This window comes from Dendropsophus ebraccatus, chromosome 6 (assembly GCF_027789765.1).
Source record: "Dendropsophus ebraccatus isolate aDenEbr1 chromosome 6, aDenEbr1.pat, whole genome shotgun sequence".
Taxonomy (NCBI): Eukaryota; Metazoa; Chordata; class Amphibia; order Anura; family Hylidae; genus Dendropsophus; species Dendropsophus ebraccatus.
This window is the reverse complement of record NC_091459.1, coordinates 148,879,302-148,951,390: the sequence shown is the minus strand read 5'-3', so window position 1 is coordinate 148,951,390 and position 72,089 is coordinate 148,879,302. Positions and strand designations below refer to the sequence as shown.

Sequence of the window (72,089 nt, the reverse complement as noted above, 5' to 3'; positions counted from 1 at the left end):
CTGAGCTCACCTTCATAGCACAGTAGGCACCTGATGGTGTACAGGTATGTCATGGGTCGTCTGGTGACAGACGCCCTTGCTGTATCCATCGTCTAAAGGTTAAAGGGGTAGTCCAGCAGAAAAAAACAAAAAAAAAATTCTGAAAATTTATAATTTACTTCGGAGACTGAAGATTTCTTAATAGAAATAAATTACAAATCTCTGGCACCAGTTCATTTGAATTTTTTTTTAGGATGAACAGCCCCTTTAAATTTTAAGAATGTGATAAGTGACCTGTAATATGTGTAATGTAGTATGACCCTGGGGTGAATGACCTGAACTATTATAATCAGAGTGACCTGTAATATGTGTAATGTAGTATGACCTCGGGGTGAATGACCTGAACTATTATAATCAGAGCCGCCATTATACCAGTTTAACCATTGCAACCAACCAGATTACTGCTCTCATTTTCAGAAGGGGCCTTGGATACATAAGAGGCGGAATCTGATTGGTTGCTCGGGTTTTCTTTTACACCAGTTTAGAAAAAATCCTCTCTTTTACACGATTACAGTTTCCAGTTCCGCTAAATGAGATTTATGGCCAATCACTGCGGGAGGCGGCATAAATCTGCCACTACAGTTTACCAACAGGCTCTGCCATATAGTGTCCTATGGCTCCATCTCCTACCAGTCCAGTGACTCCATCTACTACTAGTCCTATGGCTCCATCTCCTACCAGTCCTATGACTCTATCTCCTACTAGTGCTATGACTCCACTCCTTCTCCTACCAGTCCTTTTTCTCCATATCCTACCAGTCCTGTGACTCCATCTCCTACCAGCATTGTGATTTCATCTCTTACCAGTCCTACGGCCCAATCTCCTACCAGTCCTATGATTCCATCCCCTACTACCAATATTGTGACCCCATTTCCAACCAGTCCTATGACCCCATCTCCTACCAGTCCTGTGTGACTCCATCTCATACCAGTATTGCAACTCCATCTCCTACAAGTCCTGTTACTCCATCTCCTACCAGTCCTATAACCCCATCTCCTACCAGTCCTGTGACTCCATCTCCTACCAGTCCTGTGACTCCATCTCCTACCAGTCCTATGACTCCATCTTCTACCAGTCCTGTGACTCCATCTCATACCAGTGTTTAAACTCCATCTCCTACAAGTCCTGTTAATACATCTCCTACCAGTCCTGTGACTCCATCTCCTACCAGTCCTATGACCCCATCTCCTACCAGTCCTATGACCCCATCTAATACCAGTCCTGTGACTCCATCTCCTACCAGTCCTGTGACTCCATCTCCTACCAGTCCTGTGACTCCATCTCCTACCAGTCCTGTGACTCCATCTCCTACCAGTCCTATGACCCCATCTAATACCAGTCCTATGACCCCATCTCCTACCAGTCCTGTGACTCCATCTCCTACCACAATAAGAAGGGGCCAACAGCACTCAGTAAAAAAGTGAATCAATTTGAGTAAGAAGTAACAGATGCACGCCTCACCAGACTGGATCAAGTCCGACAGCAATCCTCAATAAGTGTAGAGACAGCATCCAAAAATAGTGAAAAAAGTGTAGCTTTATTCACCAAGCCATGCAACGTTTCGGCTGTATATCAGCCTTTCTCAAGCATCCGAAACGTTGCATGGCTTGGTGAATAAAGCTACACTTTTTTCACTATTTTTGGATGCTGTCTCTACACTTATTGAGGGTCCATCTACTACCAGTCCTATTTCTTCATCTCCTACCAGTCCTATTTCTTCATCTCCTACCAGTCCTATATCTTCATCTCCTACCAGTCCTATTTCTCCATCTTGTCCTAGTTATACTAGTCCTATAACTCCATCTCCTAATGGTCCCGTGACTCCATCTCCTACCAGTTCTTAGTAAGCACTAAGCAGGCAGCAGAGAACCTTTCTGGCCCAGCTTTGGTGCACTGCAATACAGGGGCCTAATGCCAACGTCACTAATGTCTTCATTAATCTTCTACAAATAGTAGGCAGGGAAGTGTGGAATCTGGGTGCTATTCCCACTAAAGTGAGTGATCGAAAACAGCAGCAAGTCAATATTCATTTACCCCACCGAATAATTTACTGTGACTAACTACTGTAATAAATGGGTTCATGGTCCAGAACAGAGAAGAAATTGTCAGTATCACTGGCAGCTTAGAAGGGGTTAGCCTGGTAGCCTAGGGCAGAGAAGGGGTTAATGTTTGCATTAACATTGCTGGTCTAGGATAGAAAAGAGTTGGTATTCAGTGGGACACTCGCTCCTCGGGGCTTCAGCAATGTCATTGTGGCAGGAAGACTGGGCCTAGACTGGAAATTATTCCTCTTTTCTATGTCCTCCACATGGCTATATCCATGTTTCCAGGGTTCCCAAGACGGCATCAACCTTCTTCATCCACCAGTAGTCATACGCTGAGTGAGCATGCTCGAGTCCCGCCTCTCTCCTTATGTCCTTATGTTTCCCTTTCTCTCACAGACTGCTCCTTAAGGCCTCCCCTCTCTCACAGGCTCCCTATCCTGCCCCTCTTATAATTTGCTCCCATGGTCCTCTAAATCTCCCATAGACTGCTTTCCTGGTCTTGGCACCATCTCTCTTACCGACTACATCTCATACTCCTCTCTGTAAAACCAGCTTCTCCTCATACACCCTCCCTTACAGACTGCTCCCATAGTCCTCTATCTCTTTTACACAGCCTGCACCCATAGTTCCCTATGCCCAATGTAATTTTTGACTGCAGGTTAAGGGTGAGGGTCCGTCCATTCTGGTTCTCTCACAAGAGGATAGAACATGTATGCTTTGGTTTAGACTTGTACACGTGTCATATCATAATCTAAATATGAATCAATGTCGCTCTATCTGCACAGCACCCAGTGGCCAGACGAGGTACGGACTCCTTCTAGTCTTTGCCGAACTATGACATGTGGGGTGGATTTCTTACCGAATCTACAATGGACAAGCTATATACAGTACAGTTTGACCCATTCTAGAGGTTCTTGACTTTTTTTGTCCCAGTAAGACTATGACATTGTTATTTAGCTGGGATCTTTACAGATTTTGGCTCAAGACGTTACTCATCATGGAAATAAGAAACTACAGCCAAGTGACAGAATTCATTCTCCTTGGATTTTCCACAGAGCACATCGTACAGGTTGTTCTCTTTCAGGTCTTCTTCATCCTGTATATGACCACAGTGACCGGGAACCTCCTGCTTATAGTGGCCGTAAGATCTGATCATCGACTACACAATTCTATGTATATCTTCCTGGCTAATCTATCTTTCCTGGACATCTGCTTCACTTCCATTACCATTCCTAAGATGCTCAGCAATTTCTTGAGAGAGAAGAAGAGTATTTCCTATGAGGGTTGCCTGATTCAGGTGTATGGTTTCCTCATCCTTGGTGAGACAGAGTGTATTCTTCTGGCCTTCATGGCTTATGATCGATATGTTGCCATCAGTAACCCCTTACGTTACAGTGTGGTTATGAGGACAACGGTTTGTGTTAGAATGATAGGTGCTTCATGGTTGACTGGAGGCATCATATCGTCGGTGGACATATACTTTCTGTATCAGCTGCGATATTGTGGATTCGTCACAATTGACCACTTCTTCTGTGAAGCTCCATCATTAATGACTCTTTCTTGCAATGGTGATTCTGTAATCAATGTGATTAAGCTGGTGGGGAGTGCTGTAGTGCTTCTGGTACCCCTATCATGTATCCTTTGTTCTTACGTTCACATCCTCCTGTCTGTCCTAAGGATCCAGTCTAAAAGATACAAGGCTTTCTCCACATGTATCTCCCATCTTATCATAGTCATCCTCTTCTATGGCTCGGCCATCATCATGTATATGAAGCCTGAACACTCTGGACACTTACTGGATAAACTCTTGTCTGTGCTTTATACAACAGTCACCCCAATGTTAAACCCCATCATTTATAGCTTGAGAAATAAAGATGTCCAAGGGGCTATTCGACATTTATGGAGGTCTATGGTCACATCCAATCTTCACCTTTTAAGTCCCGCATAGCATCAGACGTGGTTGGTAAATTTACAGTACATACCTGTAAACCGGCCTGGGATAATAAAGGAAATAAGGGTGGATGAGATGGACTATGTGTTTTTTTTCTGACGACAATCTTCTATGTTTCTTTCTCCTTTTCTTTATGAGTCAAAACCTGTAATAAATGTAGCACTATTTCTACTGATTTCTACTTCACCTCACCAACAGCAAGGGTGTCCCTGTAGTTACCTCAGACAACAGTATTGGGGAGTTGGCCACTTCATCCTTTACAGCCGTTCTCCTTAGGAGAAAAAGTTATAGGAACCGGCCTGTTACAAGACTTTATTATTGCTTCAACTTACTCTCTTTTTATTTACAGGATTAACTTCACCCAGGAGAACTGTGGATATTGGTGGATCACTGGTGTACAATGACTCAATGATCCACCACTGTCCACAGCTCTCCTGGGTTAAGTTAATCATATGAAACACCTCTCAGGTTGCGTCATGTTGCCTGTTGTTAAATCATGTCTCGCAGTAGAATAAGTGTCATTGACAATAAAAAATATTCTGCTGCCGAACACGGTTTTGGGACAGGTTACCTGAACACCTGACAAGTGCTTCACAGGATTAACTTCACTCAGGGGAGCTGTGGACATCGTGCACTGACACAAAAAGTAACAGGACAGGAGCAATTTGACAGCTAAATAGCTCACACTACTACCCTCACACTAACCTATGTCTGTCCCTGATACCTAATCAACCTTCAATCAATCAATCAATCAATCTCTCTATAGCTAGTATAAAAGTATGTGTTCACTTCACTGTACAGGAGCTGACTTGCTTCACCTTATATGTATGTATTTGTTGAATGAGAAAGTGTGATGTGGCAGGGGAGTGGCTTACAGTGAATTGCCCTGCTGCAAGGGATTATGAATAACCCTTGCACCTGAACTTTGTTTTTAAAATTTGGCTTGTTTGCTTCACGATGTGACTTTTGCAACAAATCTCGATTCCGGAAGTTTGGTTTGCTCAGTGACCTAGCAATTAAATTTTTTCCTCCATGACCATGTGAAGATACCAGTCTTATAAATGGTCCACCATAGGTTGGGGAGGTGGGGGTGTAAAAAATTTTCCACAGGAGAAAATTAACTTAAAGCACTACCTCTGCCGACACACACTATAGGAAACAGATATCAATGCATCTAAGCAACTCTAGAATTCTGTTGTTAGAAATATCATCACACACGATTGAAGGACCCTGACCCTCTGACATAAGTAAGTTTATCTTTGTGTCAAGAAGCTTACCCAACAAGTACCCTGCTCTTTTATGACAAGGAGCATGAACCATAAAACCCCTGTCTACAGATGGGTGACTCTTCCTTTTGAAGAAGACTCTGGTTCGTATGAGAGAGGCTCTTCCTTTTGGAGGATGGCTAATATGAATCACTTTTCTCCATATACCCAGTGGGTCTCTATTCACAAATGACACCCTGTGTCAAAGGCCTCTCTCTAGCCAACAAGCATCATGCTGTGCTCAGAACAGCTGTCTACAAATGATCTACCAAGTATGTCATCCATTTGGTGGAGAGTCTACCCTGACTGGAAAGAGAGGCAAGAGTGTCTGAAACATAATTGTGGTGCTTGGCATATACATCAGCTATTTGGTCCAAATTACACCAAAAATCTGGCACCTTTGCAATAGTAAACCCACCCCAATCAATGGAACATGTTGGCCCTTGACCTTGTGACCTCATTTCCATGTTAACGCTCAATCTTTATTTCTTTGCAAAATTTGTCATATCCTATGGTTTCCAAGATAATTTGTCAATATTTTCTGAAACGCCTCTTTTATATCGTTGTTCCTCAGGCTGTATATTATAGGGTTCAGCACAGGCGTCACCACCCCATAAACTAGAGAAATGTATTTCAGGTTAGAAGAAAAGGTTTTAGTATGTCCTATGTACATGGCCATGCTTGTCCCGTAAAACATCAGCACCACAGTGAGGTGGGAGGCGCAGGTGGAGAAAGCCTTGGATCTTCCATCGGTGGAACGAATATTCAATATGGATACAATGATACAAATATAAGAGATTACAATAAAGATGAAAGGTGATAACAGTGTGAATAAACTGATAATAACTATGGCTATCTTATAAAATGAGAGATCACCACAGGCTAGAGCTAAAAGGACCAGTATCTCACAAACAAAATGGTTTATTTGGTTCTCTTTGCAGAAGATGAGAGGTCTGACCATGGTGGGAACAGTGGAGAGGAAAAAACTTCCTATGCATATAGGGACAGTGATGTAGCCACATAGCCTCCAACTCATAATGGTGGTGTAATGTAAGGGGGAGCATATAGCGATATACCGGTCATAGGCCATCACCGCCAGTAATAGACACTCAGTTACTCCTAGAAACAGACCAAAGTTCATTTGTGTCAAGCAGGCGATGACTGATATTCTTCTTCTTTTCGAGAATACATCAAGTAGCATTTTTGGAAGAGAATTTGAAGAGTAGCACAAGTCCAAAAAAGACAAATTACAGAGGAAATAATACATAGGAGTATGGATCTGAGGACTGAGAACAACCGCGAAGATCAGAAAACCATTCCCAAATATCGTTAGTGTATAAAAGAACAAGAAGAGAACGAATAACAGAATTCTTGTTGGCAAACTCTGAGAAAATCCAGTCAAGACAAACTCCTTGATGTCCGTTTGGTTTCCAGGATCCATCCTATAGATGACATTTCTTACACTTATATTCCTGGATAAAAGAGAACACAAATCCTAAATATAACAAATTATACAACTTTTATAATATTTAATACAATTTATACATTTTTTAACTCCTTAAAGAGGTATTCCCACCTCCATAGCTATATCTAAAATAAGTAATTAGAAGTTAAGAAACTTTGCAATTGGTTCTTATTACGTTTATAGCTGTGCCTCCCTGCTAGGCCTTGTCATGTGTCTGATGTGTCTATTGGGTCTGGAATGGTACCAGAAGCCACAAAGTCCTTGACGTCTTCAGCCACCAGTAGTGGCGGGAGATGAGTTGCCCAGTCTTGCGGGTTCCAGGATGCCTGGCAATCAAAGAAGAATGTCCTCATTTCAAAATTCTTCTTCGGAGTGTGGGTCATACATAGTTCTTTCCGGGGGGAACATTCTGATGAACTGAGGTGGCGACCAGCATCAGGCGATCAGGGGGTATGATGTGGCGAGGAGACTCTACTTTTCTCAGGACGTCAGATGCTCGAGAGGGCATCGGCCTTCACGTTCTTCCCTGCCGGACAAAAGTGAATAATGAAATTGAAGAAGAGAGACCATCTGGCTTGCCTGGGATTAAGTCGCTGGGCCGAATGGAGGTAAAGGAGATTCTTGTGGTCCGTGAAGATGTTGACTGGATGCCTTGCTCCTTCTAGGAGATGACGCCACTCCTTTAGGGCCAACTTAATTGCTAGAAGCTCTCGGTCCCCTATAGTATAGTTCTTCTCAGCCGGGGAAAAGGTCTTAGAGAAAAAAACCACAGGTCCTAGTTTTGCCTGAAGAATCCTTCTGTGAGAGAACAGACGGGATCTGGACGGGATATAACAGGCGCTGAAGCGAAGGCTAACTTCAATCTAGTTAAGGCTTGCTCGGCCTCAGACAGCCATCGCTTGGGGTCCATCTGCAGACCACGATTGGAAACACTGTACCCAAGGAAGGGAAGGCTAGGCTGATGGAACACGCACTTCTCCAGCTTGGCATACAGATGGTTGACCCTCAGTTGTCGTAGCACTTGGCGTACCTGAGTCACGTGGGTCTGCAGATCAGGGGAGAAGACCAGAATGTTATCCATATACCCAATGACACAGACATAGAGGAGGTCACAAAATATATTGTTGACAAATTCTTGGAAGACCGCTGGGGCATTACAAAGGGCAAAAGGCATGACCAGATACTCATAGTGCCCTTCTCTGGTGTTGAAGGCGGTCTACCACTCGTCACCCTTACGGATTCTGATCAAGTTATAGGCTCCCTTGACATCCAGCTTGGTGAAGACCTGGGCTCCGGGGAGGCGATCAAACAATTCAGAAATTAGCGGAAGGGGATGCCGATTCTTCACTGTCATCTTATTAAGGCCCCGGTAATTGATACATGGGCGGAGAGAACCGTCCTTCTTCTGGACGAAGAAGACTTCTGTGCCGGCAGGAGACGTGGACTTGCGGATAAAGCCCTTCTGTAAATTCTCCTTAATGTAGGAGGACATGGGCTCGATCACTGGAACGGAGAGAGGATACACTCTACCACGAGGGGGAGAAGCCTCGGGAAGGAGGTCAATGGGGCAATCATATAGACTATAAGGTGGTAGAGTGTCAGCTTCTTTAGCAAAAAACACGTCTTCCAGATCTTGATATTCAGCCAGGAGTCCAGATAGATGCTTGATGGGGTCAGATGGAGACATAGAACACCGGACCTGAGGAATCTTTAGACACCGGTTTGAGCAATCCAGACCCCAACGTAGAATTTCCCTGGTCTTCCAGTCTAAATTGGGAGAATGCAGTTGCAGCCAAGGAAGACCTAGCAGGATTACTGAAGACAAACGGGGCAAGACGTAGAGAGTGATCTTCTCCTGATGCAGAGTGCCCACCTGGAGGATTAGTGGTGCAGTCTGAAACTGAACGACATCACTAAGGGACTCTCCGGTAACAGAAGAAATAGTCAGGATCTGACACAGGTAGCTGCCATTTCTGGACCAATGTTGCCGCGATGAAGCTGCCAGCAGAACCAGAGTCAAGGAAAGCAGTGGACTGATAACTCTGCCCAGAAGGAGTCAAGATGGTAACTGGCACAGGCCTCTCCTACCGGACCTAGGTGCGGGCGTTTCCCGGACACTGGAGACAGTTCAGACGTAAAAAAGGTCGGGGTTACCGCAGTTAAGACAGAGGTTCAGCTCCCGAGGGTGAGTTCTCTCCTCAGGAGTCAGGCGAGCTCGTTCCACCTGCATGGGTTCCTCAGATGTATGCTGGGGCACAGGAGTAACTGGGTTCTGGAAGGTCGCTGCCAGCCGGAAGGCGCGATGGGAACGACTTTGTCCTCGTTCTTGCCGGACCTCCTCCTCTCTCTCAGAGAAGCGGACATCAATCCAAGTAGCCAGAGCGGAGAGCACATCCTTCACCCGACTGGAGAGGCCCTTCTTGAAGGTGGCAACCAGGGCAGCTTCATTCCAGTTAAGTTTGGCTGGAACTGGATGGCGTACTCGCCCACATAGGCGTTCCCCTGTCGCAGGTTGAGGAGAGCGGTATCTGCAGAAGAAGCTCGGGCTGGCTCCTCAAACACACAGCAAAACTCTGCCAGAAAGGCCCGGAGGTTAGCAGTAACCGGGTTGTCTCGGTCCCACAACGGTGTAGCCCAGGACAGGGCCTTCCCCTCCAAGAGGCTGATGACAAATGCCACCTTGGAGCGCTCGGTGGTGAACTGGTTAGAGAGAAGCTCAATGTGCATAGCGCACTGGGTGACCAATTCTCTGCACATCTTGGGATCTCCACCATATTTAGACGGAAGTGCAAGCCGTCCATTCGGACCGAGAGGTGACGACACAGGCGCAGAAGGCAGTGATGCTGGAGGTGACCGTTGAACTGCAGCGCGCTGCTGTAAGGCGGCAGTTAACTGCTGGATCAGCTTGGACTGCTGCTGAATCTGCTGAGCCTGCTGGGCGAACACTCTGGCGATGTCACGGATGTCAGGCACCTCGCCGGGGTCCAAGGTTGGAGCCTGCTGTAATGAGTGGAGTCATGGATCCACTGAACCGTCACTAGCAATGGTGGAAGCCGCACCAGGGAGTGGAGTCTAAGGGGCCGCTGGTCAACACCAGAGCCTGCTGCAAGGCGGGATGTACTTGCTGCGGCAGGCGACCCCCAGGTCGCTACCCCTGGCTGGGCTTGCTAGGGACAGCGGACGAGGTGTAGCAGGAACAAGTGGGCAGGAAGGCAGGTGGTCACACGGATAGCAGTCACGAGCGGAACCGCAGGTGGCAGAGACTACAGGCAGGAGCAACGGGCAGGAACAATGGAGAGCTGGGCCACATGCTAATGGGAAGCATGCAGAGGCTCCAACACAAGGGACAGGGCATGCTGGGATTTATAGGGAGTGATTGGTGCACACAATTAATTAGGGGAGCACTGGCCCTTTAAATCTGTGACAGCCAGCTCGCGTGCCCTAGGATGCAGGGATGCAGGCGCCGGCCAGGACAGACGGAAGCAGGAGCGCTGCGAGGTGAGACGCCCCCAGGGGCCAAAACTAAAGCAGTGCCAAGCCCCTGCACATGGGCTCCGGCAGCTGCAGCAGGAAAGGGAGAGCGGGTGTGGTGGCGGCTCGGTCCATGGGATGCCGCCGCCGCAGCCCTGACAATTACATATTGTACCGTGGAGAATTGTCCGATCTATTAATATATAACATTATTGTTCCTACATGGTGAACGGCATAAACAAAAAAAGAACACCAACATTGCTGATTTTTAAAATTATTCATCAGAAAAAAATTATAAAAAAGCAACAAAAATTTTCTGTTACACCAATATGATTCTAATAAAAACTAGAGATCATGGCGCAAAAAATGACCCCCCAATCAGTCCTGTAGGTGTAAAAATAAAAGCGCTATGGCTCTTAGAAAGCTAGGAGGAACATTACATTAATTTGACCCGGGCATCAAAGGGCTCTGTCCTGAAGGGGTTAATGAACGTGAACATTGATAACAGATGTTATATGCAATTACTTTTGTCAACATAGCCTAATACTATAAGTTTAAATTAAAAAGAGTAAAAGAGACAGACATACTTAGTATCATCACATGTGGAAACGTCTCAGCTATAATAATCCTATTGCTTCTGCACAGTGAAGAATGAACAATTTTATTCCTGCTTTGTATTATACTTTATTGTAAAATTAAAGGAGTTTTTACAAAGTGCAATCTGTTCTACAGAAATCGACGCAACATCAGGGTCTTTAAATGGATCGGACCCTAGAACGCAAGGAGCCGAAAATGAGAACGCAAAAATGTCAATTTCCAGGGCTGTTAAAGGCTTAAAGGAATTATCCAAAATTAGAAAAAACACAGTTGATTCATGCCAAAAGTAGCCCCACCCCTGTCCTCAGGTATTACAACTCCGCTCCATTCATTTCAATGGAAGAGAACTGCTATACGGCACACAACCTGAGGATAAGATTGGCGTGGTTTCTACCTGTGTGTTTACAGGCTTGGACGACCCTCATAGGGAAGTACAATGGTTTTATAACATCATGGATAAGAAATACTGCGGCACTCAGTCACAGTAGGAGCTCACATGCTAGTGGCGTGGAAAGGTTATTGCGTCTTATATAAAAGCGGCGTCATCTTATTAGTGTAACGGCCCCAAGATGATTGATTAAGATTAGAGATGAGCGAACCTGGAGCAGCTGGAGTCCATCCGAACCCGAACTTTCGGCATTTGATTAGCGGTGGCTGCTGAAGTTGGATAAAGCCCTAAGGCTATGTGGAAAACAGGGATATAGTCATTGGCTGTATCCATGTTTTCCAGACAACCTTCGAGCTTTATCCAAGTACAGCAGCCATCACTAATCAAATACCGAACGTTCGGGTTCGGATCGACTCGAACCTGGTTCGCGCATCTCTAATTAAGATATAATGCTACGATCTGTGATCTTTCTATATCAGCTGTAATAAAACAGATAGAAAACCATAGACAGGACTGCCGTAGGATCGCCACAATCATAGCTCGGATCCTCCAGTGTCTTGGTGTGATCCCGGACAGGCGGTGATCAGGGCTCTGTGCCGTCATCAACTCCAGCTGTTGATGGTTCTGTCGGATGGGCGTTGGGGGTCTTAGACCTGCTGTAACAATCTGGTTCCAGTCGTCTCCCGAAATTCCTCACCTGCCTAAGGCTTTTGCCGAGTGCCGGACATCAGACTATAAATGTATATACAAGTATTGGTTAGGATGTACCATGAGTGCTGGGTGCAGTCTCTTCTTCCTCCTGTCTTGGTGCCATCTATATGTGATCTCAGCAGCGGGGCAGTGAGTTGGGAGAGCGATATTTATAAGAGAACAATTCTCTGATTACAGTAAATGAATCCCATTGAATAAATGACGTAAAAGTCCCAAAACGACTTCTAATGAGGATGTGTTCTCCACAGAGATCACCATGTTATACAGAAGCTCCTCTTGCTAATATTGGTGACCGTCACCTTCCATATCATGATAATTGATATTATTTTATATATTGAAGCCCAACTATAACTTTTATATAAAATTATTGACCACTCTCGGTGAGAACATTGGGACTTGTGGTCCATCAAAAAAATAGAGATTTCTTTTATTATAGAGATTTTAATATTTGAATAACTAACTGTAGATTTTTTTCCCAAATAGTCAAATGGGCGGAAACTTTTTTTTTTTTTTTTTAAGGGGGGAGGGGTATGAATTGAATGCTCAGGGGGTATGAATACGATTGACTATTCTAGTGGCAGGAAAATTAAAGGGGTACACCCTCCTGGGACACCTTTGGCCTTTCCACAGGTCTGAAAAACGCCTTATGTCTCAAAAAAAAAAAAAGCCTTATATCTCACTGCTGGAAAGGATTATGGAGACAAAAAAGGTATGCCTGGAAAAATGATGACAAGCCTTTTCATATTTCATAGTCACAGGCTTTCTTACACCCCTATTATTCTGCTGAAAGACCTGCTTTACATTTTATATCTTTGGTGTAAAGAATTTAAAGTTTCCATACTACACCATGTTTGTTGAGTTACTTCACCTTTATGTCTATGTACAGTATGACTTAGAGGCACGTAGAGAATCCTGGCTGTACCAGATCGCAGGTGTGGACCCACCATACCTCCTAACCAGTTTGACTTTTGGCCACTCTAAGCTATGGGCATTTGGGTATTATGTCCCCTAATCTTCAGCCTTGAAATCCCACCTATGAGGATCAGGTCTTCACAGCAGACAACTTGTTAGTACTATTGTTCATACCAGTGGAGCTGTGACCACAAGTTGCTTTCTTGTCCAATCAATTATTTCATAGGCCTAGTCCTTTTGGGCCAGTATATCCCCCTTATTATACATGGAGAATACTCCTGGGTCCTCCAATGAGTTAGCCCTAACCAAAAATATGATCAAATGAGTAAATAGGTTACATTGATATTTGTTGTTGTTGTGCAAAACCTCCCTAGCACTTATACATAACCCTAAGGGGCCGTTCTGTGCACGGTCGGTAAATATGGACAATATGCTAAGGAACGGAGTTTGGAGCTCCTGGCATCATTCATGATGCTGCCTGGAGCTCCAAAACAGTTTAAATCTTCACGGTACTGTACCAGCCATGCGGCTGTATCAGTACAGTAGTGCAAAGATGTAAACAGTTTTACAGCTTCCGGCATCATAACGATACTTGCAGAGAGTTCCGTGATTCTGGTTCAATAGTTTTTATTGAAATTTTCACAAAAATTCCGTGAATCTGATCTGTAGCATATCTCCTGTGCACGGACAGAGATCACGGAACATGTGAATGACCCCTTTAAAGGTGCTGCATGTCAGTCATGTTTCTCCAACTTTTTTATACATTTGAATGATGCTCATAGAAATCCATGTATATGCTGCAGAAAGAACCTCATGCAAGAAATGTGAAACTGATCTTTTGCTTAAAGGGGAACTATCAGGAGGTTAAAGGAATCTACCCTGCTGCTATGTCACTATTGCAGAGGAGATGTGGAGGGGGGAGGTATGCCTCTTACTTTCCTCCTCATTGCCATTGGGGTGCAGTTAGCAGTTTGCTACACGGTCTGGTAAGACCATTAGGAGCACTGTCGCCCCCATATGGCCGATCTGCCCCCAGCAGCCCATTTCTAATGATAATGAATGGAGAAGGCCATACATTCCTCCATGGTGTCCCCTGTGCAGTAGGGACATATCAGCAGGTTAGATACCTATAATTTTTATTAACTTTTAAACATGTCAGATGTCTTGATCGGTGAGGGTCCAGGTGTAGGAAATAAAAGGGCAGAAATACTTAGTTGAGTGCTGGGTCCCTTTGTTTCTCATTGGCTCTTACGTCTTTTGAGAGCCCATCAAACAGTCTACAGCAAAGCTTCTCAATTCCAGTCCTCAGGCCTCACCAACAGGTCATGTTTTGAGGATTTCCCATACAAAGACACCTGTGCTAATACCTGATGCACTGAGTATAATTATGTCACCTGTGAAATACTAAGGAAATCCTCAACACATGACCTGTTGGTGAGGCCTGAGGACTGGAATTGAGAAGCACCGGTCTACGGATCCATGGAAAATCGAGTCATTGAGAAGAGCCAAATAGAGACAGTCAGCAGTAAAGTGAATCAGCTGAAGACCCTTTACTTTAGTAATTGCGGCTCTCAATAACCCCAGACAAGTCCGATATAAGAAGGAACGTGGATCAGAGGATCAGTGACTTTATCTGGGGGCAGCATAGGAAGAGGGCAAAGAAGAAGGAGAGGAAGATGCTGAGATGTTCAGGGTTTTTTCCTAAATTATTATTTGTTTCAGTATTTTTCTGTAAGAAAGCTGCCAGCACTTAGGCCAGAATCTCACGTTCTGTGCATGGACTGTGTGCTATAGACTGAACCTGGAACTCCCGGCATCATTGTTGATTATGATTCTGTGAGCCCCAAAACAGATAAAGTGTCCCTGTCGTTATAACTTTTAAAATCTAAATCAACAGTAGATGTGATATAAAGCAAGTTTGCAATTTACATTATTTTTTTTTAGTTAAAATTGAGAAAACGTCACTTTCTGTTTTCTGACTTTTTTTCTCTTAAAAAACAGGAAACAGTTAAAAAACAGGAAGTCCTGTGTATCCCAGGCCATCTGAGCACTCACAGAGATAAGGCAGAGATTGATGGACACATTGAGCTGTGACTCTCTGTACTGGACGGATTTCCTGTGTTTAGTCGGTTTTTTTCAACCAGCTCAAGTCAGAAAATCTGCCTTTAGGAGACTGGACCTGGATACAGTAAGTATAGCTGTTATATAGCTGCCTTCAGGAGACTGGACCTGGATACAGTAAGTATAGCTGTTATATAGCTGCCTTCAGGAGACTGGACCTGGATACCGTAAGTATAGCTGTTATATAGCTGCCTTCAGGAGACTGGACCTGGATACAGTAAGTATAGCTGTTATATAGCAGCCTTCAGGAGACTGGACCTCTATACAGTAAGTATAGCTGTTATATAGCAGATTTCAGGAGACTGGACCTGGATACAGTAAGTATAGCTGTTATATAGCAGTATTCCGGAGACTGGACCTGGATACAGTAAGTATAGCTGTTATATAGCTGCCTTCAGGAGACTGGGCTTGGATACAGTAAGTATAGCTGTTATATAGCTGCCTTCAGGAGACTGCACCTGGAGACAGTAAGTATAGCTGTTATATAGCTGCCTTCAGGAGACTGGACCTGGATACAGTAAGTATAGCTGTTATATAGCTGCCTTCAGGAGACTGGACCTGGATACAGTAAGTATAGCTGTTATATAGCGGGCTTTCAGGATACTGGACCTGGAGACAGTAAGTATAGCTGTTATATAGCAGTCTTCAGGAGACTGGACCTGGATAGAGTAAGTATAGCTGTTATATAGCTGTCTTTAGGAGACTGGACCTGGATACAGTAAGTATAACTGTTATATAGCTGCCTTTAGGAGACTGGACCTGGATACAGTAGGTATAGCTGTTATATAGCTGCCTGCAGGAGACTGGACCTGGATACAGTAAGTATAGCTGTTATATAGCAGCCTTCAGGAGACTGGACCTGTATACAGTAAGTATAGCTGTTATATAGCAGATTTCAGGAGACTGGACCTGGAGACAGTAAGTATAGCTGTTATATAGCTGCCTTCAGGAGACTGGACCTGTATACAGTAAGTATAGCTGTTATATAGCTGCCTTAAGGAGACTGGGCCTGGATACAGTAAGTATAGCTGTTATATAGCTGCCTTCAGGAGACTGGACCTGGATACAGTAAGTATAGCTGTTATATAGCAGATTTCAGGAGACTGGACCTGGAGACAGTAAGTATAGCTGTTATATAGCTGCCTTCAGGAGACTGGACCTGGAGACAGTAAGTATAGCTGTTATATAGCAGTATTCCGGAGACTGGACCTGGATACAGTAAGTATAGCTGTTATATAGCAGCCATCAGGACACTGGACCTGGATACAGTAAGTATAGCTGTTATATAGCATCAACCAGGAGACTGGACCTGGATACAGTAAGTATAGCTGTTATATAGCAGCCTTCAGGAGACTGGGCTTGGATACAGTAAGTATAGCTGTTATATAGCTGCCTTCAGGAGACTGGACCTGGATACAGTAAGTATAGCTGTTATATAGCTGCCTGCAGGAGACTGGACCTGGAGACAGTAAGTACAGTGGTACCTTGGTTTAAGAGTAACTTGGTTTAAGAGCGTTTTGGTTTAAGAGCTCACAGTTTTTCGAAATTGTGACTTGGTTTAAGAGCATTGCTTTGGTTTAAGAGCTCCCAGGACTGGGTAGGAACGCGAGTGGGGGAGGGGCATGGTCTGTATAGCGGGATCTACAGCACTGTACTCAGTCCCAGGAAGTCTCCCTCACCTTCCAAATCATAGCAGATCCACTTGAGGCTGGGGCTTACATCAGGGGACAGGACTGTGGAGGTAATCTCTCCATAGCTGTAACCCCTCTCTCCCAGGACAGAGAGTTCTGCTATACTGCGCCCACATCTTCACTGCTCATTCCTTCCTGCTCCCTGCAGTCTCTGTCCGCCCTTGTGTTTCCCATCCTCTCCATTACTGTACAGTAACTTATAATACCACATATTCTGCTGTTTCTGAGTGTTTGTTTCATCTGTTATACATGTTATTCAGAATAATAAATCATTATTTTTGGGATGTGGAACCAATTGTCTGCATTTCTATGATTTCTTATGGGAAAATATCCTTTGGTTTAAAGAGTGGATTTGGATTACAAGCACGGTCCCGGAACAAATTATGCTCGTAATCCAAGGCACCACTGTATAGCTGTTCTATAGCAGCCTTTAGGAGACTGGACCTGGATACCATAAGTATAGCTGTTATATAGCTGCCTTCAGGAGACTGGACCTGGATACAGTAAGTATAGCTGTTATATAGCAGCCTTCAGGAGACTGGACCTGGATACAGTAAGTATAGCTGTTATATAGCTGCCTTCAGGAGACTGGACCTGGATACCGTAAGTATAGCTGTTATATAGCAGCCTTCAGGAGACTGGACCTGGATACAGTAAGTATAGCTGTTATATAGCAGCCTTCAGAAGACTGGACCTGGATACCGTAAGTATAGCTGTTATATAGCAGCCTTCAGGAGACTGGACCTGGATACAGTAAGTATAGCTGTTATATAGCAGCCTTCAGGAGACTGGACCTGGATACCGTAAGTATAGCTGTTATATAGCAGCCTTCAGGAGACTGGACCTGGATACAGTAAGTATAGCTGTTATATATCTGCCTTCAGAAGACTGGACCTGGATACAGTAAGCATAGCTGTTATATAGCAGCCTTCAGGAGACTGGACCTGGATACAGTAAGTATAGCTGTTATATAGCTGCCTTCAGGAGACTGGACCTGGATACAGTAAGTATAGCTGTTATATAGCTGCCTTCAGGAGACTGGACCTGGATACAGTAAGTATAGCTGTTATATAGCTGCCTTCAGGAGACTGGACCTGGATACAGTAAGTATAGCTGTTATATAGCTGCCTTCAGGAGACTGGACCTGGATACAGTAAGTATAGCTGTTATATAGCAGTCTTCAGGAGACTGGACCTGGATACAGTAAGTATAGCTGTTATATAGCTGCCTTCAGGAGACTGGACCTAAATACAGTAAGTATAGCTGTAATATAGCAGCCTTCAGGAGACTGGACCTGGATACAGTAAGTATAGCTGTTATATAGCAGCCTTCAGGGGACTGGACCTGGATACAGTAAGTATAGCTGTTATATAGCTGCCTTCAGGAGACTGGACCTAAATACAGTAAGTATAGCTGTAATATAGCAGCCTTCAGGAGACTGGACCTGGATACAGTAAGTATAGCTGTTACATAGCAGCCTTCAGGGGACTGGACCTGAATACAGTAAGTATCGCTGTTACAGACCTTGTCTATAAGTGAGTGGAGTTAACAGGACTTTCAGGCTTTCTCTATGAGAAGAGGAGGTATTCAGGATTTACAGGCTTTCTGTATTAGTGGGAGGGATGTTCAGGACTCACAGACTTTCTATTATCCTGGCAGCATTTTTCAGACTTTTTACATAAAAATACGGAACCAATACATAGTAATTGTATTTTCATGAGCTAAGGACACCCTCCTTGTTCCTGTGTTACCCTTACATAACCCCTTTAAGACAGAGCCCTTTGATGCCCGGGTCAAATTAATGCAATGTTCCTCCCCGCCTTCTAAGAGCCATAGCGCTTTTATTTTTCCACCTACAGGGCTGGTTGGGGTCATTTTTTTGCGCCATGATCTCTAGTTTTTATTAATATCATATTGGTGTAACAGAAAAATTTTGATCACTTTTTATAAATTTTAATTTAGTAAAATCAGCAATCCTGGTGTATTTTTTTTTTCATTTACGCCGTGTGGGAACAATAATGTTATATTTTAATAGATCGGACAATTCCACACACTACGATATGTAATATGTTTAATTATTTATTCTTTTTAATACTTTTATTTTTATAATGAGCAAGGGGGGTATATTGAACCTTTATTGCGGGGGCGGGGTAAAAGTTTTTTTTTTTAATACTTTTAAAAGCTTTTTTTTATTCCACTTTTTTTTTACTGTAAAACATGCAATCATCAGCTGCTCAGGGGGGACGGCGGCACGGATTCGTCCGTCCGTCCGAAGATGACGTTTGGCACAAGATGGCGGACCGCCTCAACACGGATCAGGTAATGTATAATGCACCACACTTCCGGGTACATGGGTGGGGGTGGTGGGACACAGGGAAGGGGGCGATTCACAGACATAACATACATAACAAAGTTGTATAACTTTGTAATGTGTGTTATTCTGTGAATAATTTTTTAGTGCCGCACTGCCCCTTTAAGAGGTTCATCCCTGTAGGGATTAGTCGGGAGTGGCTGCGGTTCATTCACATGCTATCAGTAAGAGATGTGCCTTACACCAGCACAACCTGCTCAGGTGGGAGGCCTATGTGCTTTCTTCCACCATTTCAGCCCTGTCTGAATTACGCTATTGAGCGCTGTCTTATATTTTGGTTATGTTCCCTAACTAACATAGCACTGTATAGAAAGAAACGTTCTTATCCCTACGACTACGACTATACGCAGCTACTTGTGGACAAAATTTTCCAAAACCCTTCTTTCACGTCATTATTCCTCAGGCTGTAGATCAAGGGATTTAACGCAGGTGTAAAAACCATATAATTCAGAGAAATATACTTCTGATAAGCCGAAAAACTTGCTTGTCCCATGTACATGATCAAACCCGCCCCGAAGAACATGAAGACCACGGTGAGGTGGGAGGCGCAGGTGGAGAAGGCTTTATATCTACCCTGAGCAGAACGGATCTTCAGTATAGAATGAATGATACAGATGTAAGATACCAGAATGAACGTGGGCGATAGGATCAGTGTGAATAAGCCTACAACAACGATACTTATCTTATAGAAGGAGATGTCACCACAAGCCAACTCCAAAATCGCTAAAATCTCACAAATAAAATGGTTCAATAGGTTATCTCTGCAGAACACAAAAGGTTTTACTATGGTGGGGAGAACCGAAAACAGGAAACTTGCAGACCACATGATGACGGTGATGTATCTACATACCCTCCAACTCATAATAATGGTGTAATATAAGGGGGAGCATATAGCGATATACCGGTCATAGGCCATCACTGCCAGTAACAGACACTGAACCCCTCCTAGATACAGAACCAAGTTCATCTGTATTAAGCAGCCCATGACGAAGATCCCTCTTTCCTGTGATAATAGATCGACCAATACTTTTGGAACGGTGCTGGACGAGACGCAAAAATCTAGGAAGGACAGATTACAGAGGAAGTAATACATAGGAGTGTGTAACTTAGGAGTGACCATAACCGTGAAGATCAGGAAACCGTTCTCAAAAATAGTCAATATATAAATGATAAAAAACAGGGAAAAAAGTAAAATACAAATCTGAAAGTTCTGGGAAAATCCAATCAGGATGAAATATTTAATGTTTGTTTCGTTTCCGTGCTCCATGTTCCAGTCCTACAATATATATGACAGAAGGAGCAGTGTTACTATACCTGTGCTGAAATGGGAGAAGAACGAAAAAAAACAAAAAAAAAACAACAAAAATAGCAACAGGAGACAATCCAAATCTTCAAAAATTCACCTTTTTTTAAATCAGTCAACAACTTTTCTATTTTGGTGCCGTATTTCCAATGAAACGCGTGGTATGACGAGACGGGGATCACAAGAGCTCTGTGTGGTCCTCACAAAGTAGGTTGTAGATTCCTATGTCTTTGGAAAGGGATTCAAAAAGTCTGATATACAAGTGGGAGTGAAATATTTTATCGCTTAGAATGAATGAATTCAGACTAATGACAACCTGCAAAGACCAGGGCGTCCCCCGTAAGCTCGGCCCAAGAACGGGACCCAATTACAGCAGTTCACTTAAAGATGTCACTAGAACTAGAGAACTAGAAGACTGAGATGGAAGCCGCCAGTCCTCAGATCTACAGGGGAGGAAACTATCACTGTCTGCACAGAAGAAGATAACCCTAACACGATAAAAAGATGAAATCTGATCGATTACTATAGGCAACAAATACCTATCACCTTCGTATGTTCTGGATGGAGACGGCAAAGGCAGAAAGATTTACACAGAGGGCTAGAAAATGTTACAGTTTCAATGGAAAAACATTCTAGAATGTGATGTCAGAGAGCACTAGACTATTATATTATACTGTATATTCGAGCCAAGAGCGACAATACTTCCTCCATTAAATAAAACGACCCATCCGTGACTTTTTGGGGCAATATATTATTGCTATTGTTTGGTTGTGCCGAGCCATCTCTTCCTAGCGTCTGCATATTACTGCTGATTTGTTGTATTTTCTTTTCGATCATCTATGAACATGAGATAGTGTTTAAATGAAGATCAATGATTGGCAGATCACAGATCATCACATGACAATAAAAACAACATAGAACTAAATGGCAGTGAAATAATAGAGGGAAATCAGGCTGTAAAAAAAGATAAGAGTCAGATCTGAGGATTCAAGGTAAAATAGTGGAGAATGGAAGAAATACAATAAAGTAAGATTAGTGATATTTTTCCAATTACCAATAAATCGAGTCATGGTGTATGATGTATCCGGCATCTTCTCTCCTCCGTCCTTACTGAGTGGCCTTTATAAACCATTGGATAGATTCCACCAGAGATAAGAGTGAGAACAACACATTATATGTAATTAGAATATTTGTGTTATTAATTATTAGATATAAATTATTTCCCATATGTAAGGGTTGAAAAGTCTTCAACTGACAGAAAACAATATAAGAACCATACATTATTTTACTTTGTTGTTGTAATATTTATAATTATTGTTATTATTACTTTTGAAAGGGCCTTTGATTTAAAAACAAACATACAGATTATATGGGGTTAATATCCAGAATATAACATAAAACTAAGAAAAAATAATGTGAATAAAGTAAATGGCAAACTGATATAGAGAGAGTGAGGACCCTGCCTGCAAGGGCTTACATAGTGAGAGAGGACCCTGCCAAAGAGGCCTTACATAGGGAGAGAAGACCCTGCCCACCAGGGCTTCATATTGAGAGAGGACCCTGCCCACCAGGGCTTACATAGTAAGAGAGGAGCCTGCCAGCAAGGGCTTACATAGGGAGTGAGGACCCTGCCCATGAGGACTAACATAGGGAGGGAGGACCCTGCCCACAAGGCCTTCCATAGGAAGAGAAGACCCTGCCCACGAGGACTAACATAGAGAGAGAGGAAAAAAAGTGAATAAAGTAAATGGCAAACTGATACATAGAGAGTGAGGTCCCTGCCGGCAAGGGCTTACATAGTGATAGAGGACCCTGCCAAAGAGGCCTTACATAGGGAGAGAAGACCCTGCCCACCAGGGCTTCATATTGAGAGAGGACCCTGCCCACCAGGGCTTACATAGTAAGAGAGGAGCCTGCCAGCAAGGGCTTACATAGGGAGTGAGGACCCTGCCCATGAGGACTAACATAGGGAGGGAGGACCCTGCCCACAAGGCCTTCCATAGGAAGAGAAGACCCTGCCCACGAGGACTAACATAGAGAGAGAGGAAAAAAAGTGAATAAAGTAAATGGCAAACTGATACATAGAGAGTGAGGTCCCTGCCGGCAAGGGCTTACATAGTGATAGAGGACCCTGCCCACGAGGGCTTATATGTTGAGAGAGGACCCTGCCCACGAGGGCTTACATAGTGAGAGAGGACCCTGCCCACGAGGGCTTACATAGTGAGAGAGGACCCTGCCCGCCAGGGCTTACATAGTGAGAAAGGACCCTGACCATGAGGACTAACATAGGAAGTAGAGGATCCTGCCCGCCAGGGCTTACATAGTGAGAGAGGACCCTGCCCGCGAGGGCTTACATAGTGAGAGAGGACCCTGCCCACGAGTGCTTACATAGTGAGAGAGGACCCTGCCCACGAGGGCTTACATAGTGAGAGAGGACCCTGCCCACGAGGGTTTACATAGTGAGAGAGGACCCTGCCCACGAGGGCTTACATAGTGAGAGAGGACCCTGCCCACGAGGGTTTACATAGTGAGAGAGGACCCTGCCCACAAGGGCTTACAAAGGGAGAGAGGAACCTGCCTACGAAGACTAACAAAGTAAGAGAGGACCCTGTCCATGAGGGCTTACATAGTGAGAGAGGACCCTGTCCACGAGGGCCTACATAGTGAGAGAGGACCCTGCCCGCCAGGGCTTACATAGTGAGAGAAGACCCTGCCCATGAGGACTAACATAGGGAGGGAGGACCCTGCCCGCAAGGGCTTAGATAGGAAGTAGAGGACCCTGCCTGCCAGGGCTTACATAGTGAGAGAGGACCCTGCCCACGAGGGCTTACATAGTGAGAGAGGACCCTGCCCACGAGGGCTTACATAGTGAGAGAGGACCCTGCCCACGAGGGCTTACATAGTGAGAGAGGACCCTGCCCACGAGGGCTTACATAGTGAGAGAGGACCCTGTTTACAAGGGCTTACATAGTGAGAGAGGACCCTGCCCACAAGGGCTTACATAGTGAGAGAGGACCCTGCTCACGAGGGCTTACATAGTGAGAGAGGACCCTGCCCGCAAGGGCTTACATAGGGAGAGAGGAGCCTACCTACGAAGACTAACAAAGTAAGAGAGGACCCTGCCCATGAGGGCTTACATAGTGAGAGAGGACTCTGCCCACGAAGACTAACATAGTGAGAGAGGACCCTGCCCACGAGGGCTTACATAGTGAGAGAAGACCCTGCCCACGAGGGCTTACATAGTGAGAGAGGACCCTGCCCACAAGGGCTTACATAGGGAGAGAGGACCCTGCTCATGAGGGCTTAAATAGTGAGAGAAGACCCTGCCCACAAGGGCTTACATAGTGAGAGAAGACCCTGCCCACAAAGACTAACATAGTGAGAGAGGACCCTGCCCACGAGGGCTTACATAGTGAGAGAAGACCCTGCCCACAAAGACTAACATAGTGAGAGAGGACCCTGCTCACGAAGACTAACATAGTGAGAGAGGACCCTGCCCACGAGGGCTTACATAGTGAGAGAAGACCCTGCCCGCGATGGCCTACATAGTGAGAGAGGACCCTGCCCACAAGGGCTTACATAGGGAGAGAGAACCCTGCCCGCCAGAACTTACTTAGGGAGAGAGGACCCTGCCCACAAGGACAAACATAGGGAGAGAGGAGCCTGTCCACGAGGCCTTACATAGGGAGAGAGGACCCTGCCAACAAGGGCTTACATAGTGAGAGAGGACCCTGCCCGCGAGGGCTTACATAGTGAGAGAGGACCCTGCCCACGAGGGCTTACATAGTGAGAGAGGTCCCTGCCCACAAGGGCTTACATAGGGAGAGAGAACCCTGCCCGCCAGAACTTACTTAGGGAGAGAAGACCCTGTCCACAAGGACAAACATAGGGAGAGAGGAGCCTGTCCACGAGGCCTTACATAGGGAGAAAGGGCCCTGCCAACAAGGGCTTACATAGTGAGAGAGGACCCTGCCCGCGAGGGCTTACATAGGGAGAGAGAACCCTGCCCGCCAGGGATTACACAGTAATAGAGGACCCTGTCCGCGAGGGCTTGCATAGTGGGAGAGGACTTTGCCCACCTGGGCTATACATAGTCAGAGAGGACCCCGTTTGTGAGGACTTGCATAGTGATAGAGGACACTGCAGTGAGAGCTTACATAGGGAGAGAGGACAGGGACATGAGGGTTTACATAGGCAGACAGAGTGACAGGAGGGTAAGGGGCAGGATATGTTGGGTTAGTGAGCTTCACAGTAAGGGGGAAGCTTGGGAGTCATTTTGGAGGTGCTTCAGTGAGGTGAAGAAGAGAGCATAGACAAAGGTCTTGTGAGGATTGAAGGTTGTGTGAGGGGCAGTTTTGAGAGACCAGGTCAGAGATGTATGGAGGGGCAGGGTGTAGATGGCCTTGTATGTCATGGTTAACAATTTAAACTAAATGTGTCGGGCAATGGGAGCCAGTGAAGGGATCGGTGAAGGGGAGAGACAAGAGAGAAGCAAACTGAGAGGCAGACGATAGAGGGGAGAGGCAAAGGAGGGAGTAGAGAGGTGGACCAGGGCTACAAAGGTAACGAGGTGTGCGCAAGTGGGAGACAAGGGATGAAAGAGTTGTAGAAGAAGGGAACGGTTGTCTGTACTCCTTCTCCATGACATATCCTCTGCCTTTGACACAGCGCGAGGATATGGCGGTCAGCAGATAATTGGCCACTTTGATGATGGCTGCTGGAAAGGTGGGAGTGGAGAGACAGATTGTAGGTGGTCAAAAAGTGATGAAATGTGGGAGGACAGTTCAAGTTAAACTGTTAGGCTGCATTCACACGTTCCGTGTATGGCTTAACTTTGACAATTTTAGTGTTTTTATAAGGCATCGTGTGAATTCAGATTACCGTCTAGATTAGTAGTTCCCAACAAGGATGCTGGAGGGGGTGCCGCAGCTTTCCAGTAGGCTTATACCACCTGAACGCGCATGGACACCTGTGGTTTGGCATGGGCCTCTAGGGTTTTCTGATATCTGGACGATAATTCTTGACTGTCTGTATTTGGCGGTGTGTTACTTTTATAGATTAGCAAACTATAGAAAAGTTCGGTTAGACAGGTCCACCGAACTTTGGCATAAAAGGTGGGGTTCATCCAAACTGGACCTTAAACGAACTGAACTAAAACAGCTAAACAATTACAGGTGGTTAGCTGCTTCGGTGTGGTTCAGCTGTTTGGTCATTATACTTACTTGCCCTCAATGTATTCGGTCTCCGGTGTCCCCCACAACCAAAATCCTGCTCAGCCAATAACTGACTGAGGGACAGTGTCACGGGTAATGATTAGCTGAGCAGGCCGTCACTCTCATCTCTGGGGTGACAGCCCACTCAGCCAGTGACTGACAGGACAGCACTGCAGCCATTGATTGGCTGAGCGGGATGGAGACACCAGAGACGTAGAGGAGGATACCAGGGGCGCGCTGACAGGTAAGAATAACTTATTATGTAATTTTTTTTTATCTGCAGCCGTCGTTTTGAATGAATTTTAAAACAAAGCTTGCAAAAATTTGCTTCGTTAATTATTTGTTGCGATTCTGGTTTTGCTCATCCCTAGTTATTATTCATTTCTTCATTCTGCATTATCTTCTCATTTTATATACTGGTCTTGGAGAGCTCATTATTTCTTGGTGCTTGTCTTTTCTTTTACAAGCATAAGAGCATTTAGGGCGTTGCTTAAGCCGGAGAGCATCGGTGAGCTCCACCCGTCCCGCCCACTTTGCATATTCATACATGCACAGAGGCTGTGCAGGGAAGCACAGCCGGGCACCGGGCTGGCAGCCGTACCTCCCGCCCCCGGGGCACCCCTCCCCCCGCAGATCAAGCAATACACTACCCCTTCACCCGCTCCGGGCGCCGACACCTCCTCCTTCACTGCTGTTATCAGCTGCTGCTTGCAGGTTCTGTGCACTGAGGACCCGCCCCCACTGGGGCTTCTGACAGTCACTGCTCCTGGAGTTGTGAGCCTGGACAGAAGATCAGCCCCCCGGACCCGTCCCCTGGCAGAACACATGGCCGGACGCAAGGAGAGGGTGACTGCAGCGGCCGCAACTACAGCCTCTCTGTGTAACTGTTGGCGCGCTGGGCACTGCCAGCTGCAGTGTCCGGGCTGACAACTACATGAGCAGCGACTGTCAAAAGCCCAGTGGGGGGGGGGGGGGTGTCCTCAGTGCAAGCAGCAGCTGATAACAGCAGTGAAGAGGAGGTAGCGGCGCCCGGAGCAAGTGAAGGGGTAGTGTATTGCTTTATCTGAGGGGTGCCCCGGTGGCGGGAGGTACGGCTGCCAGTCCGGTGCACGGTTGTGCTTTCCTGCACAGCCTTTGTGTATACAGCCCACTATGCATGTATGAATATGCATAGTGGGCGGGGTGGGAGGGGGCGGGCTAGCTGGGGCTCACCGCTGCTCTCCCGCTTAAGCAACGCCCTAAATGCTCTTATGCTACTAATTTGCATAAGAGCATTTAGCGTTTTTAGAAACAATGCGGGGGCGTACAGGGCTAAAAGTAGTGGCTGTGTATTACTGACATACACAGCTACTGCGGCATATCAGCAGGTTCTCTGGGAAGAACTTGCTGATAGTGCTGCTTTAATCTAAAAAACTATATTCAAAGAAATAAAATATTTTATGAGAAAACCATCTTGTCCAGTCTTGGAGCGACTATATCTCAGAATGTCTTACTGAATTTTGGGTTAAAATGTTCCAAGCCCCTTCTTTCACGTCATTATTCCTCAGGCTGTAGATCAAAGGATTTAAGGCCGGTGTAAAAACCATATAATTCAGAGAGATATATTTGAGATAAGATGAAAAACTTGTCTGTCCCATGTACATGGTCAGACTCGTCCCAAAGAACATGAAGACCACGGTGAGGTGGGAGGCGCAGGTGGAGAAGGCTTTAGATCTACCCTGAGCTGAACGGATCTTTAATATAGAATGAATGATAGAAATATAAGATACCAGGATGAATATAGGCGGTGATAGCAATGTGAATAAGCCTATAAGAACGATAGTTATTTTATAAAAGAAGATGTCACCACAAGCCAATTCTAAAATTGCCAAAACTTCACAAAAAAAGTGATTAAGTCGATTTTCTCCGCAGAACACAAAAGGTTTTACTATCGTGGGAAAAACCGAAAAGACGATACTGGCTAGCCACATTATGACGGTGATGTAGCCACATAGTCTCCAGCTCATAATGGTGGTGTAATGTAAGGGGGAGCATATAGCGATATACCGGTCATAGGCCATCACCGCCAGTAATATACACTCTATCCCCCCTAGAACCAGAACCGCGTTCATCTGCATCAAGCAGCCAATGACGAAGATCCTTCTTTTCCGTGATAATAGGTCAATCAGTAGTTTTGGAACGGTGCTGGATGAGAAGCACAAGTCCAGGAAGGACAGATTACCAAGGAAGTAATACATAGGAGTGTGTAACTTACGAGTCACCATAACCGTGAAGATCAGGAAACCATTTTCCAAAACAGTTAATATATAAATGATAAAAAAACAGGACAAAAAGGAAAATGCAAATCAGCAAATCCTGGGAGAATCCAATCAGGATGAAATATTTAATGTTAGTTTGGTTCCCGTGCTCCATGGTCCAGTCCTACAATATATATGACAGAAGGAGCAGTGTTATTATTAGAATTATTATAATGGACTCTACCGATTACTAGTTGGGTTTGGATAACAATGTTTATATGCTTATGGGTTTGTATCTCACTACAATAAACCTTTGAACTTTACCGTTCCTTCGGAGCTGGAGGCCATCCTTTACTCTACTGATTATGCACATCTTCAGACTTTTGGTCATTTATTTTTTTTTCTTTTATGGAGCCTTATTTACCATAAGATTCCCTTATGTTAAAGTCTGAAGACACCTCAATGACATGGCGTATAATAAATTACCTAAAATCCCAGAAAAAATAATCAATACAAAGCTAACAAAGGCCAGAGCATTGTTCAAAAATAAGCCGTCACACGGCTCTGGGGATGGGAAAATAAACTAAAATCGGTAGCTAAAGTCGGTAACTTCACCTTTGAGAAACGGAATGGATTTCCTGTTGGGGTCACGTGTGGAGACTGGCGGCCGCTCCAGGACCATAAGATGCTTCTTACAGAGCCGCTCCTTAGTTGTCCCGCCTGTGTTTTCTGGGTTATTGTCATGTTGGAAGACCCAGCCATTAACCATCTTCAATGCTCTTACTGAGGGAAAGAGGTTGCTGGCCAAAATCTTGCCCATCCATTCTCCCTTCAGTATGGAGCAGTCGTTCTCTCCCCTTTGCAGAAAAGCATCCCCAAAGTATGATGTAAAAGTAAAATGTAATTTTTGGTTGGGACTGTGTCCTTGGGGTTGTACTTATTCTTCAAAACATGATGAGTGGAGTTGATACCAAAAAGCTGGTGTGAGTAGGGGGACCTTCTGTGTCCGGCATAATTATAATTCATGATGGTGTTGTGTGTTACTAACGGTAATCTATGGGAGAGCTGGGACTGTGGTCCCAACTCTCTTTAGGTCTTTGACCAGGTCCTCCCATGTAGTTCTGGGCAGACTTCGGACCTTTTTTAGAATTATCCTTACCCCATGAGGCGAGATCTTGCATGGACCCCAAGAACAAGAAAGACTGACAGTCATCTTGAGTTTCTTCCATTTTCTAATAATTGCACCAACAGTTGTTGCCTTTTCACCAAGCTGCTGCCTATTGCCCTGTAGCCCATTCCAGCCTTGTGCAGGTCTACATTGTTGTCCCTGGTGTCCTTAGACAGCTCTTTGGTCTTGGCCATGGTGGAGAGGTTGGAGTGTGATGAGTGTGAGGACAGGTGATTATTATCCAGGTAATGAGGGCAGAGGGGGAGGAGACACTAACAGCTCTGGTTAGTTGGTGATCAAATTCTTATTTCATGTAATAAAATGCAAATTAATTAAAAATCATACAATGTGATTTTCACTTTTTTAAAAATAGATTCTGTATCTCACAGTTAAAGTGTACCTCCAATAAGAATGACACCCCTCTCCATTCTGTGTAGGTGGGAAAACATACAAAGTCGGCAGTGTATCAAATACTTATTTCCCCCACTGTATCTACATGTTTTTTTTTAAGCTTAATTTTTCTAAAGTCGTAAAATATATCTACAGAGGAGGAAACTATTACTGTCGGCACAGAACAAGTTAAGCCTAACACGACAAACAGATGAAATCTCCGTAATCACAATAGGCAATGAATACCTTTCCCTTCCATCTTATTGAGAAATCATCTTCTGGACGGAGAATGTAAAGAGCGAGAGAGACGGAGAGATTTAGATCAGGAAATGTTATGGTTCAGCAACAAAAATAAGTATAGGAATAATTTTTAGCATGGGATATAGGAGATGACTGGAGAAGACAGCACATTGGAAATGACATCTACATTGGAAATGTTATTGTATTACAAATGACTGAAAATTCCTATAATTTTTTTTATTATACCTTTTAACATGAGATACCGTTTCAATCAAGAGCAAAGAGCGATAGATCAGAGATCATTACCTGGCAATAAAAACAATATCATTGGTCATAAGTTATGGGAATGGGAGAACATCTGAATCCAATCGGGCTGTAAAAAAAGCTAAAAGTCAGATCTGAGGTGTTAAGGTCAAATAGGGGAGAATGAACTAAAAAACAATAGAATAAAGTATGTGATATGTTTCCATCCACCATTTATTACATATCTAAATACATCCGGTCATGGTGTGCGGTGTATCCGGCATCATCTCTCCTCCGTCCTTTATAAACCATTGTGTATTCTCCACCAGAGATTACAGTAACAACAACCCTCATTATTTGTCATTACAATAGTTCTCTTATTTAATTCTTAGATATAAATTATTTCCCACGTGTAAAGTATCAGCGATCTCCAAATGACATCATATAAAACAAAATAGAAAGGCACAATTCAATATTTATATTGTAATATTTCATATGTTTTGCCATTGTAGAAATATAAAATTCACTACTCACAAAAAGTTAGGGATATTTGGCCTGCAAGTGAAATTTAGGAAAATATTAAAAGTTCTTGCTCCAGTAATATTCTGTCATGGGGTATATAAGTATATAAGTGTAACAGACTAGAGGGAGAATGGAGGTTATGCTGAATAAGGGCGCATTCACACTACGGAATCCGGACGGATAACCCACCGCGGATTCCGCCACTCGCATCTCCGCCCGTGCCATTGACTCCATTTTATGGTCGGCCGGATTCCGCTTTGAGGTGCAAAAGTGACTTTTACTTGAAGCATATACATTTAACAGTCTCCTAATATGGCTGTCGGCCAGAGATGGGTCACTGGTGTTCAAATGGAGATAAGTGTTGTATAAGGAGTCACCCTTTGGGAGTTGGATAAGTCGTGAACCATAAACTAGTGGAATGGAAGTCCTTCAGGGTTATCTGGGCCGTAAGCCACAACAGTTTGGTTCTCAGAATATACTAAGGGGATGTCGATAAGTTTCCCCACAGCGTAAAATACCTTGAAGAGATGATCAGTCCTTCCTTCTTGGTATTGGTAGATGAAGTGTCGGATCCTCGGGGTAGGCGGGGACCACAGGAGCCAGAATGACGGCGCTTCACGGCTTCAGGTTTAACCCTTTAAGGACATGGCCCATTTTTGTTTTTACGTTTTCGGTTTTTCCTCCTTGTGTTTAAAAGGTCATAGCACTTGCATTTTTCCACCTAGAAACCCACATGACCCCTTATTTTTTGCGTCACTAATTGTACTTTGCAATTACAGGCTGAATTTTTGCATAAAGTACACTGCGAAACCAGAAAAAAATTCAAAGTGTGGTGAAATTGAAAAAAAAAAATGCATTTCTTTTATTTGGGGGAAATGTGTTTTTACGCCATTCACCCTGGGGTAAAACTGACTTGTTATATATGTTCCTCAAGTTGTTACGATTAAAACGATATATAACATGTATAACTTTTATTGTATCGGATGGCCTGTAAAAAATTCAAACCGTTGTTAACCAATATACGTTCCTTAAAATCGCTCCATTCCCAGGCTTATAGCGCTTTTATCCTTTGGTCTATGGGGCTGTGCGAGGTGTCATTTTTTGCGCCATGATGTGATCTTTCTATCGGTACCTTGATTGCCCATATACGTCTTTTTGATCGCTTTTTATTACATTTTTTCTGGATTTGATGCGACCAAAAATGCGCAATTTTGCACTTTGGGATTTTTTTGCGCTGACGCCGTTTACCGTACGAGATCAGGAATGTGATTAATTAATAGTTCGGGCGATTACGCACGCGGCGATAGCAAAGATGTTTATTTATTTATTTATTTGTTTACTTTTATTTAAAACCTGGGAAAAGGGGGGTGATTCAGACTTTAATTAGGGGAGGGGGCTTTTTACTATTAACAACACTTTATTTATTTTTTTACACATATACTAGAAGCCCCCCTGGGGTTAGGGTTATTCCCCCTAGGGGACTTCTAGTATATACACTTGGATCTCTCACTGAGATCTCTGCAGCATAGATATGCTGCAGAGATCCATGAGATCGGCACTCGTTTGCTTTCGGCTGCTGCAGCCGAAAACGAACGAGTGCCGAGCCGAGGACGGCGCCATCTTGGACGCGTCCCCGGCCGGCATCAGTAACGGAGATCGCTCCTCCGGGACAAGGTCCCGGAGGAGCGATCTCCCCCACTAGACCCCAGGGAAACGTTGCCTCCGGTAATCGGAGGCAGCTGTCAACTTTGACAGCTGCCTCCGATTAGCTAATTAGCGGGCACGGCGATCAGACCGTGCCCGCTAATAGCAGCGGTCCCGGGCTACTCGCGGCACCCGGGATCGCGGCACTTCAAAGCGGGGCCGCCGCGCGGCCCCGCTTTGAAGTGCAAGTGCGGACATATGACGTACCGGTACGTCATATGTCCTTAAGAGGTTAATGAAGTAAAACAATGAATTTTAATGGTCTCATAAACAACGCGTTTCGAGGCATAAATTGCCCCTTTGTCAAGTAGGACATAGTGTAACATATGCAAAAAAAATATAGAACAAGGTCAGCTCACCGTGTGAATATGTCCCAATATTGACGGCAACCCTCTTGGTAAGGAGCAGGTGATAAGACATGGGCCGTTCACCCAGGTACGCAGTCCATAAAAGTAGAAGGAAATCACAGCTCCAAAAAAACGTGTATCATAGGCAGAGGGTCCTTTATATATATGTCAAAGTATCTGTTTGGCAGGAAATTGTAAAAAAGGTGCCGCCCCCTGGGGTCAGAGGTGACTGAAACAGATCAAATCAAATGCTAACAATATACACTTGAATACAACATGATTACATTTGTTAAAAGTATAAAAGACTCTTATGTGCATACAATCACGATTTCTATTATTTAAAATAAAATAAAAGTGACATCACAGAGGTCCGTATCACATGTTCATTTTTTTGGCGGTGATTTTGAATAAACTTTATTGTGTGCACTTTTTTCTTTGTTGGTAGAGACATAACTTTATTTATAAAACAAATGATAAAAATCACTTGATCAGTTTTTTTTTTATAGTGGTTTTGAATAAACTTTATTGTGTGCACTTTTTTCTTTGTTTGTAGGGGCATAACTTTATTTATAAAACAAATGATAAAAATCACATGATCGTTTTTTTTTTTTTTGGGGGGGGTTTGAATAAACTTTATTGTGTGCACTTTTTTATTTGTTTGTAGTGGCATAACTTAAAAAAAAAAAAAATGACATAAGGAATGGGGATTAAAACATGTCTAATTAATATACATATACATGAGGTACATGTGTGCCTATGATAATGGGTAACCATAGATTAAGCTAAATGGGCTAAATGAGCTGGATAGGACTGAGTTAAAACTTTATTATGGATAGGTGGAAGGTGGTGGAAGGTGAAAGGATATTATGGCGGAGAGAATATATTAAAGGTTGATTTCGAAAGCTTCATTCAGGCCATTAGGAGACAATGTATCCAGTTTAAAGATCCAAAACATCTCGCATCTCTTTAATTTCTGGAATCGATTCGAAGCATCTGCGGGTATATGATCAATTGGGCAGATTTTGAAGCCAGAGAAGTCATTGCTGTGGTGTATGGAAGCGTGTCTTGATACGCTATGTTTCATAAACCCTGTGTTTACATTATGACGATGTTTATTGATTCTTGTTCTCAGGGGCATTATAGTTCTCCCTATATACTGAAGTCCACAGGGGCAGGTGAGTAAGTATACTACAAAATCTGTTGCACAAGTTAAGTGATGTTTTATAGGAAATTTTTCTTTAGTGATTTTACTGGAGAATTGCTTTGTACATATGATGTTCTCACAGCACTTACATCTAGGGTTATCGCATTTGTTGGTTTCATTTATGATGTTAGTATTTTTAGTAGGTATTTTGGTTGGACGTAGTTTACTGGGGGCCAAACAATTTTTAAGGGTTTTTGCCCTACGGTAAATGAACCTTGGAGTACGTGGGATCTCTTTTCTGAGGATAGGATCACACAGTAGAATCTTCTAATGTTTCTTGAAGAGGTCTTCCATTCTTTTATGGTTCGAATTGAAGGTAGTGATAAAAGCTAAATTAAACTGTTTGACTTTATCTTGTTCTACAGTTGTTTTCTGTCGTGATAGTTGTAAACACTCTTCTTGCGTAAGATTATTAGTTATTCTTGGAGCTGAGTCGACTACTTTTGTAGGGTAGCCTTTCGCTGCGAATCTATTCCTCAAAATACCACATTGCGTTTCATAGTCACTATCTTTAGTGCAATTTTTTCGAATTCTCTTAAATTGACTGAAGGGGATGTTGTCCTTCCATTTCTTCAGGTGAGAACTATGATAATCCAAATAACTATTACTGTCTACTTTTTTGAAATGTGTTTTTGTGATGACTTTCTCTTTTTCTGTGCTGAGTTCTAGATCCAAATATTCTACTTGGTCGCGGGAGTACGTGGCCGTGAAGGTGAGTCCCCAGGAGTTCTCGTTTAGGTAAGATACAAAATTTTTTGCTTCATCGATTGTACTATTCCATATAAGGATGAGGTCATCAATATACCGTTTGAACAAATGTTTTTTCGGAAGCCAGATGGGATTGGAATAAATAAAGACTTCTTCAAAGACTTCACTGGCTGCTACGGCTACTACCTCTCTCCTCACTGATAGTGCATACAGGTGTTGTGTTCTTAGCACAACACCATCAGGTGAGCAGTTTTATTATCAGCTTGTTCGACCTACAATCTGTTGTTTACGTTATCACCCTATGGCGCCCTTTCCACTTTTTTAGCCCTCCTTCTTGGTATTAACAATAATAAGTAAGCTCCTTCGCTCTTTACCGCCATATGTCGCGCTCTCTCAGTCTTTGTTGAGCTGACTCCTGTTATTCTCCTCACAGGCTGTGGTCTCCTCAGGTAATAATGTTACTCCTATCACAGCTGCACTTAACCGCTTAGGGAATAGCTGTCACAGCTGCCTCTTATGGGGAGCTCATTAAAATAGCTCCGCCCTATTTCTAGACATTTCTCTTAGCTGGTGTAATACACTAAGGAGGCACTAGGTGGTGCTGTTTTCTAACTCCCTGACTGTGGTGTGTGTAAAGGGAAGTAATGAACCATCTCTACCTACCAAGTCTTCACCTACCAAGTCTTCAAAAAATGGAAAAACAAACGCAGAGGTGGAAGGGAACATAGACGTGCCTTCACAACTGCAAGCCAGGAGTCGTCCTCAGCTGTGAGAGGCAGTGTCCTTCTTCACAATCACTTACAGACGTGCAGATTAAGGTTCTATCACTCGGACTAAACTTTGCCCCGGTAAGGTATTTTGACATCTTTTCTACCATGTTGGACGGTAACAAATTTATTAGAGATCTAACGGTTAAGAGACTTTTTTTGATTGTGAGGGGGAGTCACAACCATCCCCCCATTGTGGCTATCATAATGAGTTTGCAAACTAGAACTTTAATGAACAGGTGGCATTCAACCATGGGTGTGATGTGCAGCCATTTCTATGTTATCCAGGCTTGTGCATTTTGTGTATTCTGTCTCTTTTCTTTGTGGTTTTGCACTCCTCCCAGTAAGACCCATACGTGACCGCTAAGCGGGAAGTGATGTGCATGGTAAGTATCAGAATCAGAACGTGCATAGAGAGGAGGACATATAGTCTAAACGAATTATTATGGAGAGACAGGTAATCAGGGTTGTTCCACTTCCAACGCGTTTCCCCTATGTGGTGTGCATAGGTTCATCAGGGAATATTGTGGAGATGGTATGTATATTGTCCTCAAATAAAGGTCTGTAGTATCTGGATAAATGAAAAGCACAATGAAGGTGGGGGATTAGTATATGGTATCTAAATCCCTAGGTCTGGTGTGTGTAGGATGCCGGAGATACCTCTAATGAGACGCTGTGTTGATGCTGAGAACAAAGATGGCGATCATTGTGTGTTGTGTCGCACACCTGGGGAGTCAAATGCATGTGGTAAGGTAAGGCAGGTATACCCTTAGGTTAAAAATTGTATAAGGAAGCTACTTACTGCTAGATAATAAAATTAAAGGTCTTGTAGAAGCACCACTATGGTAGCCGACGTTCATGTTGGCTGATCATTGAAGTTGTTTGTCTTTGAAGATGTTGAAAGACAAACGACTTATACAGCAACGATCTGCAGCCGCCGCTCCATGAAATAGGAGCGAAGGCAGCAGACTGCCGCCATATCCTACGGGCTGCCCGGACAATCATCCATCACCCAGGCAGCCCCCTTGTACCTCCCCCCTGCCCTTCCCAGACTCACCCGCTCGCCGCTGCCGCGTGGAATAGCGGCTGCAGCGAGCGGGAACGAGGAGCAAACGATCGCTCACAGCTCGTTTGCTCCTCACTGGCGGCCCGTGACAGCTGTTTCACGTGCATTGGCATGTTTCTCCAGACATCTGGAGAAGTGTGCTGATGCACGCGAAACAGCTTTCACATTTCCCACATGGTGCTGGCTTCCTGGCCGTCTGTTGTACTATGATGGTTTTTAATGGATTGAAATAAAAGTCACATTTTATGGTGAGTGCCCTACCCATTACTCCTTCTTGTTTACTGTTATATGACTGGATTATTAACAACTTTCAGTGAGCACCCCACTAAATGATTATTGGCAATATATCAGCGCGACATTCTAATAGGACTCTGTTCACATGACGATTGTGCCGATCTCTTTTTCTACGTTTTGCGACTTATTCTGTGCATTAGTTGTTCTTTGATGTATGTAGGGTGCACAACCAGTAAACACTAGCCACACTACAAACCGTAATTTTTCTGGTGCTTCATGTCACTTTGCCACTGAGCACTGTAAATCCACCACCACTAGACACACCTGTCCTGTACACTGTAACACCACCACCACCACTAGACACACCTGCCCTGTACATTGTAACACCATCACCACTAGACACACCTGCCCTGTACATTGTAACACCACCAGCACTAGACACACCTGCCCTGTACATTGTAACACCACCAGCACTAGACACACCTGCCCTGTACATTGTAACACCACCAGCACTAGACACACCTGCCCTGTACACTGTAACACCACCACTAGACACACCTGTCCTGTACACTGTAACACCACCACCACTAGACACACCTGCCCTGTACACTGTAACACCACCACTAGACACACCTGTCCTGTACACTGTAACACCACCACTAGACACACCTGCCTGTACACTGTAACACCACCACCACCAATAGACACACCTGCCCTGTACACTGTAACACCACCACCACCAATAGACACACCTTCCCTGTACACTGTAACACCACCACTAGACACACCTGCCCTGTACACTGTAACACCACCACTAAACACACCACTTGTCCACAAAAATTTGAGTGCTGAAATAGTATTTGACATTTGTTCTGTTAAGATGGGTTATATGAAGACTTTTTGCCTTTTGCATCGGGGAAATCATTAACAAATAATAAATTATTATAATTTTTTTAAAATGAAAACTAATGACTGATGTGCCGCCATCTCCCCGGTGCTTCATTGTTTACTCCAGATACAGTAACATGTATAAAAGCCACTAAGAGAGAGAGCGACCGGAGGAGAGAAGAATCCGAAGGCCGTGCGCAGGATGACTGTATTATTCCTTACACTACACCATCACAGACCCAGTGACTGCTAAGGTTTGGTTGTTATCCTGATTTTCCTAGATGACAATCGGTATCGTTACATAGATGGCAACATAAATCCGACCAAAGTACACAATGCAGGTATGCCGCTACTTATTACCATAAACCCCTCCACATTATCCTGTCTGACTTCCTCATTCATAGAAAAAAAAAAGATCTTTGATTGTGTGCAAACATCATTGCGTTTGTATTTGATTTTTATTTCTAAAGATAAGAGAAAAAAAGTATATCGGGGTATTTTGTGTGTTAACTTGCCAAATAATCTCCTTGGGCAGTGCAATGTATCGGGTGCCATGGAAACTACATGTAGGAACAAGGACTCCTGTCAGTTTGACAAGAGTCCCTGCTCTAGTATTTGCTGCATGTGCTTACCTGTTAAACCCCAAAAGCTGTTTGTGTAAATCTACTCAGTGCTCCCTGATCCTGCAAACCGTTTACTCCCCCTCACAGTTTTTCCCTGCACAGCAGCCCTGTCCATCTGATTGTACAGGAACTTGTACTGCAGGCCCATTCAAGTAAATTGGGTATTTTTTGCACAACTCTGTTTCAAAAATCATGGAAGCTATACCATTGTGGTGTCCCCTTTATTCTCCTTAAAACTGGGACAAGAGTTAAGGACCTGTCTAGGGCACCACCACCTACCTGACCTGGGTGCAAACCTGACAGTGACCACTAATGCTGGGAATAGAGGCCATTTTCCTTGAATCCCTGAAATAGTAAGCACTGCTTCCATCTGCAATTGTGTCCTTAGGAGACGGAGAAAAGACGCCATGTGCCTAACCTGCTAGAGCAGTAGAAGACCTTCTCCTGGTTCTAGTTCTCATAACTGATGCCTGTCAAAACATTCATGAAGGGCGCAGGTCCAAAGGAGGTATAAGTTGATCAAAAACAATGATTTATTGAATGTTAAAAATCCATAAAAATATTAAAAAGCGACAACGCGTTTCTAAACCGGACTGGTTTCTTTTTCAAGGGTCCTGACACATGAAAAAGAAACCAGTCTGGGTGCCCCCACACATGCTTTTTTTTTGGCGTTTTTGATGTAAAAAAAAAACAAAAAACAAAAACATGCCAGAAGAACGCCAATGCGGCACATGTCTTTTCCCCCCACGAGTTAGCTTTTTTTGGTGTTTTTCCAGGATTTTCAGGCAGTGTGAAGCCAGGCTGATGCTGCGTTTACACAGAGCGATAATTCGCCCGATCGTACGATTAACGATTTCGAAGTAACAATTTTTTTATAACGATCAGCATATAGACGGACAGATATATCGTACGGAAAAATTTTTTGCCATCGTTTTGCGAACGCTTAAGCCTATCTCGCACATAATGGAAATATTATGTAGGCTCTCTAGGAGTAAGTACTATGTAGCTGATTTGTGAAGGCGAATCACTTACAGAGAGTTATTTATCGTAAAGTATATCACACTTTTATCTTATTAAAAACAAGTTAAAATTCATAAATTCTTAAAAAATGCATATAAAATAAATCAAAACAAACACTAAGTTCGGTTCATAACAAAGTAAAATATGTATCTCGCACATACACTCATCGGCCACTTTATTAGGTACACCATGCTAGTAACGGGTTGGACCCCCTTTTGCCTTCAGAACTGCCCCAATTCTTGGTGGCATAGATACAACAAGGTGCTGGAAGCTTCCTCAGAGATTTGGTCCATAGTGACATGATGACATCACACAGTTGCCGCAGATTTGTCGGCTGCACATCCATGATGCCAATCTCCCGTTCCACCACATCCCAAAGATGCTCTATTGGATTGAGATCTGGTGACTGTGGAGGCCATTGGAGTACAGTGAACTCATTGTCATGTTCAAGCAGAAATCGAGACTCATCAGACCAGGCAACGTTTTTCCAATCTTCTACTGTCCAATTTCGATAAGCTTGTGCAAATTGTAGCCTCAGTTTCCTGTTCTTAGCTGAGCGGAGTGGCACCCGGTGTGGTCTTCTGCTGCTGTAGCCCATCTGCCTCAAAGTTGGCCGCACTGTGCGTTCAGAGATGCTCTTCTGCCTACCTTGGTTGTAACGCTTGGCTATTTGAGTCGCTGTTGCCTTTCTATCAGCTCGAACCAGTCTGCCCATTCTCCTCTGACCTCTGGCATCAACAAGGCATTTCCGCCCACAGAACTGCCGCTCACTGGATGTTTTTTCTTTTTCGGACCATTCTCTGTAAACCCTAGAGATGGTTGTGCGTGAAAATCCCAGTAGATCAGCAGTTTCTGAAATACTCAGACCAGCCCTGGCACCAACAACCATGCCACGTTCAAAGGCCCTCAAATCACCTTTCTTCCCCATACTGATGCTCGGTTTGAACTGCAGGAGATTGTCTTGACCATGTCTACATGCCTAAATGCACTGAGTTGCCGCCATGTGATTGGCTGATTAGAAATTAAGTGGTAACATGCAGTTGGACAGATGTACCTAATAAAGTGGCCGGTGAGTGTACATTAAATAGGTGAATGACTGTTTACACGGAACGATCTGCAAATTTTTTGCGAACGACGAACGACCATTTTTGAAGATCAAACTGAACGATTTCTTGCTCTTCGCTTGATCATTCGCTGCGTTTACACGTACGATTACCATTTGAAGTCGATCGTTATCAAGCAAATTCGAACGATAATAGTTCCATGTAAACGCAGCATAAGATGGAAAAATCCTTTTAGGATGTTGTAATGTTGATCCTTGTTAAGAAGCAGGTGTTATTTCCTGAATAACATCAAGTATAAATGTATTGTGGTATAGAAAGTTCTCTTTCATTTTTGTCCATTTATCAAAATATTACAAAAAATTATAAAATTTCAGCTTTTTTTAAAAATTGATTTAGGTGATTTTTTTAATAACTCATTTTCAGTTCTAAAAATGTCTAATCAATTAATATTATTATTATAAAGGACAAACAGTTTTAAGTTTTTATTAAGCACTGAAGTACATTTTTGACAAGATTTTACTTTTTCATGAAGTTGTGAGACCATTACTTGTGACCTGCAGCATGGAGCTCGGAAACTGGACCATGAATACAGAATTTATCCTGATTGGATTTTCCCAGAATTTTCAAATTAGTGTCTATCTTTTCATTTTGTTCTTCGTTATTTATATTTTGACCATATTGGGGAATGGGTTCTTAATCGGCACGGTTATCGTCACTCCTAAGTTACACACTCCGATGTATTATTTCCTCTGTAATCTGTCTTTCCTGGATTTATGCTACTCATCGTGCACCGTTCCAAAATTACTTTTTGATGTTTTATCGAAGAAAAGAAGAATTTCTGTCATTATGTGCTTGACACAGATGAACATCGGCCTTATCCTAGGAGGAATTGAGTGTATGTTACTGGCGGTGATGGCCTATGACCGGTATATCGCTATATGCTCCCCCTTACATTACACCACCATTATGAGCTGGAGGGTGTGTAGATACATCACAGTTATCATCTGGTTTGGAAGTCTCATCTTATCATCATTCCCCACCATGTCACGGCCTCTTGTATTCTGTAAGGAGAACCAACTCAATCATTTTTTTTGTGAGATTTTGTTGCTCCTGGAGGTGGCGTGCGGTGACCTCTCCTTCTATAAGATAACGATAGTTGTTGTTGGTTTTTTCACTCTTCTGTCACCACCTGTTTTTATCATTGGATCTTATACTTGTATCATTGTTTCTATATTAAAAATGCGATCTTCACGGGGTCGTTCTAGGGCTTTCTCCACCTGCGCCTCCCATGTCACTGTGGTTATTATGTTTTTTGGGACAAGTATGACCATGTACATGGGACAGACTAGAAGTTTTTCTCCTTATCTGAAATATATTTCTTTAGTGTATATGGTTATTACTCCTGTGTTAAATCCCTTGATTTACAGCTTGAGAAATAATGACGTCAAACAAGCGTTTGGGAAAATATTGACCAGATGTTCATTATCACAGCATCATTGGCCGCAGAATACGGGCAGAACAGCCTTATGTACGTAAAGCTTAAAGACTCTGCACTGTACAGCCTACCCGGGAGTAGTGGCACTAGTAGCAGCTGGAACTCGATGGTGGCTGTGCGTTGTTCACCATTAGTGACTTTCAGCCATTGCAACTATCTTTTTTCTTGTGTAAGGAAGTGTCACCCACCTTATCACCATATGGTCATGGAAGCTGTCTTCTCCTGTAAGGGCTCGTTCCCACTGAGGAAAGGTAGCGGAATTCCGCGATGGAATTGTCCGCCGTTAGCCTCCCGCTCATAATGGGAGTCTATGGGAGGCGCGCGCTCCTGCCCTGTCCGCGCTGAAGAATGAACATGTTCATTCTTCAGCGCGGACAGGGCAGGAGCGCGCGCCTCCCATAGACTCCCATTATGAGCGGGAGGCTAACGGCATTCCGCGGCGGACAATTCCGTCGCGGAATTCCGCTACCTTTCCTCAGTGGGAACGAGCCCTAAGCGCTGAACAAACAGAAGTTGCTGAAGGTTGACGGCTTCCATAGACATGTGCCATTCTGCCAGCAGACGATGCTGAAGTTATATTAATTTACAAAAGAAAGGGGGGGGGGGGGTTCCAAGAGCTAAATGAGGCATGTTTGGGAATAGATGGGCCATATGGAGCTGGGCTCTTGTGGCCACATCACAGGCTACCTGACCACTGTCAGGCTCCATTTTCTCTTGGGTTCCAGTGTTGCAGGAGATCCAGGTGGCTGGTGGGAGCCCGGGGCATGGGGATTGAAAAGTAGAGACTCCTTCAAAGCAGCCATATCTCAGCCAAAGAGCAGATAATCAATAAAAGGTATGCAGTGGATCCTGGTTAGGTGACCCCTCTGCTTGTGTATAGATGGATACTTTTGTAAAAACAGGCAACCACAACAATGTTTTTGCATTAGTGAAGCAACCATCTGAAGAAAGTGGTCAACTCATCGCCTTAAGAGTCAATTAATCAGAGTGCAAAGGGTGATGAGAATTATGGGCAGGAAGGTACCGATTGTTATCAGGTATGGGAGAAATGGCATGGAAAAAGATGGTAAAATGGCTGTGTATTTCCTGTGTATAGAAAATGGTCACATGTAAGGAAGCATAGGTTTCGGTTATATGACACTTGAAAAGGCAGCAACATTGTGAAGTGTGCTCTATGTTGCTCTATGAATGTTACAAATTTTGGGGTGCCTTTACTCTCCTGTTCCTCGTGAAATTGAGAAATTTCAAACTAAACAAACATATTAATGGAAAAATTCTAGTTTTTGATTTTTACTGTCTAATTTTGAATACTTTCCTCTAATACCCGTGGGGTCAAAATGCTCACCACACCCCAAGATATATTCTTTGAGGGGTCTACTTTCCAAAATGAAATTACTTTTGGGGATTTCCACTCTGTTGACACTACAGGGGCTCCGCAAACGCTCCTGGCACTTAGAAATTTCTTAAGCAAAATCTACACTGAAAATGCTAATTGGCGCTCCTTCCCTTCTGAGTCCTGCCGTGTGCCCATACAGTGGTTTATGCCCACATACTGGGTACCGTTCTACTCGGAAGTACCTGTGTAACAAGTTTTGGGGTGCTTTTTCTCTCATGTTCCTTATGATAATGAGAAACTTTAAACAGATATACTTTTCCAAAATGGGGTCACATATGGGGTCCAGTATACAAGCCTCCTAAATAAATTTCAAAAATGAACTGGCCCCTTAAAAAAAAAAAAAAAAAAAAAATCAGTTTTGGAAACTTTCATGAAATGTTGATAATTTGCTCATACATTTCTAAGCCCCGTAACACCCTAAAAAAGTAAAATGTGTTTATGAAATGAAGCCAGAATAAAGAAGACATACTGTTAATGTGACTCAGTAACTAATTTATGTGCTATGACTCTTTTATTTAAAAAGCAGAGAAATTCAAAGTTCGTAAAATGCTAATTTTTCAAGATATTTTTGAAAACAGTAACATAAAGTACTACATATTACGAAAAAAACTACTACATATTACGAAAAAAACTACTACATATTACGAAAAAAATTCTCAGAATTGCTAGCATACGTTAAAGAGGACCTGTCACAACCCCCCCCCCCCCCCGTGCCGGGGTAAAAGGCTCCCGACCCCAGCTAGATCCCCTTATACAGACCTCATCTGGCCGAGTCCCGCTCCCGGAGCCGGTCCCGGGACGGGGATATCCCGGTCAGAAGCATGAATAAGGTCAGTATAAGGGGATCAAGCTGGGGGTCAGGAGCCTGTCACCCCGGCACGGGGGGTGACGGGTCTCCTTTAAAGCATCACTGAGCTGTAAGCGTATAAAGGGAGACAGGTCAGATTTTGAAAAATGAGCCTGGTCATTAAGGCCCACACTAGCTGAAGCACTAAGGGGTTAATGTGGGACTATTGTGCCCCTGCCTTCTTGGGCCACTGAAAATTTCTGTTAGCAGGGGTTATGTGGGTGTTATGTGGTCATTATGGTGGTTCACCCCATCAGCTAGGCATTCAGAGTAATTTACATAATGTAAAATGGCCTTTGCAGATATAACTTATTATAATATACATTGAAATTGCAACAGCAAGAAAGAAAAGACATAGAGTTATTGAAATAAGAGGATGCATAGACATGCTAATGAGATTCAAATGCTAAAAAAAAAACAACGTGAAAAAATGTTCTCGATTTACTGAGTATGAGAATGATACATGGACACTCCTCGGCATCCTAATATCCAGGTTATTATTGGTTGTATGAGAAATGCTCTGCAGCAAATCATCAAAAGCCTCTGCCGGCAGCTCTTCTGCAATTGCCGATCAATGACGTCTCACATGTGCTCGATGGGACACAGACGCAGGAGGCCACGCTAGTGTGTTTAGGCCACACAGGCTTCTCACAATACCATCAATAACATGGGACCTGGACTAGTGCTGTTGAAGAACGACTCCCAGGACCCTTCAGAAAACTGGCCATAGTACTGGTTCCACAATCAAATCAGTGCAACACAGAGCTGGTAGCACCTGGAGGGTACCATACATTAGACCACCCCACATAATACTCCTGAGAGTATAGGCCTCTCTATGGGTGGTCTACATAGTCTCCAGAGCAATCTCTAAGTATCACTGCACAAAGTCCAGACTCATCACTGCAGTACATAGACATTTCGGCCTCCATTGCCGATTTGCTTTGCTTAATACCCGATTGTTTTTCTTGGTGTTGCAGTTTCATTGTTAAGAAACAGTCATCACACACTGACTTAAACGGGCCCTGTCACTACATCAGACATGTCAAAAGTTATCGATCAACGTGGGTCACAGTGAGAGATCGCGGCAGCATGATCAATTTCCCGGTCGGCCGCTCGTTCTGTCAATATAAGTTAATGTTATTTTATAAGAAAATACTGACAATATGAGCATCCGGCTGGAAGCTGATGGCGCTGCTGCGCTGTCTTCCGCACTCATTACAGAGATCAGTGAGACCAGCTGTGATCAGTAACATCTGACATGTCAAAAGTTATTAGTGACAGGTACACTTTAAGGCTATGTTCACACTACGTATGAGTCTGGCCGTAGTTCGTACGCAGCCGTACATTTGCGGCTGAAAGTACGGCCGTGGGAAAAATAGATATGCGGCCGGATTGCGAACATGCGGGCGAACCGCGAACATACGCCTGTAGTACAGTTCTGCTTCCCTGGCTTGTTTCAAAGCGATCTGAAACAGGTCATTTACTTGGAAATCTTTGCCCAGCCCAATAAAACACAGAACCTTTTGGATCTAAAAATCACGTTCAATTTGACTGAAATAAGTACTTCGAATGGGACCGCATGGAAATCCACGGCCGTGAGTTGGAACATTTCCGTCCTCAAACAATGGTCTTGTTCATTTTTCACGGCGCCGCATACAATCCGGCCGTAAGCTCATACATAGTGTGCATTGTGCAGCCGTACTTCGTATACTTTTAAGCGAATGCATCAACCTCAAAACTACCTGCGTATATTCGCGGTTCGCACTACGGCCGGACTCATACTCAGTGTGAACATAGCCTAAAGTAGACAGCAGCAATGTATGGAATAATAGCAGAGGGATGTCAGGACAGGGAGGTACAGACATGACAAGACAGTGGGCCCTAGGTCTGAACCCACCCACTGTCCCTACCTGCTTGCCTCAGTCGGCCCTAGGCGGCCGTGGATAACCACATTGACGTTCCCTGCGCTAAATATATACGAACAAGACGGACAAACACAAAAGAATAGTCAAACAAGCCGGGTCAAAAATCCAAACAGGCAACGCAGTACAAAATCAGCAAGCAAACGGATAGTCGGAGTAGACAAGGGAAGCTGGGATCAGGGTATTAAGCTAATAGCCAGACCTTCTCAGCTGGAAAGATCAAGTCTCCTAGTAAATCAGATTAACTCCCGCATTGCCAGATAGCTGAGAAGCAAGCGGGTGTGGCACACGGAAGCAAAAACAGGTTCAGTTCACACCAGGTTACAGCACAATCCTGACAGAACCCCCCTCTTACGAGGGGCCTCAGGACCCTTATCCAATGGACCAGGCTTGGAAGGATTTAGTACATGGTATCGCCGAACCAAGCGAGGAGCATGCATGTCTTTGACAGAAACCCACGTTCGTTCCTCTGGCCCAAAGCCCTTCCAGTGGACTAGATATTGCAATGAACCTTGTATCCAACAAGAATTCAGAATCTTCTCCACCTCATACTCCAACTCACCCTGGATGATCAGTGGAGCAGGGGGAGATGACGGAGACACTGGAGGAACATACTTTTTTAGGAGAGCCTTATGAAACACATTGTAAATTCGAAGTGATGCAGGCAGTTTTAATCTAAAAGTCACAGGATTAATAACTTCCACAATAGTATACGGACTGTACTCTTAACCTTAGATTCCTAATAGAGAGCCAGACCTTATCCCCCAGTACGTATTGATGGCCAGGTATGCGTCTTTTATTAGCATGTTTTTGATATAACTCTTGGGCTTTAACCAAGTTCTGATGAGCTTGGGCCCAAACTGTGCACAGTTTCGAGAACAAGGCTTCAGCCGAAGGGTTAACTGAATCTGTGGAGTGAGTCGAAGAGTAACTAGGGTTAAAACCGTAATTGCAAAAGAACGGCGACATTTTAATTGAACGTTGTTCCTGATTGTTTAAGGCAAACTCTGCCAAAGAGATAAAGTCCCTCAATTTGTCTTGGGCATCAGCCATGAAACATCTCAGAAATTGCTCTAGAGACTGGTTGATTCTCTCAGTCTGCCCATTCGTCTGCGGGTGGAAGGCAGACAAGAAGGACAAGGAGATTCCCAACCGTCCACAGAACTCTCTCCACAATTTCACTACAAACTGAACGCCCCGGTCAGACACAATATTTTCAGGGATACCATGAAGGTACAAAATGTGATTAACAAACAATGTGGCTAAGGTGCGAGCATTAGGCAGTTTACACAGAGGGATGAGATGGCACATCTTAGAAAATCTATCCACAACAACCCAAATTACAGTTTTTCCCTTAGACAGCGTCAGGTCAGTGATAAAATCCATTGAAATGTGTGTCCAAAGTCTCGTAGGCACCGGCAGAGGACGTAAGAGACCCTCAGGTGGCCTACGGGGAACCTTAGACCGAGCACAGGTCTCACAAGCGTCAACAAAAGACTTTACGTCTCGGGCCCATGAAGGCCACCAGTAAAGCAAATACTTAGTTCCTGCCACCCCTGGGTGACCAGACAACACCGAACCATGAATCTCCTCCAAGACCCGGAGACGAAGATTCGGGGGTACAAACAATAGAGTTTCTGGAGTATTCTGGGGTGCAAGGGACTGAGACTCTGCTATCAGAGTCACCAGGTCAGGTTGTAAGACGGCCACTACTACACCAGGGTTCAGAATAGTATCGGGCTGGTCCCTATGAGTGCTCTCGAGGTCAAAGCTGCGAGACAAGGCATCAGCTTTGACATTTTTGGAGCCAGGCAGATAGGTGATCTTGAAGTTGAAGACAGTAAAAAACAGGGCCCATCTGGCCTGCCTTGGTGTGAGACATTTAGCTTTATCTAAGTATACTAGATTTTTGTGATCGGTAAGCACAACCACCTTATGTTTTGCCCCCTCTAGGAAGTGTCTCCATTCGTCGAATGCCATTTTTATAGCTAGTAACTCTCTGTTCCAAATATCGTAGTTACACTCTGCCTTAGAGAACTTCCTAGAGAAGAAAGCAATGGGCCGGAGGTTGGTAAGAGTAGCTGACCCTTGAGACAGGACCGCTCCTACCCCCACCTCAGATGCGTCCACCTCCACAATAAAAGGACGCTCAAAGTCCGGTTGTGCCAGTACTGGAGCCTCTGAGAAACATTGTCTTAGTTTGTTGAATGCCCTGATAGCGTCTGGGGTCTAGTTTACCAGATCCGCTCCCTTCCTGGTTAAATCAGTGAGGGGTTTGGCTATAAGCGAAAACCCCTTAATGAATGTTCCATAATAATTGGCGAACCTCAAAAACCTCTGCAGAGCCTTCAGGTTATTGGGTCGCTCCCAGTTTTTCGATGGCTATGACCTTAAGGGGGTCCATACCAAACGAGTTTGAAGTTATTTTGTACCCCAGAAATGAGACTTCCTGTATACCAAACTGGCATTTTGACAGCTTCGCACAAAGGTTATTAGCTCTCAGAAGCTCCATGACTGTACGGACATGCAGGATGTGTGAGGACCAATTGGGAGAAAAAATTAAAATATCATCAAGATGCACAACTAAAAAACGACTCAGATACTCTCGGAATACATCATTTACGAAGTGCTGGAAGACTGCTGGGGCATTGCATAAGCCGAAAGGCATAACAAGGTATTCGAAATGCCCTTCAGGGGTATTGAAAGCAGTCTTTCATTCATCACCCTCCTTGATCCTTATCAAGTTGTATGCTCCCCGCAAGTCAATCTTGGAGAACCATTTAGCACCCACTATCTGGTTGAACAAGTCAGGAATTAGGGGTAGCGGGTGTTGGTTCTTAACAGTGATCTTGTTCAACTCCCGGTAGTCTATACAGGGCCGAAGCCCACCATCCTTTTTACCCACAAAAAAGAATCCCGCCCCCAGAGGAGAGGAGGATGGGCAAATGTGGCCCTTACGGAGACTAACCTTAATATACTCCCCCATGGCCTCCCTCTCAGGACAAGACAGATTGAAGATACGATCCTTGGGATATTTGGCATCAGGAATTAAATCAATCGAACAGTCATATGGTCTGTGGGGAGGCAATCCGTCCACTGTACTTTTATCAACAGACCTCACCTTAACTTCAAGGCAGGGGGTAACATACTGTACATTCCCTTGAGCAAACGGGGCAGAGTCTGCTCCAGTGACATTTACTGGACACTTGAGCAGCAGGGGACATACTTCTAAACCTGACCAGAAAATGGGGTTAATAAAATTTGCAGAAGACCCAGAATCGACCTGGGCATACCCAGAAATACATTTTCCCCCCAACATCAGAGAAATAGGCAATAAGAGCTTGTTCTTTCTGGTGAAGGTTACCTGTGCGCCTCAGAGACCCCCTTGATAGTCACTCAGGCGCCTGGAGTTTTCTGGTGGTGGCACCGGCCTGGAAGGACATCCTCTTACACGATGTCCAGCCTAGCCACAGTATAGGCAGAGGTTGCTCAGAAGACTGTGAGCTCGTCTGGCCTTGGCGTCTGCTTGCATGGTTTCTCCCAGAGTGGGTATCAGAGGTGGGGAAGGTTTAGGGAAGGAGGTTCTGGTATGGTCTAAAGTACCCCTTTCCCGCTCTTGTGAAGAGAACATAAACCTAAACCAGATAGCTAAGCAATAGTATCAACTAGAGTGACTGTAACTATTAGGCATTCATGTCCCATTTAAGAACTATAAACATCATAATTTTCCACTACTTCTGAAGAAGTGGTAAGTAAGGGGCCTATTCTACGGGAGCGATAATCGACCAAATCGGCCCGATTCGGCCGATTATCGCTCGGTGGAATAGAGAGAACGATCAGCTGATGATCGTGTCATCGGCTGATTGTTCATTTAGGTTCAAATCGTTGTTCGCCACCCGCACATCGCTACGGTGGAATATGGTGCGCGGCGGCGACCGACGATCCAAGCAGCATACATTACTTAGCAGGACTTCTCCTGTGCTTCGTCTTCCTCCCCGGGTCCCGCGCGCAGCAATAACTCAGGAGTGGCCTGACTGAGCTCAACCAATCACAGGCTGGGACCGGCGCAGCTAGTGACTGGCTGAGCGGACTTACAGCTCAGTCAGGCCACACCGAAGCTGATGCTGCGCCGCGGGTCCCGGGGAGGGAGACGGAGCGGAGGAGAAGCCCTGCTAGGTAATGTATAATGCAAGGGCTGCAAGGATATCGGTAAGGATGTCCCTGCAGCCCTCGCTAAACAATCATCGGGGCCGTGGAATTGGCCCAGTAAACGAGCGCCGATCTAGCAGATCGGCGCTCGTTTACATCGTTGCTCGGCCCGTGGAATAGGGCCCTAAATCTCATCTGATTGAGGGAATGAAATACTCACATTACATATCGGTCACTGCGGAGAACGGTGAGGACATAACATGGGGCATTGCAGAGGCAAGAGCTGCTGGATGTAGTATAGTGATCAGATACATTAACACAAAAATATTTAGATTTGTATCTAGAGTTAAACATTTCCCTCATTATTACAGGAATAATTGTGTCTGGAGGGTTGGCCGCATCCACCTGGAGACATCGGCCCTTTACACGCGGGAAATTACTTATCTCTTATTTTATGTCGTAACAGGTAGAAAATCTTATAAAAGACACATAGAGAAATAGACGGGAGGGGGAGACACAGAGGACACAGCATGAGGTGACGCCATTACTTCTTCCTCTGCACTCCTAGGTAGCACATAGGGACTCATTGCCAGGATTTATTCATTCATGTTCTATGTTACATACAAAACTCTTCAATATATTCTATCATTGTTATACTTGATTTTATTATAGTGCTTGTTATATTGTTATTAATCCCTCAAAGACGCAGATGACTTTAGCCTTCAGGTGGGAAACTTTATTATTTTGTTGCTGTTTTAGGTTTTATTTATTTTGTGTTTGGATATTTACTTTTAATGTCACAATTTGGCAAAATAATAATAATTTTAACAATAATAATAAACATGGTACAGAGTTATCCTTATTACGTGGATTATTACATATGTAAAGGCCTTGCAGATGAGCACCTTGCACATAGGCACTTTTTTTGCATTCTTGCATGTCCACATGTCGGGCTGTGTGAAAGAAACATTACACAGTTTAAAAAAAAATCTGCCTCAGTGTCAACCATACAGGTGTGGAACAGTTTGCTTCTTAAAACCAGATTTAGTAATCTTTGGTTGCTGTCGGAAAATTTACACCAGTTATTGTTATAAATGAATTAATAAATCCGGGCCTTGGTCTCCTTAATTTTGTGTTCACTTCAAATTCCAGAAATGGCCGCCAGTCTTCTATCCATACGATGACTTCATAGTCTTTGACTTTAAAATACTTTCTCTGTGCATTATTAAGCATTATTATATTTTATGTTTTATTTAATTAGTTTTTTTTTAGTCAATTGGAAAAAACAAGATGACCTTGTTCCTACTCCTCTTCCCTGAAGTTTAGGTTTCCCTTAGTGAATGTTTCTCTTGCTTATTTTAGTCATCTACCGCGCTCTAAATAGTCTCCGTAAGCACAAACCTTTACAGGGGCCAATACCTTTCTTGTTATATACTTTAGCAGTCCAGGTTTTAGAAGCTGCAGACAGTTCTTTGAATGTTTTTTATTCCTCATATTATATCTATGCTCTACTGTGTTCCAGATTTTGCTGCTGTTATTATTGATCTGAGAAGATGACCTTGACCGATCCAGTGCGGTCACTAATGATCTGACTAGTCAGCACGGTATGAATGTCTTTGGGTCTCCTGCATCATCTACTGTATATCTTTCATTGTTGATACTTTCTCATCTGGTGCCAGTTTTGCTTCTCTCAAGTTGAACCTTTTGCAAGTTTTTCAGCCAGTTTCTATCGTCATTTGTTGATCAGTAAGTTTCTGTAATGTGATGTTCATTTAGACTTTTTATCTTTTTTTAATGGTCATGCTGTAGTCGATGAAGCGCCTTCATCCATATCCATAAATATATTTTACAAATGTTTGATATAAAGGAAACCATAGTGCAACATATTTAAGGTATGGGATGTAAATTGAACAGGGATAGTCCCATCTCAGCTAATATAGTTATACTTGTAGAGCTCGTCAAGTTATATATTTTAGCAATTAGCCCGTGTTCACACGTAATATTTTTATTGTATATTTGCCGTGATTTTCATGCTATTTTGCCGTCAATTATGAAACTTGCGGTGAAACTTGCAGGCAAAAACGCAACAAAAACACTGTGTGAACACCCTACATGTATTTAGCTACCTTGTCCTGATATGGCCACTCTCTCCCTCCCATTGTTGAAAGCTCATCGTCTAGGGGATCCACCACCTCTTTGCATATATATATATATATATATATATATATATATATATATATATATATATATATATATATATATATATATATAGCTACAGCGTACATAATTATAAATATTGCAGTGCAGATTTATTATCATATGGATCAACAGTGCAACATTACAGCTCTGTCAATGAGAGCCCTTCTCAAGCAGTGAACACACTAACCGCTGCACAAGGTATGTATCTCTCTATATATATATGCATCAATGATAATCATAATTAAGTGATTACCAGTGTAAATGCTATCAAAAATAACATAGTGACAAAAATTGCTCAGCCCAAATGGACATACATCCTCCGGGGTGTATAATACAGTATATTAAAACCACTCACAAATAATTAGGTAATTAGTTCTAAATGTGAACAGACAAATCTGCGCACACCCAAACCGGAACCTCTGCTGTGGGAAGTACTGAAGTATATAATAGTTGTGGAACCTTAAACGCCAAGTGTGTACCAGGCTGAAAAAAATGGAACTCACCATGAAACGCAACACAGTGCGTGTCTGTGGGCAGGGCAAAAAGGGATGACATCATGGACCCATCCAAGCATCTTATTGGGCTATCAATGAATATGCAATAGAATGCAAGGAAGTCATCATAGATTAACCCTTTATTTACTGAGGTAAAAAAATTAGTATAGCAGCTTCAATGTAAATAGGATGGACCAGACATATCTGAAGAGCCAGCACACTAAACCACTTACATACTTTGAAATAGTCCTCAGCACTCCCATTAGCACAGAGAGACAACCGAGGGCGATAATCTCCTGGTGACTGCTGCTTGCCGTCACAATCACCAATGACATGTAGTCATTGGACAGTGCAGCAACTCGCATACTGGGGGAGCTGCAGACAGTCCAGGGCTCATACACTCAACATCGCTATGGTCTGGTATTATAGAAAACTATTATTGGTGAAAATTCCTAAATGATGCTCAGGTCCATGGAAAAAGACAAAATGCAGTTCTACAATGTGATGGTGTATGCAAAAGATACAACAAGGTGTTCCAGAGGTGATGGCCATATGTCTGTCCATAGATGCTTGAATTGATGTACTGTATCTAGGTAAAACTATAGTTTGGGTGGTTTTTAAACCATATTGATGCCAACATTCAGTTCACACTTACGCATTCCTCACAACAAGTGGTCTTCCTGGTCACAGTGGTAGATATTGCAGAGAAGTCACTTAAGAATGATTCACATACTAAACTTTCCAATTGGAATACTGAGATCCTCCAAGTAAAGCGGACAGTAGAGGATCCCCAACACTAAGAAATGTAATTAAACAGAATAATAAACTTCCTTGAGAGGGGTTATCCACCAAGGTTGATAGAACAACACAAAGGTGAAATTGTAAAGATAGATAGTAAATCCCTATTGAACCCTTGTATACATAAGAGTAAACTAGCCAGAATTCCATTGGTGACCACCATGCATACTTAACGGACTTTGATCTATTTCGAGTAAGAGTTTTCCACACACAGCGGAGTTCACAAACCGTTTACTGTCGTCATACAGAAGGGCGAGAAATGTACGTGTTCCGTTAGATACATCCGAGATCCCATCCACATGTCACTCAAGACAAACCTTTCTTAGTCCTCAAAAAACAGGATTATTTCCATTCCTTAACTGTGTTTATTTTAGGCACATGCACAAGGGGCAGCTGTTTATTCATCCTACTACAGGCAAATCATACAGGATTGGGAGACATGTGACATATACGTCTGACTGGGTGGTCTACGTTTTGTGGTGCCCATGTAAGCGTCTGTAAGTGGGGGAGACCATGGATGATGCGGAAAGCTTTCTGAATCAGCTCAGGTCCTCCATCAGTAAGGCTGGGTTGGAGCTACCCATTTCAAAGTAATTTTTAAAGGCACACCAGATGGAGAAAGCCCTCAGATTCATGTTGATCGGTCAGATTACCCCCAGGAGGGAGAGACAGACTATCCCAAAAAGAGGGGGCTGGAGTGAATCTTTATATCCTGAAACTGAGAGGTAATGTGAAATATAAGGTTTTGCCTAGGTATTGTACCGTTTAATATTCTTTACCACATTGGTGGTATCTGTACTCTGACATCATCCTTGTATATGCCACTGATCTGTTATCCGTCATACTACAATGGTAATATTTATTATGATTGAAACTCTTTTACACCATCATTTTGTAAACTGCATTTTGTCTCTTACCATGGACCTGAGCATTATATAAGGAACTTTCACTAACATATTCTATAAAAGTGGAACACGGAGATGGTGTGTATGAGCCCTGAATTGTCTGCAGCTCCCACAGTATGCGGATTGGGATGTTGTCCAGTGACTACGTCAAGCGCGGTGGCAATCTGTGGTCACCAGGGGATAGTCACCCTTGGTTGATTCACTGTGCTAATTGGAATGCTGCGGACTATGTCCAATTATATGTCCAGTTTAGTGTGCTGGCTCTCCGGATTGGTCCAGTCCATCTAATTTACATTTGAGTGGCTATACTCATTTCTGTTATCTCAGTAAACGAAGTGTTAAGCTTCTGATTCCCCACCTTCTATAGCACATTCATTGATTGGCCAGCAAGATGCTCGCCATCTTGACAGACATTTAATGCATTGCGTTTCATTCTGGCGGTGTGTTCCATTTTTCCAGCATAGTACACACTTGCCGTTTGAAGTTCCACAACTATTATATACTTTAATGCTTCTCACAGCGGAGGTTCTGTTACAGAGCTGAAACGGGGCTCTGTTGTTCCATGGACAAGAAATCCACACAATTTTCTTCATATTTGGTGTGCTGCAGCTTTTTTCATAGGCAGCTATAACTATATATACAGACCACTGCTTTTATGGCAGAGTGGTGGTTGGTAACCTAGACAGCGAGCTGCCAACAATGGATGGAAAAGAGCAGCATATCAGGAGAAGACGACAAGTTTGATAAAGGATTATATGAGCAAAATGTTGATCTTGATAAGCGCTACCAGTATATTAGTTGAGATGGGAAAACCCCTTTAGGGTGCCTTCACACGTACCGTATCGCTGCGTTTTTGCTGCATTTTTTACATGCGCGTTTTGATTTTCACATGAAAATCATGTGAAAATCAAAATGCGCATGTAAAAATCGCAGCGTTAAAACCGCAGCGATACAGTACGTGTGAAGCTACCCTTAAAGTGAACTTGTCAGCTGCAATTCAGGTTTCAAACTGCTGACACTGTTAGGAGACACATGATACCTTTCATATTTCTGTCTGTGCTTCCAGAACAAAGAAAAGTGCTGCTATGCAAAGTTTCAAAGAGGTGTTCCCAAGCTGCTGAAGTGCTGCTGGGGGCTGTGATGTCTCCTCGCTCCCCCTCCCATCCCTAAGCTTCCAGCTGACTGTCATTTAATCAAGGATACAGAAGATTGCTGTATATGAAAAGGACAGAGGAGGTGTCAAGGCATGATTGTTTCATTCCAATTTTGACAGGAATAGTATGGACCTGTAGCCTAATTTAAGCTGTAATACCCTGACATTACATAGGGTGCAGTAAATAGACCAAATTTTGTATATATCATGGATCATTCAAATCAAACTCATATACAACAGTTAGTCTTCGTCGGGTTTTCTCAGGACTTGCAGACCTGTATTTTGCTTTTTTTCCTGTTTTTTGTCCTTTATACACTGACCATCCTGGGGAACAGCTTCCTGATCGTCACCGTTCTCCTCACCCCTAAGTTACACACTCCTATGTATTATTTCCTCTGTAATCTCTCTTTTCTGGATTTGTGTTACTCGTCATCTACTGTTCCAAAATTACTGTTTGATTTATTTTCAAAGAATAGGATGATTTCCCTTATTGGATGCATCATACAGGTGCACATGTGTCTATTCCTAGGAGGAACTGAATGCTTCCTGCTGGCGGTGATGGCCTATGACCGGTATATCGCTATACGCTTCCCCTTACATTACACCACCATTATGAGCTGGAGGCTATGTGGATACATCACTGTTATTATGTACATAGGAAGCTTCCTGTTAATGAATGTTACCCTTCTGGCCAAATCTTTTGTGTTCTGTAAAGAGAACACCTTAAATCATTTTCTTTGTGAGCTCCTAATTCTCCTGGCGGTGGCGTGTGGTGACCTCACCTACTACAAGATATATATTGTGGTTGTTAGCATATTTATTCTAATTTCATCTCCAGCTTTTATTGTGGGATCTTATATTATTATCATAGTTTCCATACTAAAAATCCGTTCTATTGATGGTAGAGCTAAGGCTTTCTCCACCTGCGCCTCCCACCTCACTGTGGTAGTGATGTTTTTTGGGACATTAATGGCCACGTACATGGGACAAGAAAACAGTCCTTCAGCCAATCTGAAATATATTGCTCTAATTTATGCCGTTTTCACTCCTGTATTAAATCCTTTGATCTACAGCTTGAGGAATAAAGAAGTAAAAGAGGCATTTAAAAAACTATGTCTACAGGTAGGTACCAGTTTCTGACAGAAGTTGATTTAATTTTTCCTTTCCAGAATACCCCTTCAAAATGTCACTGTTGTTTGGAAAAATATCTGACTTGTGTCACGGGCTAAGGTTGAGAACGAGACACAAGACAGTGGGCCCTGAATTAGACCCCACCCGCTGTCACCTGCCTACTTGCCTCGGCCGACCCTAGGCGGTCGTGGACAACCACGAAGACAATCCCTATGCTAAATACGTGCAAAACATTAAACGCAGACAGACAGACAAACACAATGCAGATAAGTCAACTAGCCGAGTCAGAACCAGACGAGCAAACGCAGTACCAAAATCAGGGAGAAGAGGATAGTCAGGGGACAGGCAAAAGGTCAGAATCCAGGCAAGACAGAATAGCAGAACAACGCAGGGAACAGGGAACTGGAGAGCTGGGATCAGGACAACTAATAACCAGCAAAGAGAGCTGGTAGTGATGACACTTTATACCGGGTCAGGAGGCCGGACCAGTACACCATTGGTCCGACCCCCTGATTCCTGATACTTAGCAGCTGGTCTGCTCCAGACCGAGTGGCGGAGCAATCCGCCCCTCAGCCTGAGCCTGATGCAGTTCAGCTGCAGAGGCTGGACGGCTGGCAGGAGTGACACGGAGCCGCAGCGTCCCTGGTTACCAGGGACGCCGTCGGGTCTCCGTGACGTCACCCGGCTCGGCCGGCTGCCTCGGCGCAGGATCCTAGCGCCGACAGAAGCAGCCGGGACCGAGGAGGACGCCGCAGGAGCGCTGGCAGGTGAGTTCCTAACAACTTGTCAGCGAAATGTCAAAAGTTTTGATCAGTCCAGGTCTGAATGTTTAGATTTACATTATACGTTTGACTCTTTTTTTCTAACAGAGCAGGAGCAGTATGTCCTTGATAGCATCTATTTTAAGGGGGTCCATTTCAAAAGAACTGGGGTTGATTTTATATCCCAAAAATGATATCTCCTGAACACCGAATTGGCACTTCGACAACTTAGCGAACAAATTGTTTAGTCTCAGTAGATCCATAACTTTACGCACATGATATATGTGGGACGACCAATCAGGAGAGTAAATAAGTATATCGTCTAAATACACCACCAAGAATCGACCTAAGTACTCACGAAACACGTCATTTACAAAATGTTGGAACACGGCCGGGGCATTGCACAACCCAAAGGGCATCACTAGATATTCGAAGTGGCCCTCAGGGGTATTAAATGCGGTTTTCCACTCATCCCCTTCCTTTATCCTAATCAGATTATAGGCTCCACGCAGATCAATCTTAGAAAACCATTGAGCCCCTACAATCTGATTAAACAACTCTGGAATCAATGGAAGAGGATGTTGGTTTTTAATGGTAATTTTATTCAGTTCCCTATAATCAATGCAGGGACGTAGACCGCCATCTTTTTTACCAACAAAGAAAAATCCTGCTCCTAGTGGAGAGCAGGAAGGACGGATGTGACCTTTGCGTAAACTATCCTTGATATATTCACGCATAGCCTCCCTTTCTGTCCTGGATAAATTAAACATTCGACCTTTAGGATATCTAGACTCAGGAACCAGATCAATGGCACAATCATATGGACGGTGCGGCGGCAATTCGTCCACTGATTTTTCATCAAACACATCAACAAAATCAGATAAGAATTCGGGGATCTCCCCTTCCAACAAAGAACATTCCGTTTGATGCAAAGAAATACAATGGGAAGCACATCCCGGACCCCATTGAATGAGTTCCCTGTTTGACCAGTCAAACACCGGGTTATGCTGAGTCAACCAGGGTAACCCCAAAATAATATCTGAGGACAAATTATCCATAACCAAAAAATCAAGGAACTCCGAATGGATAGACCCTACTTTTACCTCAAGATGGGGGGTGATATATCTCACCTTACCCTGCGCCAGTGGTGTAAAATCTGCTCCAGTAATACTCAGCGGGCACTTAAGCTGAAGAGGACATACCCCCAGACTGGACCAAAAACCAGAATTAAAAAAATTAGCAGATGCCCCAGAATCGATATGAGCCGATCCTGAAATACTCTTTTCCCCTAAGGAAAGAGTAATAGGCACCATCAACTTATTTTTACTATCGAGCGGTACCTGTGCGCCTGAATGACCCCCTCGATAGTCATTCAGGCGCTGGAGTTTTCCGGCGGTGATCCAGGCCTGGAGGTACACTCCCGAACACGGTGTCCAGCTTTGCCACAGTATAGGCACAGATTGTGCTGTAAACGATAGGCTCGCCTTGTTCTAGCATCCGTGGCTCCAATCTGCATGGGTTCTTCTTGGGACAAGGACAGAGAAGGAGTAGGTTTAGGGGGAGAAAAGACAGAGGATGAGGATTTACAGGGACCAGTGGTTAATTTCTCTCTACGTCTCTCTCGCATGCGCCTATCTACCCTTATAGCTAAGGTCATGGTCTCTTCTAAAGACTCAGGAGGCGGATAAGCCACTAATAAATCTTTTAATTGGTCAGAGAGGCCTACACGGAATTGGTACCGTAGTGCACAGTCATTCCAACCGGAGGGAATACACCACTGGCGAAATTCTGCACAATAGTCCTCCACTGGTCTTTTTCCCTGTTGTAGTGAGGTTAATTGGCGCTCGGCCACTGCGGTCCTGTCAGGGTCGTCATATAGCAAGCCAAGAGCTGAAAAAAAATAATCAACAGAACTTAGCTCAATGGCGTTGGGAGGTAGAGAAAAAGCCCATTCCTGTGGTGGTCCTTGCAGAAGGGACATGATAATTCCCACCCTTTGATTCTCGTCCCCAGAGGAGCGTGGACGTAACCGAAAAAATAATTTACATCCCTCCCTGAAGGTCCGAAACTCCTTTCTATCCCCTTTAAACTTCTCCGGGAGCTGTACAGGTGGTTGGGGCGGGGAAGGAGTCGTCATAGTCACTTGACGGGGAGCAGCCTCCTGTTCCTGAACACGTTCCGCAAGTCCTTGGACCAACGTGTTCAGGTTTTGCATCTGCTCAACTAACGCCTTAATGGGATCCATGACAACTCTCGGGAGACGTATATATATAATTTTAAGGCTGGTTATTCTGTCACGGGCTAAGGTTGAGAACGAGACACAAGACAGTGGGCCCTGAATTAGACCCCACCCGCTGTCACCTGCCTACTTGCCTCGGCCGACCCTAGGCGGTCGCGGACAACCACGAAGACAATCCCTATGCTAAATACGTGCAAAACATTAAACGCAGACAGACAGACAAACACAATGCAGAAAAGTCAACTAGCCAAGTCAGAACCAGACGAGCAAACGCAGTACCAAAATCAGGGAGAAGAGGATAGTCAGGGGACAGGCAAAAGGTCAGAATCCAGGCAAGACAGAATAGCAGAACAACGCAGGGAACAGGGAATTGGAGAGCTGGGATCAGGACAACTAATAACCAGCAAAGAGAGCTGGTAGTGATGACACTTTATACCGGGTCAGGAGGCCGGACCAGTACACCATTGGTCCGACCCCCTGATTCCTGATACTTAGCAGCTGGTCTGCTCCAGACCGAGTGGCGGAGCCTCGGCGCAGGATCCTAGCGCCGACAGAAGCAGCCGGGACCGAGGAGGACGCCGCAGGAGCGCTGGCAGGTGAGTTCCTAACAACTTGGCAGCGAAATGTCAAAAGTTTTGATCAGTCCAGGTCTGAATGTTTAGATTTACATTATACGTTTGACTCTTTTGTTCTAACAGAGCAGGAGCAGTATGTCCTCTCCCGCACGTCCTTCTGATCAGTACGAGTCTAAACACTTAGACCCAGACAGATCAAAACTTTTTGATCTCCCAATTAGCCGGGAGGGAAATCCCAGGGAATCTAGCCAGGGGCCCCAGATTGACTCGAATTTAGACCCAGCCCTATGCTTTCTTGCAGCCTTACAATATCTTACAACCTGGCCGTCAACTCAGTTAGGGTACGTGCACACTACGTAATAACTTCAGCAGATTGAAGCTCTGCCTGTCCCATAGGCTCCATTCTATATTCAGGCAGATTCTGCTATCCGCACAAAGAATTGACAATTCTTTGGGCGTATGGTGGAATCTTCCTGAGCATAGAATGGAGCCTATGGGATGGGAAGTTATCCGTGTAGATTCCGTAGTGTGCACAGACTGAATCCAATGCTTCGCAATGAGGTTCCTAGCCTGATACAATATTCCTCATATGGCCACCTCTATTCCTGAAAGCTCCTCATCGGACATAACCAAGCCCAGCAAACTTTCAACGGTTCAGGTGGAATTGTAATACCATATACTCTTCTAATGAGAGACAGGAATTCTCTCCATTATTTCTCTAGTTCCCTACAGATCCACATTAAGTGTACTATATGAGCATCATCCTCCCCGCAATGCAGACAGGTGGCCAGATCAAAACTTTTGACATGTCTCTATGACGTCAAAAGGTTTTCCAAACTACCGTGACACTACGTTTTCTACCACGGCTCCCAAGTATAGATCAATCTTGCCTAAAACTGAAGGCAAGGGTTTCAGAGTGTTCAGTATATATATACACTACCGTTCAAAAGTTTGGGGTCACATTGAAATGTCCTTATTTTTGAAGGAAAAGCACTGTACTTCTGCACTGTACAGAGTTATCCCCGCTGGCCCATTACTTTGCACCTTGTCGGACTGTAATTGGTGAATTATTCCATTATATTATTTTTTATATATGTATCACCAAGATGATGTTGCACTCTACAGGTATTCTGCTTAGGCAGCCTTGTTAGTACTCTATAGTATAATTACAGTCTAGGGGCCAGTGTGGTTGATTGGTCCTGGCCGGCACACCGGCAAGACCACTGATGACATTTTAAGTGTTTTTAATGTAGTGTAGTTTTTGGGGTTGGTCTCCCTTGCTGCTATACTCTTGCTTAATTGTACGTTGGAATATTTTTGTATATTCATGTTATAATAAAATAATTGTTTTGATGTGCTACCTTATTGTGCATATGCTTTTGTTTCTGGAGGTTTTCTGCTATTTATATGCATTGGTTTAGCACTCTGTTTTTTTTATAGTGGTGCCCACTAGCTTTTGTATATACTATTGTTCTGTTTGGTGCAGTTTTGGCACCTTTTCTCTTAGTGGAGGCACGCTTTTTCTTGGCAGGAGATTTTATTATCTGCATTTATTGGTTTACATCATGGATTTTGCATGCAGCGAGGCTGCTTGGCTTCAACAAGCAGCAGCAGTGTTTACACTGGATTCTCATGTGGGAACAGATTCTGATTTTGACATGGTATGCAGGGAGCTTATGGAAGCACATAAATCAGTCACACGTATTTGGTGGAATATTTGTAGTTTGGAGGAGTATGTAAAGAAAAATATGGCACCCAGAGGATTACGTGTCCAGAAATTCCCAGCATGGGAGGTTAGCCCTGAGTATTAAGTGAGATGGGAGACTGGACTATTACAATGTTCAAAGATCATTATGAGCATGCTGGTGGAACACGATAGAGAGTTGTTGGGTGTTGTTAAGGAGATTAGTGGCCTAGAAACTAAATTGTTGGGCTTTGATAGCACTTTGGTCACACACTTTAAGGAAAAACTAAAAGAAAATATAGACAAATATGAGAAAGAGATTATGAAGGGGAAGCAACATAAATTTACACTTGACCATATGGACTTTGAGAAAAAACAGGCATTCCACTGGAACCATACTGGAAACAAGGGGACAAATGCTCCTGTTGGAGGAGCTGGCAGTAGTGCATCTGGGCCCCAGAGTGATTTTTTATCCTCAGAAGAAAGCGGGTCAGAAAGAACAGGACCCGAACGAGGAGAGGCCTACGTAAATCCACGAAAAAGACGTTATCGCAGACAGAGCCACACGCCCCCAGAAGCCAGGAGGCGCCAGCGGCGCTAGCAAATGATGATAACTTACAAATCATTAACCTCTCGAACTATGAACTCAGCAATGTTGAGACGTCGGTGTTACAAAAAGGACTTACCTTCTCCCGATTACCCGTTAGATAAATTTACGCTACTCAAAGAGGTGTACCTTTTTGGCAGGCAAATTGCATTTAAACTTTTATTTGGAAAACCACACTTGTTGGAGGGCTTCACACCGATGGACAGACAAGCAGCATTGGATTTAGTGGCATTACTGGAGGAGAATGAGGGTTCATCTGAAGGTAAGAGGATATGTCCACATCAACCTTCTCAACTTACTGTGTCTTTTCATATGTTTCCACATCTACAAACTTTTTTCAACATAATGGCGTCAGAGATTAAGAAGTTGCAGTCTCATAATAGTAGATATACAAACATTACTGCCCAAGAGAGAATAGCCATCAAGTCATTGAATTAGAACCCAGAATTTGTCATAAAGGAGGCAGATAAAGGGGGGAATGTGGTTGTGTGGCCTATTGAAATGTATTTGGAGGAAGCTCAAAGACAACTAAGCAATAGGAGATTTTACCATCCCCTACCCTCCGGCCCTACGGAGAATTTTAAGAAGAAATTTGGCACCATTCTGGGTAATGCTAGGACATATGGTATAATTACTAAGAAGGAATCTGAGTTTATGTATGTTGAGAAACCTACTGTGGCTACCTTCTATCTTCTTCCGAAGGTGCACAAAGATGCCAACAGGCCACCAGGACGTCCAATCGTAGCCGGAATTGGGAGCCTGACGGAGAAAGCCTGTATTTTACTGGACATTCATTTGCAACCACATGTTTTGGGACTACCATCGTATTTGCGAGACTCCTCCCATTTGATTAATGAACTTCAGGACCTACGGATACCAGAAGATGCCTGGATAGTGACTTGTGATGTAGAGTCACTATACTCGAACATAGCCCATGAGGATGGAATCCAGGCCGTCACTACGTTCTTGGACACGGGACCAACTGAGAATGGTATATTCAATTCATTTCTAATTGATTTGCTAAAATTTGTTTTACAACATAACTATTTCATTTTCAATGGCACATTTTATCGCCAAGTGTCTGGTACCACGATGGGTGCACGTTGTGCGCCTGCCTACGCTAACCTCTTTTTAGGTTGGTGGGAGGCGGCACACATGTACCCATCCCGGTATTTTTCCAACGTCGTCAGATGGTATCGCTATATTGATGACGTTGTCTTTTTCTGGCAGGGTTCTGAGGAGGACTGTGACAAATTTTTGGAGGAATTAAACAGGAATAACCTAAACATCTTCCTCACCTCTAACAAATCACGGACAACTGGCGAATTTTTAGATCTTTGTCTCAAAAAGGAAGGCTCGACAATCAATACCAGCTTGCATCGAAAGGCCACGGCTACAAATAGTCTCCTCCACTATTCAAGCTTTCACCCTCTTTCCACACGTACTGCGGTACCTACAGGCCAGTTCCTCAGATTGCGACAGATTTGTACTGACCCCTCGGACTTCAAGGTGGCTGCCTTAGACCTTACCAAGAGACTAAAAACTCGAGTATATCCAAGAAGGGTGATCTCCAGGGCATACCAGCGGGCCTTGAGAAGTGACAGGACGGAGTTGTTACAAACTAAAACTAAAGTGGATCCACCTATTGTCAGACTGGTCACCACATACAACGATAGTTGGAACGAGGTAAGACAACTGCTTTCAAAAAATTGGAGCATCTTAATAAGTGACAGTAGGATTGCACAATTCATCTCGGATAGACCTACCATTACGGCACGTAGGGCACCGAATTTGGGAAACCAATTGGTGAGGAGCCATTTTGATAAGAACAAGGGCAGAAGGTCTCAGAGAATTGTGGGTACATACCCTTGTGGGGAGTGTAATGTATGCCCCTTTATGATCTCCAGGAATGACTTTGTAAATCCATCAGATGGACAGAGAAGAGAACTACGTGAATATGCTAATTGCAAATCTTACAATGTGGTATACTTGCTTCTGTGTTCTTGTCCAATGGCCTACGTAGGACAGACTATGCAACCTCTAAAGAAACGGCTACAAAAACATCTATCCACGATCTCGTTGGCCAGACGAGACAAGATGAATGGTAAGACTCTCACTTCAGTGGCGGAACATTTTCTCACCAAACACAATTGCAACACAAGAGATTTAAGAGTTGCAGTTTTAGGAAGAATTCCCTATAATGTTCGGGGGGGGGGGGTGATATTGTTCCTCCTTTACTTAGGATGGAGTCACGATACATTTATGAATTGGACACCCTGACACCAAAGGGATTAAAGGGAACCTGTCAACCCCCGTACCGGGGTGACAGGCTCCCGACCCCCGTTAGAGACCCCTATACTTACCTCATCCCGCCGGGTCCCGCTTCTGGATTCGGTCGGGTCCCGGAGATCTCAGCCGCTGCAGCCCGGCGCGCGCGCTGAGAGATGAGTCCAACACTCATAGAGAATGACAGGAGAGTCCAGCGCTCCGTCATTCTCTATGAGCGTTGGACTCATCTCTCAGCGCGTGCGCCGGGCTGCAGCAGCTGAGATCTCCGGGACCCGACCGAATCCAGAAGCGGGACCCGGCGGGATGAGGTAAGTATAGGGGTCTCTAACGGGGGGTCGGGAGCCTGTCACCCCGGCACGGGGGGTGACAGGTTCCCTTTAAATGAAGAGTTGCTGTTCTCGGGATTCTACAAGAAATGAGTTATTTTCATCCCATTTGACAGGTACTATTTGTCACCTTTATAACTGTATTTATAAATTAATATTGTATAGTGTTTACTTTCTTGGTTGTCCTCCATTTTGGGCACTTCTTGGTATCATTTTGCACAGCTGGTCATACACAATAGGGGGAGACACATATATGGGGGTCACATGTTTTCTGTGTCACTAAAAGTAGGGAGGTGGGTACATGGTATTTAGGGACTGGGTCCAGGTGTGTCATATAGTCACTGAGGGTGTGGGGTGGGGGGTTTTCATGGGGTTTTTTGTGGACTATTGGTAGTGATTGCAATTTTCATTATGGTAGTAAATAGAAAATAAAGGGTGGGGTCACATAGTGGGGTCACATTTGGGTCTTGTCCCTTGGGACCTTCTCACCTTGGGTCACCTTGGAGTTTAATAGGCTAGAGACTCATATATTGGAACATTATACACTATCACTTGTTGTGAGCACATATCTTTCGTTTTTTATATACATCTTATATATTTTATATATTTTCTTGTAAAGGTAAATTGGGAATACATCGTTTTACCACTATCATCATGTCATCATGTCACCCATAAACGGACATCTTCTTGGGGAGAATCAAAGAGGCACTGAAGATGCACTGACCTTTTTCTGGGAGAGTCAAAGATACATGGAGGACGTATTGACCTGCTAGACAACTACCTTTGGAGATGCATTATGAATCACTGTTCAATTCATGCTTTAAAGGACACTTTCGTGTTTGGATGTGGACCACCAACTGACCAAACTGGGATACACTGCGTGCAATTGTTTGGCCATGTTTATTGACCATTGTGAGATATACCATATATAACAGCTTAGATATTTTTGATTGGTAACAAGGGAGAAATCACAATACAATACAATAATAATAACAACAGTCTCTATTGTTGTTTTTTGGTGATTTTTGTATGATTTTATATATACAACCTATTGGTGGGTTATTCCAGCTTTAGAAAAGAATCCTTTAGTATACATGTGCAGGAGTATCCATGCCAAGCGATATTAAGTATATATACTTGATGTACCTATCAGCTGCTAATCATGCTTTATAGGTAGACACTTTATGACTATATACAGGATTTACTCAGTTTTTACTTGGGTTTTACTTGGAGTTTAATAGGTTTTACTCAGTTTTTGTCATCATGTACTAGTGGGTAAGGGATTTTTTACGTGGTTCAGATACGAGCACCTTTTCCCTTTTGCCCCCTCTTTTTCTTTTCCTTACCACACACAATCTGCTTGGGGGAATGGTTGTCTTTAGACATATGCATTATCGGAGCTTCCACTTCGGGGTGCATACTCATACCCCAGGCAGATTTGGATAGTTTACTATACTATAAAGTATACTTTACTAAATATCTCACTTTAATTATATTTAGACCACTCACTTTACTATAGGACGTTATATATTGGGTATTCTCCTATTGCGACATTTATTTCCTCCAATATCTAATATGTGCCATGCATGTGGTTCCTGTTATCCTTCTTATGCGATAGTTATGACATCTTCCCTATATGTTATAGGTGCCAGTACTTCCAATCTAGCTTCATTCATCATTTATATCCATTATTATTTTCCATATGCCTTCGTCATTGACATTTGGAATTGGACATTAGTGCAACTAGCTTGGCACTTTTTTGTTTGGGCGACTTACCTTTTCTATCACTTGATCGTGTTTCGCCAAACTTGTATTTTGCATTTTACTATATATCTCAATATCGATTGCTTAATCCTTCTCTGGTAAATGTCTTTGTAGACTTATTGGCCTGAGTCATTCATCATGTTTGAGGTTGGGATCGTATCCCGGTGACATTACGTTATCTTTTCTTTGGATTTGATCGATTACTGTTATAAAGGGGGTATCCCGTTAAATATCTACTACGTGCCGACATGATACTTGTCTCCTGTAATCATAAGCTTATCTTATGTAGCTCTCTAACCATACGCCGTACCGTATCGTGCTGTATATTTCAGTATATCAATTGGTGGATGTTGCTATATTTTTTAGCATTTCCCACCCTATTGAGATCCGCAGTTATTATACTGCGGTTCTCTTGATATATATACCATTGGCTGTTCTATAATAGTGTATTTTGTAATAGTGCTCCGTATTATATCGTGCTGGGTACTTGATTTTTATTTTGGTGGATGTTGCTATATTTTTAGCATTTCCCACCTCTAGCAACTGCAGATCCCCCCTTTTTTCTAATATATTATTGATCATAATTTATCATTGACCTGCAGTGAAATTATTGCCGATACATGATTGGCCACATTACATTATTATAGACAACATATATATATTGGTGATGACTGATATATAGGCCATGTATGAGCTGTGATTACCATAATTTAAATGAATATGAGCAGTGATTGCCACTGTTTAACCCTGTGATATATTATTCTCTACTTTTATCCACCTTTCCATGAAATATTTGTATGTTTCCTCTAGCCGTCTACTCCTGCTATTAGATATACATGCATGATAGTGATGCGACACGCGCAAGCTTGATTGGCTCACTCCAACAATGCATCCTGGAGACCTTCAGCCTTGGCGCATGCGCGACTTTCCCATACACTCTTGGGATTCACATCCTCATGTGCGCACTTTCCAAAATGGCGCCGATTACCTTACTTTTGGTTACGGTCGCCATTTTGTTGGAGCCTTGTATCTTGGGGCCTTTATTAGTCCTGGCGCATGCGCGATTTCCAAAATGGCACAGATTGCCTTATTTCAGGTTACGGTCGCCATTTTGTTGGAGCCCTCTCATTTTGATCCCTTATGATCCCTACTACGCATGGGCAGCCATTCCAAAATGGCGCCCGCTATCACCGAGCGCTGGATTCTCCTGCACATGTGCACATGGTAATTAGGACTGTAATCTTACCCACATGTGATAAATGTATATATAGTATGCTCCTCATCTGACTATACACATCCCTGAGGAAGCCGCTGGGCGGAACGCATTGGGTAACTCTGTCCCCCGCTGGCCCATTACTTTGCACCTTGTCGGACTGTATTTGGTGAATTATTCCATTATATTATTTTTTATATATGTATCACCAAGATGATGTTGCACTCTACAGGTATTCTGCTTAGGCAGCCTTGTTAGTACTCTATAGTATAATTACAGTCTAGGGGCCAGTGTGGTTGATTGGTCCTGGCCGGCACACCAGCAAGACCACTGATGACATTTTAAGTGTTTTTAATGTAGTGTAGTTTTTGGGGTTGGTCTCCCTTGCTGCTATACTCTTGCTTAATTGTACGTTGGAATATTTTTGTATATTCATGTTATAATAAAATAATTGTTTTGATGTGCTACCTTATTGTGCATATGCTTTTGTTTCTGGAGGTTTTCTGCTATTTATATGCATTGGTTTAGCACTCTGTTTTTTCTATAGTGGTGCCCACTAGCTTTTGTATATACTATTGGACAGAGGACGACTGGAAAAAAGTGTTGTGGACAGATGAATCCAAGTTTGAGGTGTTTGGATCACAAAGAAGAACGTTTGTGAGACGCAGAACAAATGAAAAGATGCTGGAAGAATGCCTGACGCTATCTGGTAAGCATGGTGGAGGTAATGTGATGTCTGGGGTTGGTGCTGGTAAGGTGGGAGATTTGTACAGGGTAAAAGGAATTCTGAATAAGGAAGGCTATCACTCAATTTTGCAGCGCCATGCCATCAGGGCTGTATTAACAGCTGCTTCTGCCCTAGGCACTAAACCTGTAGACGCCCCATCTTCAAGCACCTATTGGCGATACCAGACCTGACCAATACAACCATACCCCTCACCCCCCTGGAAAAGACACCAGATTTACTTGCAAGTCTGAACGGGAGGAGGGAAACTAAAAAAATAAAAACAAAAAAATTTAGTTTTTTCTGTCCCCCTGCTCCCTGGTGCTGTCCCCCTGCAAGGTGCTGCCCTAGGCATCGGACCACGGGTGCCTAGTGGTAAATACGGCCCTGCATGCCATACCCAGTGGACAGCACTGGATTGGAGCCAATTTCATCCTACAACAGGACAATGACCCTAAACACCTCCAAATTGTGCAAGAACTATTTCCAGCAGAAGCGGCAGCTGGTATTCTATCATAGGGAATGGAGTGGCCAACGCAGTCACCAGATCACCACCCCATTGAGCTGTTGTGGGAGCAGCTGGACCGTATGGTACGCCAGAAGTGCCCATCCAACCAATCCAATTTGTGGGAGCTGCTTCTAGATGCGTGGGGGGCAATTTCTCCAGCTTACCCCAACAGATTAATAGCTAGAATGCCAAAGGTGGGCAATGCTGGAATTGCTGCAAGAGGAGGATTCTGGGACGGAAGCAAAGTGTGATGGAAGAACAATGTTATTTCACATACAAATCAGTATTTCTAACCTTGTCAATGTCTTGTCTCTATTTTCTATTCATTTCACAACGTACGGTGGAGAATAAGTGGAAAACACTAACTTGTTTGGGTGACGCCAAACTTTTGAACGGTTTTATATATATATATCATCAACTTAACCATAGAGCCTCCACCTGAACCTTCTCACAGCAGGCAGTGTTAAAAAGTTGAAGAAGCACTTCAGCAATTTTTATTTTAGCCATATAATTCACATAAACCATCACTATTCCATGTCACCTATTTCATTACATTTCTGCCGCATCCGTCCATTTCTTTACTTTATCTGGGTCATGTGAATTGTATTAAAACTGTATTGAAACTGTTTAACCTCCTTTCAAATCTGCTCTCAATCCCATGATGCATCAGCACAACATCATATGGACAGCCAGAGTCATTCCCTTATCTTGCTACAGGGGAGACAGTATAATCCTTATTTCTTTATATCTTTTAAATAAACTAAGTGACTATAAGTATACAGGGCAACTGTGATGTCATCAGATCCATTATAACTAGAGACGAGTGAAGCAGCCAGAAACTCATTTCATGAGTTTAGCAAATTTGAATCTTAACGAATTTCAATAAAACAGCCAAACTTTAATAGCTACAGTACTGGGACTATTACAGAAGGAAGAATTTTTTATGTATGTTCTTGTAAAAAAAAAGTGTCAAAAATTGGAAATCACAATGTGAAAAATGTTTAAAAAAATGTTGATCAGCCAATCATCCAATTTCCACCATGGACAGCAGTGGACATCGGTGGAAAAGCGACGTAACATCAAATTTCTCCCAGGAAAGCAGTGGACATCAGTGGAACAGCAGCGTAACATCGATTTTTATAACACAGTAAAAGTGGAGGGCAACCACCGATTATGCAAGGCGCACACTCAGATCACTAATGAAACTAAACTTCTTTAACACAGTAGGAGTGAAGTGTGAGTAAAGTGCACACTCCGTTCAGTAATGAAACAATAGGAGTGGGGTGCAAGCGCTCAATAGGTAAAGTGCACACTCAGTTCAGTAATTAAAACAAATTTTTGGTGTGGAGTGCGAACACTGATTATGTAAGGCGCACCCTTAATTCACTGATATCAATAAATAGTAATAACTCAATAGAAGTTTCCAGTGCCTAAATAACATGGACTATGGGGGAGATTTATTAAGTCCGGCGTTTTTTGCGGCGGACTTAAAAATGTCCCCGCAGCTCCGACCATAAGGAGATTTATGTAGAGGCGGACCGCCTCTACATAAATCCTGTGCGCGTCAGTGCGCACGGCAGGAAACCTACGTTAGCTCAGAGCTGGAGTAGGTTTCCTGCTTATTTCTATGCCAAAAGATTGATGAATGAAGCGGACCTTGAGTCCGCGCTCTATCCACACCCCCTCCCCGCCCCCCTGGCGTACCGGTCGGAAATGGTCCCGATGCAAGTAATTTATTCGCAAAACGTCCATTTGCGAATAAATTTATTAGCATCGGACCCATTTCCGACAAAAAATACGGATTTTCCCGTTGATACATCTCCCCCTATGTCTTCATTGGTCCCAGTGAATTCCTATAGGCCCCCAGTTACTTGGTAAACTGGACACTTGATTGGCAGCTACAACAAACAATCCCCCACAATCAGCCCTTATATCCTCTCCTCTCTATCCCTATATCGCTCTGTTAGTCTCTCCCTGCTCTGTCTGCTGTGATTCTGCTCTCTCCTCCACACAGAGCCAACTGGCCACCTCCGGGAATGAACCATCTTATATAGAGGGGGAGGTGCTTATATCACAGAAGGGCCTGCAGCTCATTGCATAGGCACTAGGGATTATGGTTAATCCCTTTTTCCCAACCAGTGATGCTCCAGACAGCATGTGTGTCCACCATTTAGTTTTTTTGGGTGAATTTCCTTTAAGAATGGGCAGAAATTCACTTTGCAGAACGAAGTGAATTGACAGTCCAATTCGCAGCGACTTTTGATTTGCTTTGCCTATCTCTAATTATAACGGACAGGACAGGAGCCTAATAATTTCCTTGTTACGGTGATGGATGTTTCTACAACTACTGTACCTACCACACCCAGGGAGAGCATGTATGGAACACTCCTTGCATATAAAGAGTTCAGAGATGGTGACACCAAGTACGAGCGAAAAAAAACACACATAATATCCAAGGGGGTTACATGAGATCACATGACTCAACTAAGGAAGAGGATTCCGGAAATTGTCTGACAGACTAAATGATGTAATACCAGCTGTATTATATACGTATTGGCTTACTATTACATCATGAATAAAATACTAAAAAGACCCTCACATCACCTCAGTATTACAGCCATACACCCCATAGACAGACCACCTCACATCCCTTACCTCAGTATTACAGCCATATACCCCACAGATAGACCCCTCACATCACCTCAGTATTACAGCCATATACCCCACAGATAGACCCCTCACATCACCTCAGTATTACAGCCATATATCTCACAGGTATACCCCTCACATCACTTACCTCAGTATTACAGCCATATACCCCACAGGTAGACCCCTCACATCACTTACCTCAGTATTACAGCCATATACCCCACAGATAGACCCCTCACATCACTTACCTCAGTATTACAGCCGTATACCTCACAGATAGACCCCTCACATCA

The 72,089-nt window shown here is 43.7% G+C and overlaps 3 protein-coding genes across 3 annotated transcripts; 2 read left to right on the top strand and 1 right to left on the bottom strand.

Annotated features, from left to right (window-relative positions):
* Positions 1–3,081: 3,081 nt before the first annotated feature.
* LOC138795355 (olfactory receptor 5V1-like) lies at positions 3,082–4,032 on the top strand. Its single transcript, XM_069974343.1, has one exon. It carries the CDS (start codon positions 3,082–3,084, stop codon positions 4,030–4,032), a length of 951 nt encoding a protein of 316 aa, XP_069830444.1.
* Positions 4,033–5,802: 1,770 nt separating this feature from the next.
* On the bottom strand, positions 5,803–6,741 carry LOC138795354 (olfactory receptor 5V1-like). Its single transcript, XM_069974342.1, has one exon. The coding sequence runs from the start codon at positions 6,739–6,741 to the stop codon at positions 5,803–5,805; it is 939 nt and encodes a 312-aa protein (XP_069830443.1).
* Positions 6,742–40,529: 33,788 nt separating this feature from the next.
* On the top strand, positions 40,530–41,504 carry LOC138795353 (olfactory receptor 13H1-like). Its single transcript, XM_069974341.1, has one exon. It carries the CDS (start codon positions 40,530–40,532, stop codon positions 41,502–41,504), a length of 975 nt encoding a protein of 324 aa, XP_069830442.1.
* Positions 41,505–72,089: the final 30,585 nt, after the last annotated feature.

What these genes read in the sequence shown, in the direction of transcription:
- LOC138795354 (XM_069974342.1), bottom strand. Translation starts at nt 6,741, where the DNA reads ATGGATCCTGGAAACCAAACGGACATCAAGGAGTTTGTCTTGACTGGA.
- LOC138795355 (XM_069974343.1), top strand. Translation starts at nt 3,082, where the DNA reads ATGGAAATAAGAAACTACAGCCAAGTGACAGAATTCATTCTCCTTGGA.
- LOC138795353 (XM_069974341.1), top strand. Translation starts at nt 40,530, where the DNA reads ATGGAGCTCGGAAACTGGACCATGAATACAGAATTTATCCTGATTGGA.